Source organism: Carassius gibelio, chromosome A11, assembly GCF_023724105.1.
Source record: "Carassius gibelio isolate Cgi1373 ecotype wild population from Czech Republic chromosome A11, carGib1.2-hapl.c, whole genome shotgun sequence".
Taxonomy (NCBI): Eukaryota; Metazoa; Chordata; class Actinopteri; order Cypriniformes; family Cyprinidae; genus Carassius; species Carassius gibelio.
This window is the reverse complement of record NC_068381.1, coordinates 1,296,562-1,368,650: the sequence shown is the minus strand read 5'-3', so window position 1 is coordinate 1,368,650 and position 72,089 is coordinate 1,296,562. Positions and strand designations below refer to the sequence as shown.

The following is a 72,089-nucleotide window of genomic DNA, read 5'->3' as shown; positions in this document are numbered from 1 at the left end:
GCTGCTGCTGACGCCCATCATGACGAGACACTATAATAATAATAATACTATTAATAATAATAATAATAATAATAATAACAGCAGAGATCAGACTGACTGCGTGACCCTCACGGAGCCGCGCGCGGAAAGACCCCGGTGACGTCACAGCTGAGGCGGCCGAGCTGACGCCGGTTTCCGCCTGATCGCAAATACTCGATCACACTCACGAGCTCTTTCCTCGAGCTCAGATGATGATCAGACAGCAGGAGAATATCATATATTTATGCGGAAAATAAAACGATAAAAAAAAATGTACAGCAATAATATTTTCTGTTTTTACAGCAGGTGGCAGTAAAGAGTCACAGATGAAGAATATGTTATTTGATGTAAAACAGAGGCTGGATTTATGTTTTGTGTAACATTTGGATTATTCAGTTTTATTTATGCATGCGTGGATTTGTTGAAGTTGATCAACTTTCTGTGGCTTTTAAATATGATTCGGAAAAAAAAGTGTTCCTTGAAGTGTGTGTGTGTGTGATATATTTATATATATACACACACACACCGTATGTATGTGTGTGTATACACAATATTTTGGTCTGTTATCAATGTCAGTGTACTTGTTTTGGTAAGAGACGTTCTCCTAATGTCTTTTCAGTTGGTTGTTCTTTATGTAATTTTGCACAGAATCCTTCAGTGTGTTTGTCAGCATCATCTTCTGTCGCTGAAGCGCTGCTGATGTGTGTTACGAGACTCAAACGAGCTGCTCTGTGTCTGTGTGTGTGTGTGTGTGTGTGTGTGCAGCTGCTGCTCATCAAATACAGAGACTGACCGCATTTGTCACTGACCACATGCTGCATGTCTGGATGCTCTGTCACACTGACTGAAGTGTGTGTGTGTGTGTGTGTGTGTGTGTGTGTGCAGGCCTGCAGCATGAATGTGCATTTGTGTACGCACATGTTCAAGGATACACCAGTGTAAAAACTACAGGAAAAATATACTAACAATAAGTTGAAAGAAGTCTCTTCTGCTCCATAAGGCTGCATTTATTTGATCTAAAAAATACAGTAAAAATTTAGAAATATTTTTACAATTTCAAGCAGCTGTGTTCTGTGTGAATCTGTGTTAAAGTGTAATGTATTTCTGTATTTTCAGCATCATTCCTCCAGTCTTCAGTGTCACATGATCTTCAGAAATCAGAATAATATGATGATTTACTGCTCAAGAAACATTTCTGATTAGCAATGATGAAAACAGTTAAATGATGCTGAAAATAACACTAAAAGTAGTTAAGTTTCTGATAGTTTATATATGGTTAATATTATTATGATTTAAATCTATAAATAATATTATATATATTATGTACTTTTAATGATGTGAAAGTATTCAACAAAAAAAAAATCTCTAAATATTATATTTTATTTACTTTATCTCCATTACATGTATTTATTATATTTTAAGGTAAAGCACATTTAATTAATGAAGAGAAATTATTTTTCCTACTCTTTTTAACACAAAATATTAAGTTTCATCCTTAAAAATTATATAATTTATATTTAATATTGTTATATTTTTATGATATGAAAATTAGTTGTATAAACCATGTTTATGATGCGTTTATATGCATTTTTGGAGCTTGGTTGTGTAAATCACCTTGAATTTTTATTGTATGGAAACATATGTTAAACGTGTATATATGCAAATATCATATTTATCATATTTATTTATCTCCATTACTTCCATTACAAGGTAAAGGGCATGAAGTAAACCAAGAATACATTTTATGAACTATATTTTTTAAGCTCGGTTGTATTAATCACCTTCCACATTTATCGTATGGAAACATTAGTTGCATGCTAAACATCTCCCTCACATTCATTGCACTGTAAAGAGCATTACATAAATGAAGCCTGAATCTTATGAACTTATTTTCTTCCATCCTTGCACCACAAAATATTCTTCTGGAGCTTTAAACGGCTCCTGGAGCAGAAACTCATCAGTTGGCAGTAATACAGTGCAGATGCTCCTCCCTCCTCTTCTCACACAGAAGTGCAATTATTTTTACCCAAATCTGCAGCTGGGTTTTTTTTTTTTGCAAAGTCTGGCAAGTTCAGCTCCTGCCAGGAGACCGAGGCAACGGAGAAAAATCTGCTATCACGACTGGAATAAAATACACCAGGAGTTGAGCTGCTGCCCAGGAACGTCCGACCAAGAGCCTTTTTCCATGAAGGCTTTCCATGAACCCAGAGCTGCCTGATGTCATCCGATGTGCTTTCAAGGAGGAACACGTCGTGGAACCTGGAATGGTGCGATGTAGGCCACGTCCAAGGCTCTTTCATCATTACAGAGAGGGGGTTTGGAGACAAAGGCAGAAGCACAGAGAGCCAGAGCTCTTGTTTCGTGTTGTTTTTAGCCTGGGGTCTCTATAAAGCCTCCGCGGTCCGGCTCTTGGCCCTCAGCGGTGTTCATGGTCAGCAAACAGCTCCAGTCCAATCACAGCACCTGGATAACGGATGCAGGAACTCAACACATGCTCCCCGTGTCTCCGACGCTGTCATCTGTGGAGCAGAGAACGCTTGAGAAAGTGTGAAAACCCCAGAATGTGTCAGAAACTGTGTTTTTGCAAGCGTGTGTGTGTGTGTGTGTGTGTGTGGGATGTGTTTGACGTGCATTGAATAAAACTGGAAGTGTTAGACAGGGTTTGTGTGTGTTCAGTAGGGGTAGCTGGTGCTGCATCACACACTCACACACACACACACACTCACAGAAACAACACATGAGGAATGAATGAGAGCTCATAACACGGCCGCTTTAATGCACAATACGTAGAAATCAACACTTTCTGTGAATTATATTGACATAACGTGATAAATATCATTAGACAGCAGTTGTTATTAATATCAGATAATGGTAGAAAGTATGCTGTTAATAACTGGTTTATAGATTGCCAACATAAGCATTGATTTGTGAACCGAATCAATGCGATTCTATGTTGATTCGTGTTTTATTACAGGTGTAAATCCTTTCGGTTTAGTTGTTTCGGCTTCTAGCCAAGCGATCTCTGACAGACTTCTTGCATGCATAGTTGTGCTAATTGATTTGAGTTAAATCCTAAGCAAACACCACATGCATTTGTCGTGAGCATGCATGCTGTACAGAAGGGTGACGTCTCGTCTGAGATAGCAGCGGCGTCTGAAACGTTTTGAGGTTAACAAAAGCCTCCCAGTGTTGCATTTCCAGGCAGGAGACGAGCGCTCATCCGCACCTGCCCATCGGCTCTCTTCAGATCCTGTGTGTCTCTGCCAGCCGGCCACATCCACGGTAGACTCTTGGCACGGTGCACACGGGCTGCAGATGGCCTGGGATTGATGCTCCGCACGCTGCCTCCTCCTGCAATGGATCTGATTAAAGCCTTTGAAAAGAGACAGGCATTGATCATGTCGAGCTGCATCCGAGAATACCAATTAAACCCTTTGAGCTCCCCTTAAATTATATCACCATCCAATAATTACACATCCATGAACAGTCATCGTCTGGAAGAAACCTTGTTTTCTCTTGTCACCGGGGTCCAAAGCTGCAAAACAAGTGTTTTAGTGTTGTGTGTCGTGTAGTGAGTGTGAAACGAATTCACTTTTACGTGGTGTTTTACAGTGTGTTTACCCCACAATGATAAAAATCCAGTCACTTCTTTTATTTTTAATCCCCCAAAAAAAACGTAGTCTCTATATTTTCAAGCCGTTTTTATTTTCTGAGCAATGAGGTCACACTGCTCAGGCCCCGCCCACATTCGAAACGATTGTTTATTTCACAGAAATAAGACAGTTTTTCACCTTTTATCTTAGTGTTTAATGTATCGATGTGATTGCGCCGAAGGATTGAAGACCAGTGTTTCACTCGCGTTCTGTTCCAGAACTTTCAAGTTTTTGGTTCGGGATGAAATGTGCGTGAATATCTTGCCACGTGCCCGAGGCCTTGTTTCCCGAGTAGAATGAAAGCCTTGGAAAACATCACCAGTTTAACTGCGTTTACCCAAGTCTCCCCTCTCTCTCTTTCTCTCTTTCCTCTGTTCTTGTTTCTTCCCCCCACAAGCTCGCCTCAGGAAATACTGAAATGATGAAAGGCGCTTGTATCTTTCTCTCCCTCTCTCTCCTCACATTCATCATGAGCCTGTTCACATTTCCTGTTTACACGCCCGAGGCCAGAGCGCCTCCCCGAGCAGGAGACGAGCCTCTGATGATGCAATCGTCCTCGTGGAGCACTACTGAAATACAATGCACCACTTCAGATTTCAGCTGCATTGTTCTGTGGCCTTTTCACACTGACATGCCCAGACTTTATTTATTTTGGGATTTATTTAATGGTTTAAAGTAATTTCTGAGCCAGCATATTTACATGCACAGATAATAGATATTTAATAGATATCAGTAATTAAATTTGCATGCATTTTGTACATGCATTTATCCAAAGTGACTTGCTTTGAATTAAATGCATGCATTTATTTGTATTTTTTTTCATGCATTTAATAAAAATATACATTTGCCAGGTACAGCAGATGTTTTAAACATAAACAATAGCTACATAATAAATTACGTTTTGTTGGTTTTTATTTAGTTTTCTTTGGTAAAGTGCATTAGAATTCCAGCTTGGAGATAAATCAATATGGATGTTTATGACATGCATGAAGCAGAGAAATTCATAAACCTTAACTTTTCAAGTCAATGTGACATTTACAACTCTTTTTTTTTTACTTAATCTGATGTAAAAATCAGTGTTATTTTAATATTAGCTTAGCTTTTCGTGTTTTTTGTCATTTTTATTAGTTTTCCGCTTTTTAATGTTCATACAGTTTTCATTCAGTTTAAGTTATTTTAGTACATCAAGTTAAAATTGAACATGGGACATGTTGCAATGGCAACTATTTCGTTTAAAGTGCTTTTAATATGAATAGCTTATCTATATCTTTACATAAAGACAGAACACTTCATGGGTGTTTCAAAGACTTTTAAGTGCCTCTTTAAAAAAATTGATTTCAAGTATATTTTTTTATGGTTTTAGTTAAATGTAATAACCCTGATAAACAGGATATTGCATCAAAAATATTGATTCGTTTATGATTTCATGCTGTTTGTAACCCAATAAAACGCATCAACGAGTCAAAGTTTGCGTGATAAGAAAACAAGTTCAGCTAACCCTTACAAAGAAAGGTGTGTGAAACACAGTAGTAAATGATCTCTGCTGATAATGCTACACCTGTAAAACAAATACTAGGAATTTGCATTGCATCTGATTTCCCTGTACGTCACAGTCTCGGAGGAAAGATTGAAGCACAGCATACTGACACAGCGTTTTTAATGTTTTAAACAAGCGTTTCTCATCTTCTGTTAAAATTAGCCGAAGTCTGTTTTGTTTTATCGCTCGCACAGATGGTGCATTGATTTAATTACACTCCAGTCGTGTCACAGGACCTAAAAATAAACTCTAATCTGAGAGAAGGGGGGTATTTTTAAGGCTTTTTATTAGTTTTTTATTTCCAACCTGAAATGTGAACTCTGGGGCCTAAAAATACAAGTCGTGAAAATACAGATGCATGGAAACACGTTTCATTCCCTCTCATTGCCAAAGCCATAAACGACCAACACTTCACTATCCTCAGTTGAGCTTATGAATAATTGTGACGATGATGCTTTTTTTTATAATAAGCGATGCTGCAGCAATTTGCATATAAGAGAGCCTTTGATGTCTTTATCTGAAACACGCGGCGCTTTGAAGTCTCTGACTCGTACAATATGAATATACAACACTGTCCGGTTGAGATTTAAAGCGTCGGAATGATGCAAAGCTATTTTACCGAAGAGAACTGAATTTAAAGGGGCCCTGTCCCTCCTCCTCATCTTTTCAGAAGTCTGAAGTAATCTGACTCTTCGCCGATTAACAAGCGCGAAATTGAGTCACGAAACAATGTAGCACTGCATCACTTGCTCAGCAGTGAATGGGTGCCGTCAGAATGAGAGTCTGATAAAAACATCACAATAATCCACAGCACTCCAGTCCATCAGTGAACACCTGGAGAAGACAAAACCTGAAACAAATCCAGCATTAAGATGTTTTTAACTCAAATACATAGAGTGTATAATCCATAATAACACTTCCTTTATTATTATTGTGATGTTTTTATCAGCTGTTTGGACTCTCATTCTGACGGCACCCATTCACTGCAGAGCATCCACTGAAACTGCTGTCCTACAAGCTCAGTTTCAGTTAAGATAAATGAATGTGATGTATAGTACAGGGCACTATAATAAAAATGAGTGTTTTTACATCATGCAGCGAACACAACTTGATTCTGCCTTCAAACATTTATATAAATCCAAAATCCCTTCCACGTGTGTGATCTGTCGACATGGCAACGAGGCGTTTGGAGCGGGAACAGGGTTGCCAGGTAACGGCTGTGTGTGTGTGTGTGTGTGTGTGAAGGCCAGGATGGTATTTGGGTCTGTGAGGAAAGTCAGTCTGCTAAAAAACACAAGGTTATATGGAGCAGGAATGAAAGTGTGTTTGTGTTCCAGTATCACTTCAGCTTTCTGTTTATCATGTGAGACTGTATTTGAGAAGATGAATCTGTTTCTGGTTTTACATACAATACATACAGACAGTATATATATATATATATGTGCATCATTCAAAAGTTTTGAATAATTACATTTTGTAATTTTTTTTTTTATTTATGTTTTTGAACGAAATCTCTTCTGCTCACCAGGGCAGCATTTATTTGATTAAAAATCTTGTAAAAAATTTAAAATATTTTTAGAATCTAAAACAGCTGTTTTCTATGTGAATATATTTCAAAATGTAATTTATTTCTGTGATGAAATCTGTATTTTCAGATGCATTACATGATCACATGATCTAACATGCTGATTTACTGCTCAAGAAACATTTCTGATTATTATCAATGTTGAACACAGTTGTGCTGCTCAATATTTTTGTGGAAACTGTGATGCATTTTATTTTTCAGGATTCACAGATGAACAGAAAGTTCAGAAGAACAGCATTTATTAGAAATGGAAATCTTCTTTTACTGTACATTATAAATTACTTTACTGTTGCTTCACTGTAGGTAGACTATTTATTTAAATCATCCAAAACATCACACACTAAATCTAGCTCAACAAGCGTTTCGTGTGACCTTAAGAACACCTCGTCCTGAATGCTGCAAAACATTTTCACTTTTTATCACCACAGATGACACAATGCCATTTCTCTGTCACTCGTGAAGATTAGATCTCATCACAAATGTCACGTCTTCACCTCCAGCGAAACTCTTATGAAACGAGCGCTACTCGCCAAACAGCATTTTTGGGCTGGAAACACAAAGCAGCAGCAAATGAAGTCATTCAGAAGAGTTCCTGAGAACATTTCAGCATTGTTTTCTCTGGTCAATGTGAACAGGTTCAGATGTCTGTGGCTCATGGGAGAAATCAATGCGACAGATCAGGTCACCGTAATAAATCCTCATTCATTCATTCCGTGCTTCCTTTATGGATATACATCCTGCTTCAGGCCTTCGGAAGAGACGGGAATAGATACAGGGAGCTGCAGAATGTTCCAGTCCCGTAAAGATAGCATTGATATAGCGGGAAATGTTACTTGTGTGTTGTTCACTGAAGGAGCTGATAGAAATGTTTTTATCATCTGACATGTTTCAATGATCCCAGAGGAGACGATAAACTCTATCAAATCTCAGTTGTTTCTAGTAGACAGGAACAATGCTCCTTCTCAGATGTTTTTCTCTCATATCGTATCATCTTACCAGTGTTTCAAACTGGGTCCACAGTTACTGAGATACTAAAGCCTGAGATCTCAATATTAGTCATGTTTCATCAAATGTTTGAGTTCATACTGAGATCACTATGGAAAATTGTTTCCTCCACAGGATAATACAAAAAAAGTAATTCCGACTTTTTATCTCACCATTTTGACTTGACTTAATTCACGATTATGAGAAACAAATGTCAGAATTGCAAGATGTAAATTTGCATTTAAAAGATAAAATGTCACAATTACCTCTTTATTTTGTGGCAAAAAATCTGAATTGCAAGATGTAAATGCAGAATTGCGAGATATATATACAGAATTCCGAGATATAAACTCAGAATTGCGAGATATAAACTCAGAATTGCGAGATGTAGACAGAATTATAAGATATAAAGTCAGAATTGCGAGATATAGACCGAATTGCGAGATATAAACTCAGAATTGCGAGATGTAGACAGAATTCCGAGATATAAACTCAGAATTCCGAGATATAAACTCAGAATTCCGAGATATAGACAGAATTCCAAGTTATAAAGTCAGAATTGCGAGATATAGACAGAATTCCAAGTTATAAAGTCAGGATTGCGAGATGTAGACTGAATTGCAAGATATAGACAGAATTACGAGATATAAACTCAGAATTGCGAGATATAGACAGAATTACGAGATATAAACTCAGAATTGCGAGATATAGACAGAATTGCGAGATATAAACTCAGAATTGCGAGATATAGACAGAATTGCGAGATATAAACTCAGAATTGCAAGATATAGACAGAATTGCGAGATGTAGACAGAATTGCAAGATATAGACAGAATTACGAGATATAAACTCAGAATTGCGAGATATAGACAGAATTGCGAGATATAAACTCAGAATTGCGAGATATAGACAGAATTGCGAGATATAAAATCAGAATTGCGAGATATAGACAGAATTACGAGATGTAGACAGAATTGCGAGATATAAACTCAGAATTGCGAGATATAGACAGAATTCCGAGATATAAACTCAGAATTGCGAGATATAGACAATTGCGAAATATAAACTCAGAATTTTTTTTTACTTGGAAGTTTGATCAAAACATAATTTTCAAGAGCTTTCAAGAATGTCTTTCCAATCTCACATGTCTGCTGTAGAAATCTCAACAGTTTCTCAAACTTTGCTCAGAATTGCCAAGATACCACAGTCGAAAGTCTCATTATGTGCTCAATAATTTTTCATCAGATGATCTGTGCTCTCCATGTTGATTTAGTAGCTCTAAATTCTTACCAGTTTATTAATGATTAATTTATGTCTTTGTGTTTTTATTTATTTACATTTAAGACAGCAAAAAACATAAATTCAACATTTATCTAACTCCCATGCAGTAAATCTCTTGAGCTATAAATGTGCGACCCCTGAGCAATAAATAACAGGTCAGTTGTAGATATCAGTGATGATTTTGTTCAGATATGTCTGTGTCGAGCGGATCAGGCTCGTACATGCTCATAAATCAGGACACACAGCGAGGTCAAAAGGGTGGACCACTTTTGGGAAACTGGAGTATCTGTTTCCAAATTTATTAGTGTGAACTTTGACCTTAATGTGTGTCAATCCTCGCCACTCGAGTTCCTGGGAACATACGGGTGTTTCTCATTCCAGTATAACCGATCTCGGATCACAAGCCAAATTCTATAGTTACATCACACTTTACATACTTCACACACACTCACTAACTTTATTAACTAATGCACTATCAGTGTGCAACACACACACACAAATCACAGTAGGATTACAACAAAATAATGGTAACACTTTAGAATAGGGAACACTTAATCACGATTTTTCCCTCAATAAATTCCTAATTGACTGCGTATTAATAGTTAATAAGGTAGTTGTTAAGTTTAGGTATTGTTTTATAAATGCATGAAGGTAAAAAGTTTCCAAGATCATTTTAATGAGACATTCATATAACAAACTTGTGTGTGTGTGTGTGTGTGTGTGTGTGTGTTGTGCTGTGTGTGTCAAGAATGTGTCAGATAACACTGGCCTTGAGCCATAAAGCATAGCATTGATGCTAATTTTCTCGTCTGTCATCGAGCGATGCCAAACATGCCAACAGGACGAGAAAATCTGGGCGTAGTGAAGATGCCTTTGACAGGCTCACATGCTCATGTTTTTGTCATGTCCATTGAAATGTCACTTCAAGATCAATATCACCAGCCAAAGTACATCAAAAGGTCACATTTCTAAAAATGACAAAAATTGCAACACAGAATGATCATCCTCTTCATGACCTTCCTCCACCAACCAGACGTGAAAAACTAAACTCCTCATGGAACCATTGATGCCAATGAAGATGTTTTATTTTTAGGAGTGTACTGACATTAACACACGGATGACAGCGGAGGTAATGAAGGAGTTAACTGAAGAAAACACAGTGGCCTTCGAGTGAATGACGTGATGTGTGGCCTTGAAGCATGAGCTGCCAATCTGTGAAGGACACGAAGATTAGCTCTGACCCCAGAGAAGAATTAACCGTTTGCCACAACATCTCAGTCTGGTGGAAAGCAGATTTATTAGCTTGTTCTGTCTCACTGTTTCTTTCATTTACTCTTATTGTGAGTACGTAACAATGCAAATCGTAGCTCAAAGTACACAAGCACTAAATGTGATGTTGCCGTTTTCTGATCAGAACCCATTTCTCTCTGTCTCGGCCTGGTTTCTCTTGATCAAGGCACACTTCATCGTGTAATCTATAGCTGCTACAACAGATCGAGATGTTTGAGAAGCACATGGCTTTTCCATTCTCCGCTCAGACCGAAGTCCTGCGTCAGGCATTTCCTCTCGTTTTCCTGTCTGGGATGAACTGGGGATCCGCGGAGAAGGACGAGACTCTCCTGTTGTTCTGCAGCGTCTACATTGAGCTAATTTAGCCTCCCGAGAGACGATGGGAGGATTCCAGTAACCCAGTATTGGGACACACACACACACACACACACACACACACACACACACACAGAGAGAGAGAGAGACACGCACACGCACGCACACACAGACACACACACACACACACAGACAGTGGAGTGGTGGATCCATTAAAGGATTTATTTCCAGGCAAGGCCAGTCTTTCCGAGATGATCGCTCACATCTGTTCACTTTGCTTTCCATTACAGCTGAGAGAAAGAGAGAGAGAGAGAGAGAGAGAGAGAGAGAGAGAGAAAGAGAGAGAGAGAGAGAGAGAGAGAGAGACACAGAGAGAGAAAGAGAGAGAGAGAAAGAAAGAGAGAGAGGTGATGAAAAGGTGATGAAAAGGTCATGACGTGCTGATCCTAAAGTGCAAAAACAATGATTTTATTACTCTGTATTTTTGTCTTGTTTTTTTTTTTTTAATGTTATTGATACAGCTGGACGTATCAGTCTTCAGTATTTTTTTTCTAGGTCTATTATTATTATTATTCCAAACTTCCAAACCTTGACGTTTTCTATGCCTCGGGTCATGAGATGAACATTAGCACAGAACAGAGCGATGCGGAAGAGGAGTTTCCCAGCGCCACACAATCAGACTGAAAATAGGCCACAGTAAATCCCTCAGGGAATGAAGCACATCAGTGTGTGTGTGTGTGTGTGTGTGTGTGTGTGTGTGGGTCAGACGCAGGCAGATGGGAGTTTTCCATGAGTCTTGATTCACACAGTTTGGCCGCTGGGTTTGCTTGTGTCAGCATGTCTGTCGTCTCTCAGCACACGTATGATGAGCGTGTTTCATCCCTCCAGCAGACCGACACTGATGTGTATCCACAAACTGAGAAATCGGTATCATTCCTCCAAGATTAAATGGAGCTCTTCGCTAAAGTTAAGTGCTTTTGTTTTTCAACAGCATTTCAAAACACACTCAAGTTTGCATTATAAACCCAAACCTTTCAGAGCTGAACCGTGGAGTTGTTTTATGAACTCACCATCCAGCATCTCACTTTTATTGGATTATCTCTTTCTTAGTTTTCAGATGGACAATCAAGTGTGTATGTGAAGATTTAGCTCAAATATAATTTATATAGCTTGTTGAAAATGCCACTTTTGGAGTATGAGCCAAAACGCGCTCTTTTTGTGTTTATCTCTTTATATGCAAATGAGCTGGTATCTTTTCAATAGAGGGCGGGGCTTCATGATCACCAATAAAACAGGACAATATCACTCAATCTGATTGTACACTGTGGAGTACGTCACAAAGGGGCGGGACTTTCCCTACGACCACGTCATTATTGGGTTAATTCGGGAAGCACTCATTTAGAGTGACTGTTTATGATTTATTGGTATTATAAAAAAACGAGTGGGTGGGTTTTTATCATCATAGGCTGGTTGTTTTCACACACAACTGTGTTCAAACACATTATCAAAGGGATTTTTACCAAGTAGGTCTCAGAGAGGTCTTGAGGTCATCTTTTCTTTCTGCTGCTACAGAAAACAGCCTTGAGCACCAAACAGTTGTGATTGAGCGCCGGATGTTCGTTCTTGCTGTAGTGGTTTATAGAGCTATAGCAACAGATAAAGGACAGATGTGTGTGTTTGGATGTGATTTGTGCGGCTTGTGCCTGTGAATATTGTGTCTGCTGTGAAACACACACACACACACACACACACACACACACAGAGTCATTCGATCCGCTGTGAAGCTGTGTGTCCTTCACTCTCACGGAGTCACATACTAAACGTCATTGAAATCATAGTATGTTAAAACAGAATGCTAAAGGAGCGCTTGATTATTTTTGTGATTATTTTCTGTGCCAGAACTCAAGCCAAAACTCAGTAACAAGTAATACAGGAGGTATAACCAAATAGGAAACATCTAAAAACTCCAGAACCGTTTGTTTCAATAATATATTTAAAATCTACCAATGCTTTGTTTACTCAAAACATGCTGAAAACAATTTTTCAGGCTAAAATATATGTTCAATATATGCTAAATATATTACAAACAACGTGGGTTAAGATTTATTAGATTTATTTGTTTTTAATTAAATTTTAATTAAATTTATTTAATGTAAACCTTCAAATGCTAAAAATAAAAAATAAAAACCCCAAATGCATTTTTTTACGTATCTTGGAAAATATTAAGATATTGGCAATGAATGTATATTTTCAGAGATTTTTCAAAAAATCTATCATTACCTTTATTTTTTTCTTTATTTTTTTATATGTTGATTTCCTTTTATAAAATTTGTATTTTTATATACCAATTTATATATATTTATATTTATATATTAGTCAATAGTTACTCAATTGTTGTATATTTTTAAACATTTAAAAAATAACAGATTTATTATATAATAATAATAATAATAATAATAATAATTAAAAAAAATTGTATGTATATATATATATATATATATATATATATATATATATATATATATATATAAAACATAATAATATAAAAAGGCCCGTATTTGAATAGATTTGTATATGGGGTTTGACTGAAATGAGGGACTTCAATTTATATTTCTTTGAGAAATTTTATTTTGATATTGTCCATAATTGCTCTTTCAACATTTTATGGAGTGCCACAATATTTTGACTTGAAAGTTAATTATACATTTTAAGTGAAAGATTTAATAATTACAAGGAAATGCATAAATTTTGTGTCCATCTCATGGGATTTTATTGTATTACATACAGTATATAAACATAACAACAGCTGATGTCATGCCCTTTACTGGTTGAATAATAAATATGACCAACAATGTATTACAGTGAGTCTAATAAAAACATGTTATTTAAAATTGCACGTGGGACACTAAAATAAGCAGTGTTTCTGTCTGTAAGTGTCTCAGCACGTCCCGCCGTCGCTTCTTTACAGATCTAGGTCACTCCGGGCCGCTCCTGCTGTGATACTTTAAAAGAAAGAGCATGAATCTGCAGGGAATCAGGAGACATCTGGACCATTTTTCCACTGAGATAATCACTTCTGAAAAATATGAGAAATACGGTTATAGAGAGACTTAAAGAAACAGTTAAAGACAACAGAAATGCAGTCAGGTCGTTTCAAACCCATCATTCAAATATATTTTGCTGCGTGGAACACAAAATGAGAAACTGAATTAATATTTGAATAAAATATTTAATATCCACAATAATATGTGATGGTGATGCTCTGTTTCCTGTAGGGCAAAAATATGTCATTTCTGGACAAAATGCATGTAGAATATGTGTTAAATTCTCTATGGCATAAGTTTTAAAATATATTTTGTTTAAATATTCAAATGCTAAATAAATGTCTTCAAAGGCTAAGGAATGTATATGTGTATATGAATATGTATATATATATATATTAAATAGCTAAAAAAATATTAAGAAATATTTAGATTTTTGTCTTTTAAATTTGTGATTTATTTATTTAGTAAAATGTCTTTTGTCTTTTCAACAACACATTTTTCTGTTTTGGTTGTATATGTCTATCTAATGTCTGTCTATCTATGCACATTTGTGGAGCACAAAAGTTAAATAAAAGCAATTATCGGTGCCGATATTAAGCATTTTTATGGTAATCGGTCATTTTTCAAAACAGATAAAACTATTCAAAATTTAAAAAATTTTTTTTACACCAAACATAAACAGTATATTGGTTCAAAATATGATCTCCAATAATCGGTATTTGCATCTTTCGACCACTGATAAAAATCTATTTTTAAATCATTATAAATCTATACATAAAATTTTATTTTAATAGCTGCCTTTCCATAAAAAATTTGGAATTACATATTTACATTAGTATTTTGTGCATCTATATTCCAAGTCTTCATACGATTGCTTAAATTTAACAAAATATGGCCTCACATTTGATCTCAAATAATGTGATTTTTGATTTCAGTGTTATGAAAAATCTTCAGTCAATAGTGATTTAAATGTATGATTTTTTTATGGAAATGTTGTGGTTTATCGGTTTATTGCGGTGGACGGGGAATTCAGTGTTTATTAGTTCTTGTTCTGAAGGATTTCTCAAAGCCTTTAAATCCTCTTCAAATGCTCGTCCTCCTGTTCTCAGCACCTAATTCTCTATTTCTGTCACACTAAACATCCTTGTCTCCCGTCAGGCACATTTCAGGTCAGTAACCTATGAAGGCTGTGATGCACCTTTGGGCTATTTACTCTGTCTGCGTGTGTGTGTGTGTGTGTGTGTGTGTGTGCTGAAGTAAGCCAGTCAGAAATGCTGAGTCAGTCTGAACACTCACTGCTTGTGTGGGTGTGTCTGTTTGTGGCTCTGGCTCCGCCCCCTCTGTGATCCGCCCCCTCTGCTCATTTGTTTAACTCAGTGTCACCATTATCTGGCTCCGCCCCTTAAAGAAACAAAGCGAGAGAAAGCGAATCCAGACTCACAGATTGTTTTCCTGACCTCATTCAGTCTGAAAGCCTAAAGTATGTGGCCTTTCCACAAAAATCTTCCCACATTTTAATGGCGCCTCACACAAAAATATGCACATTAGTTTCCTTATACAAATATCACAGAATTAACAGTGTTTATGTGACCGACAGTTACAGATCCCCAAGAAAACATTTGAGACCCATAAATCAGGCCCATTTCCACCGAGTCTCAAGCGTGATATAAGGGACACTCGCTGGACTTCATTCAGAGCGTCCTGAGCCGCGGTTTACCTGGAAACAGATAAGATTCTGTGCAGTTTAATGATTTACTGCAGTATGAGAGCATTCAAACCCTATCAAACCTGTTTAATGTCTCAATAGTTTCTCCCAGATAGTAATGGGATTAAAGGAGAGCAGATGGAGAATAAAAGATATCAGAAAAAGACTTGAACCTCGAGATTGAGCAGAGAAACAATATTTAATACATAAGACGTCAAAGTCTTTATTCAGAAATCCACAGATCTCAGTATGAGTTTCCCATATACTATTCATATAAATTTTATTTTGTTTCAGTTAATGTTTTATTTTATTTCAGACTATGAAAATGTGTATTTTATGGTTTTAGTTTTAGTTAACCTTGTGCAAAGCATTGTTTTTTTTAGTATCATTTATTTACTATTATAGTTTTTAATTAATATTTTTAAATAGATTTAAATGTTAAGATTTTTTTGTTTTTACTTTGTGATAGTGTTGTGTTTTGTATTTTCTTAAATATTTTTTCATACATTTTTTCATTTATTAGTTTTATTTTATTTAGTTTTAGTTATTTTAGTACTTCGAGTTAAACTAAATAAAAGCAAGAAATGTTGCCACCAGCTGAAAATATTAGTTTTTTATATTTAATATATTTTTTTTTAAATTTAATATAACATTTTATATATATATATATATATATATATTTTTTTTTTTTTTTTTTTTTTTTTTTTTGTTTGTTTGTTTGTTTTTTTGTGTATACATTTAAATATTTTTGTTATTTTATTATGCATTGGTTTTCACTCAGGAGATCCATAGGATGACTTAAAATTATTTAAATTAATTTATATTAATTGAAAATCACATTTCATCAAAGTGCTAAAACAACTTCAAATCGATGTGTAACGCTGAATATTTTGCTTTCTTTCTTTTTAATCACCCCCCACAATGAGTTTTGCATTATTAAATACAGCACACTTCTTGAAATAACTGTGGTTAAATACAAGCAGCTTGTCATCAAATACAGTGTTGGAATCGCTGATTTAAAGCGAAGAAGCGAAGCAGACACGTATGAATCAACTCTTTGTGGAACGATCACAGCCGATCAACAGTTAATCTACCAACTTCCTTCTTAAAGTGGTAAAACCGCTCATTATAAAAGCATAAATAATCTTCTCTTTATGAAACACTGGTGTATGTAAACACTCGATGTTGGCTTATGATGTTGGCTAATGTGGCAGGAGTGAGTGATTTTATTTCCCCATTTGTATTTACAGTAAATGTACTACACGTGTTGTGCAACCCGCTGTGTTTACATGCGTGTGGTTTCCAGTGAATTCAGCACAGTTCAGAGTAAAGGCTCGGACAGGGTGTCCAGTGCGCACACACACACACACACACACACACACACACACACACACTGACCTGCACAGCTGTAATTAGAGGTTGAGTCATGGGTTGCACAATGCAGGACGTGTAATCACATTACTGAAGCTTATCAGTCTCTCCAAGGGCACCCGGTGTACTCTGATCCCGAGAGAGAGAGAGAGGGATAACACACGGCTAGAAGTCTCTTCTGCTCAGCAAGGCGGCATTTATTTGATCAAAAATACTGTTAAAAATTTGAAATATTTTTAGAATCCAAAATAACCATTTTCTATGTGAATAACTATTAAAATATAATTTATTTCTGTGATGCTCCGCTGTATTTTCAGCATCATTCCTCCAGTCTTCAGTGTCACATGATCTTCAGAAATCACTCATTTACTGCTCCAGAAACATTTCTGATTGTTATTATTTTTTGTTGAAACCACCTGATACACTAACAATCAACAGTTTGGGTTGAAAAATAAAATGTATCACAGTTTCCACAATAATATTGTGCCAAAATCATTATTGAGCAGCATATTATTCTGATTTCTGAAGATCATGTGACACTGAAGACTGGAGGAATGATGCTGAAAATACAGCGGAGCATCACAGAAATAAATTACACTTTAACACAGATTCACACAGAAAACATCTAATTAAATGATAATAATATTTCACAATTTTTTTAACAAATAAAGGCAGCCCTGGTGAGTAGAAGAGATTTTTAACTGAATTAAAATGCTAAGTTGTGGTTTAGCAATCTGATAAACCTGATGTTACATATATTGTTGTCTTTTTGACGAGATACTGCTTTTGTAAGTCCCTCACATCTGTTAAATGCCTGTAAAAATAGATGTATATCCCTGATAAACAAGAGAGGATAAAGATAGAAGGCCATTCAAACGATCTGCTTCAGGAAGGACGGAGCATCTGCAGTCAATAAGAGGAGCAGATAAACTCTGGCTCGTACGGTCGGAGGATCCTAATCTGCTCCGGGAACCAGTCGCTTTGATTCATGAGAGATGTGTTACTCCACATGAGGCTTGCTTTAACACATGCACTGATAAAAGAGACAGGAACAGCACACAGCATGATTTACTGCAGCATAAATCTCAATTAAATCAACAATCTGTGTGTCTAGAGCACTTATTCTCAAGACTCACATTGTCTTCAATATTCAAAGGTCCAACATTATAGTTTCTGTAAATTAAATTTAAGATTCTGACTCTTTTTGACGAATTATTTTACATGACTTTTTCAGTTGTTCTTACTTTAAGCCTATAAACATTTTATAGCTTAACTACAGTAGGCGTTAAACTGATACAAATAAATAAATTTAAATGTATTGTATTTTTTACTCAGAAATTGCTAGTAAATTTGAACAATTACAAAAAATGGCAAGTACGACATTGAAGTAAATGTGAAATTTCATAGAAAGACTGAAATAGTATTTTTTTTTTAATTTTATAGTTCATGTACTGTATAACAAATATCAGTCGCATGATTGTTTATATCCATTGATTTATTTATTTTTATTAATTTACTTCTATTTATATATATTGTTTTTTTACATTTAATTTATTTATTCTTGTACATTTAATTTAATTTAAATGACTTCCATTTAATTATTTTTTATTTATTTATTTAACATTTTATTAATTTACATGACTTTTTTAGTTTATTAATTTAACTCCCGTTTATTTATACAATTTTTATATGTTATTAATTTACATGTCTTCCATTTATTTATTTAACTTTTTATTAATTTAAACTTATATATTTACATTTTATTAATTTATTCTTGTACATTTAATTGATTTACACGACTTCCAGCTTTAGAAATCATATTTTTTAAACGACCTCTTATATCAGGCAGCAGAAATCCTTTGTTAAACTAGTATATATTTATAAATATTTTGGCGTTTTAGCTTATTTTAACACTTGTTTTTCTCATTTTAAATGAATCATGAATATTGAATGCAATCAAACCCCTGGTTAAGTGCCACTGGTAAAAATAAAAATGGTGCTATACCAAAAAAATACCATGGTAATATACTATATATCCACCAAAATATCAATGCAAACTCGAATTATTGTTAGTAAAGCATTGCATTATGTCTTTTCAATGTGCATCTGTGTTTTTTTCTTCTCCTGTTTAATAGTGAAAAGGTGAACTTCATGCATCTGATCAGTAAAGTAAAGTACTCATTCATGTCTGGAGCACAAATGCTGAACTTTAAGACTCAGTGCTGGAGGTTTGATCAGAAACAGTAACAGTAAAAGTGATGCTTGACTTCTTAAACCCAACTAATTAACCTAAAAATACCACATTTCCAAATGAAACGTTGTGTTGTCACTGAACCCAGAGAGAGAGAGAGAGATGGCCGTCTGTCTGGACGTTACATAAGCTGTCATTATGTGCCATTCTCGCCTCAGGGCCTCGGTTACATCACTCTGAACTTTGCCGTGCTGCGCTCCTGTTATTTCTGGAAGCCGTGTGAAATCTGTTAATCCCTGTTACCTGAACGATGAACGGCAGCTTTGCTTTACAGATCTGAGAGGGGGGGAAAAACCAGGGAAGTGGGGAAAGTAAACAAGAACAAAGACATCCGTCTTCCCGTCAGACGCTCCGGGGAAAAGAGAGGAAAAATGAGCACAGTTCAAGTGAGGATTGTTGATGAGTTTACAGTTTTTCTCCAGGAAGAAATGAGTGCATGGAGAAATCGATGGAAACACGGACGCTGTATCAAACGCTCTGTAATATGAGCTAAAGACCAGCGGGCATCATGACATCAGTCTCGAGCTGTTTTCTATTAAACCTCTTTCGGCTCCAGATGTGAATCATACTGTAGAACAACACATTACAATAGACATTACATTGAAGACTGGAGTGATGATGCCAAAATAATGTAGCATTGCATAATAGGAATAAATTACATTTTACAACATATTCACATAGAAAACAGTCATTTTAGATTGTAATAATATTTCTAAATTTTTACTGTATTTTTTCTTTTTTTTTAATTAAAAAACATTTTTACAAATCTTAATTATTCCAAACTTTTGACTGCCAGCATCAATTTCTTTAGACCTTGAAAAGTCAAGTTTTTTTTTATAATTATAAATTTTTTTCTAGTCATATGCCAAACTCTAAAAATGTTTATCAGGAATGTTTTTATCCATCAAGCAACTGTAAAATCATGGGGCCTTGGAGTCAAAAAGGTTGAAAGTTGCTGCATTGGATGTTTTATCTTTAGAATAGCGTGCAATGCTGGATTGTGCATGATAAGGACCATGCATTAAGAATGTAAGGTTTCATGTTGGATGGTATTACTGTATGGTAAGATGTTAGATGGTACTGATGTTGATGTTGTTCTCCAGCAGATGCACCACAGCTGGAATCTCAAGTGACTCATTGGCTGCGAAGCTCCAAATTTCCATGGCAACTGGAGAATGTTTGGCAGCGGTGAGATGCGATGGATGCGAGCTCGAAAACACACGAGAGAGAGAGAGAGAGAGAGAAGTGGGAGAATCTGCGTGCTCGCGCTAGTTTGGCACACGTCCAGGGCAGCCATAATGCAGAGACAGAAATGAGGCTCTTGGCGGGACACCAGGTCTCGGAGAACAAAGATGTGTGTGCTTCTAAAGCCGGCAACTGAGGCTCGCTTGGCAGCGCACGCGTTTTCCCATCAACCTTTGCCTTGGAAGCGCGCCACTCCAGTTTCAGGCCTGCAAAGAGGATTATGGTGAGAGCGAGAGAGAGCGAGACAGACTGACATAAAAACACAGAGAGATTCAATCTGCAGCAACACATCGTGCAAAACTCCTCCCCCGAAATGCGCCTCTTTAATATGCATTTAGAATCTGTGGACTAAAAAGTATTTTCATAATGTAATATTTTTTTAACCTAAAACCACATTGTATCTGATCAGCAAGTGCATTTTTTTTAAGTGACCATGTTATTACTGCATTAAATGTTTTTTTTTTATTATTCATTTTTAAATTGTTACAAAATATGTTTTTTTCAATATTGCTGAAAAATCTCATAAGAATGTATCATTAAATATATACAAATTTTAATTTTTAATTTATAACATATAATCTGAGAATTTTTAATCCCATCAAAATCAATGGAATTCAGTTAAATTCCTTTGAATTTACAACTCATGATTGCTCAAAAACAGTCAAAATTTATGCATCCTTAATATTTATTTTGAACAAAAAAACATTAATATTATACTAAAAATACATTTACTTGCGTCCACTTTAATTTTTAGATGAAAAAGGGATTAATTTTTCATGCTGCTTTTTCAATCTATGTAAACATTTATATGTTAAATCAACAAAATTCAGTCCCAGGATTGTGTGAGGAAAAGGCTAAATATAAACTGCTCAAAAAAATAAAGGGAACACTTGTGGGTTACATTGTGTTGTTAAGTGTTCCCTTTATTTTTATTTTTTTGAGCAGTTTATTTTACATTTGCTTTAGACACTAAAATATCTTCACAGATAGTTTTACAAAAAGTGTTTTTGACACTAATCATACTCCATACATCCCCGGGTCAAAAATGACCCGAACACAAAACATAACTTATTTTATGGTTAGCATCTCTTAAAAAAAAATAAAAAAACTGAAAATAATAATAAGTAATGTGTGTTTTGAGGGTCTTAAAGTATTAGCAAAGTATTGCTCTCTTACTACAAAGTATTAACTTTTTTTTTTAGAAATCTACATTTTATGCTTAAATTTGATCTCATCTTGGTCAAACTGATTCGAATGTGTCATGAGGGTTAAGTCAATGCATTGGCAGCACCCCAGCAAGAGTTTTCAGTCCAGCACACTGATATTTATGGGTTATCACTAAACATTATAATATACGATGACTATCAGCAGGACAAATGTGTGCGGCCGACATTCTTCGCATTGATCTCCGTGAGACATGCAGTTGTTTATCTTTTCTTTGTTTCACCGCTGATTACTCTAAGGACATATTTATTTATGTCCCGCTCATCAAAATGATGCTGAGATTTACTGCGTGCACACTCAGCAGCAGGTGCGCGGAAATCTATATGCATCAAATCAAAGGCTTGTGCATTTGGACAAGAACCAAACGTGGCGACCCTGTGTCTTTTCCTGTCAAACCGCCTGCGTATTTCACTACAAGGGAGGTCTGCTCATATGAAAAGCGACCAAAACATTGTAAACAGGAAGTGGTTAGTCACACTGGCTATCCAGATAAGACCGTGGTCTCCATAGCTACGCCTTCCTGTGCAACGAGCCAACCAATCAGAGACGAGACTCTCACTGGGCAAGAGGTAATGTTCACAACATTACCAGAGCATGCAATTACATCACTGATTAGTTTCATTTCCGTGCACGCGCATTCAGTGCACCAACTGGTTTTGAGATTAGTCATTTTGGTTAATAGAAGTGCTCGGCTGGATTAAGTTATTCACATTAAATGCTATTTGTATAATTCACAATTCAGCATGCAGCAAGCACCTTACCTGTCTCCGGGAAGATTAAATTGGGAATGCTTAATTGGAAAATGTGCTATTTAAATATTAAACGGCTTTAACACAAAGCTTTTTGTTTAATTATTAAAGGGATGCAATGTGTGTGAGATTCGTCACATTGCATCATGTCACAATAATGCAACTCTAACATGGAACTAAAGTTAATTAACTTTTTATAAAGGTTATAGAAATGTTTGGACGAAACGTTCTTTTATGGAATGTTCTTTTAACTTAATTAGTATTTGATCTGTCAATTTTGGGAGAAAATGTTCTTAGAATACAATTGTGTCATTGTGTTGTTTGTACTTGTTCAACATTCTAAGAAACGTGTTTTGCAAACGTTATAATCACGATGATCATTTTCACATTTCTGGAATATAAAAAATAAATAATAAAATAATGTTATATTTTGTGTCAAAAAATTGTGTAAAATGATTGAAAAAGTATGTTTGTAACCTTTAATGTTATAAACTTAAAAAGAAAATAAATGACATTTTAGCATTTTTAGAAGTTTTTTAAGTAAACGTTTAAATAATGTTATAGTTTGGTTGAAATAACATTAGTAGAATGTTGCAAGAAAGTTTTCTACCTAACATTCTAATTATGATTTTAAAAACTATCTGGAATGTTAAAAATAAACATTCAAATAACATTTTATTTTTGCTGAAAAAAAAAGTTCTTAAAATGTTGGAAGAAACACTATAATCAGTAGAAAATAAAGTTCTTAGAATACTAAAAATAAATGTTCAATTAATTTTATTTAGACACCCAGTTAATTTTATTTTAATTTGATATTTTGGTTCGCATCCGGGTTATTATAGTTAACTAAAGCTATTAAATAAAAAAATGGTACTCAAAATAAAATTTAACTGAAACATTAACTGAAATAAATTTGTATATATATATTTTATATATATTCTTTCATCCTAAGTGATTGGGAATACAACAAACGCTTATATATAAAATCACTTGTGTATAAAAGCACAGTACTATTATAACTGTTATTATTTTAGGGTTTTATTTCACTGGTCAGTGTTCTGATGTCACTATCAACCCCCCATCAAATCCCTGCTTTAGTAAACCACTACATGTCTACACGCAATATCCCAGGAAAGTAGATTGTGCAACATGGAGCGGATTCACAAGACTACAGAAATAAAATCAGCCGGCCAATCAAGATAACAAGGGGTGAGTTTCTCAAGACAAGGCCTTAGGTGAGGGATGTTCCAATTCTGCTAAACCAGCTTAACTAAGAGCCTTAGGAGGGGGAGGTTTACCTAGAAAACCTGATGGCATGATGACAAGAGAAAGCCCAGAGAAAACGCCAGTAAGCAACATGTGCTCTAATCTCGCACGTTAGTCACTGGAGAGGATTACGTCGAGCAGAAAGTGTTTATCCTGCACTTTAAAGCCATAACAGTGAACAATGCATTCCATTTGATTGCAGAAAAGGCTAACATTGTGTCATTCACATTCCCTGCTGTTGCTGAATCGTGCTTTTAGGCGGAACTGAAACGCATGTCGTATATTCATGGTGGTGCATTGACAGGCGTAATGTTACGCATTGCATCACATGGGGAGACCTTTGGCGTTGGAGATTTACATGACCCATGCATTTACATATTTTCCATTTTGTCTAGGTTTTAGACACATTATAGCAGCATGCATCCCTTCCTGACCACCTGCTGTAAATTCTGCTGTCAAAACAGAAATGCAAAAAAGCAGCAGTGATCTTGTTTCTGGGCTGCGCCCAACATGCACTCGCTGTCAGCGTGTTTTTGGCTTTGCAGTGACTTGTCCAGCAGAGCGTGTTCACAGATCTCTGGCCTGCTGCCAGTTTAGGCTTGGTTTGTTTTTCCACGGATGGGTGAGGTACGTGCCTAACTCTCTTACTTCCTCATGAGTGCCTGCAAAAACAAGTCCCAGTTGGTGCCTGTAGCTCCTGAATCGCCTTGCCCCGAGAAAATCAGCCTTTTGTGCTGATCGGAAAAACATTCAGGCAGACGGAGTGAGGGGGAAAACAGCATTGGTGCAATGTTGACATAACTCCCTATTTCATGAACAAGCACTGTGCAACATAATCGTAATGTTTGCTTTCATTTTAGAAGAGCTGCACCTATGTCCTACATGCATCCGAGCAAAAAACTGGCTTTAGCTCAATTTCAGGCATGCATGGAAAAATACGAATATAAATTGGAACGGCAGAACCACGGGGGCTTCGTTATGGGATTTTCATAATGTTGCCAGCCGTTATGAATCACATGTTCTCTTGGCAGGCATGAATCAGGCTTTGAGGCTGAACAAAGTCCAGTGCGGATGAATAATCTACCAGTGTATATTCCAGACACACACGGCTCCCAAGTGCACTACTGCCGAAATGACTGATTAAATCCGTAAAAGCTCCCTAAAAACTGCTGGAAAGTCAGAGGCTCATTCCAGCGGTTGTTTTGTTTGAATGTGTTTGAGGTTATGGAGGAGTTAAAGGGATGCAGTGGCGCGTGACGCTGTGTTGGCAGGCCCACTGGAATGTGAGGGTTTTAAAATCACATTTACTCAAAGTAGTGCACTTAAAATGGTTTTGTGCAATCAGTTGCCATTGCATTGGATCTCCAGTTGGGTCATTACAGAACCGTATGAACTCTATAACTTTTAAAAGTCAATAACACTTTTATTTTTTCACACACAAAATTAACAGGACGCCAGATTGAAATCAAAGGAAGAAAGTTCACTAAGTTAACCATGTTTTGACATTTTGAGGTTATAAAACTAATTTCAAACAGGATTGAATTTATTAGACTGGCAAACCAAATAATTTTTTTAAATAACTCCATTGCAAATACTTACTGCTGTTTATTCCTGGAGAATGATTTCATTGTTTTATGGATTTTTTTTATCATCAAAGACTAACAGGATGGAAAGGGATAATGACAACATAGAAAAACTATCAAATCATTTGAAAACTTGTGAGTTCGATATTTTATCCAACATATTAAGACATGTATGGGACAGGAAATTAGTAGGAAACCTGTTTGAATTAAATATGTGAAACAATTAGTTTACTTTAATAATCTAATGTCTTAATTACATATATATTCCATGCTTTTTTATTTATTTCCCCAAATTTTGGATTGGATTATCACTGCATTGTTTCTGTAATTGGGTCATTACTCTCCAGCAAAACATTATGAACTCTACAACCTTTAAAAATCAATAAAACTTGATTATTTACACAAAATTGGCGACCAGACGGGATTGAAATAAAGAGCCACAGTTGCTCACTGAGGGATTGACAGATCACACGAGGATGGAAGGTCAATGTCATATTTTTTTTACCATGTTTTGACATTTTGACAAAATAAAAACAATTTCAAACATATATAATATTTATTAGACTGTCAAACTAACTAATACCAAATAATAACTTAATAAATTGAGACTTTTTTTATCTCAATGGTAAAAAGTGTCCCAGTTTACCTGAATTAACCTTAAGTACTGTTGTTTGTGAGGTTTACCCCTCACACAAAGTTACTGTAGGATGATTTCATGGTTTTATAGGTATTATCAAAGAATAACAGGACAGTTATTTATATATTTAGGACTTAACTGTACGTGATATTGTTTGATCAAACATTCCATATTTAAAAACGCGTGAATTCAAAATTTTAGCTAAAAATATTAACACATGTAGCCTATTGGGAAATGTAGTGCATAGTAGGAAACCCAATCGATCTTTCTGTCAGTGAATTAAATATGTGATATAATTCGTTTACTTTACTCATTTTAACGTTTTCATTTCATTTACATTGGTGGCATAGCAAGACAAACGAAGCTCCCGCGTGAATACACACTCTCTTGTATGTTTTGCCTCTTTCTGTCGATGTTTTTAATCGCTTTTCGACGCCACGCTCTCGTTGAGGGGGGAGCGCAGCACGCATGCGCAGAGCGCGTTGTCGAAGACAAGTAAATAGAAGCCGCGCGGTGACGTCACCGCTCCCACACCGAGAGCTCGCGGGCTGGAGCGCGCACACTGCCATGAACTTCGGAGCGTAACTTCGCCGTTTTTCTCGCTTTTCGGACGAGTGGGAAACTACAACGAGATTTATATATTTTTTCCTTCCTGCTTATCAAAACAGGCAACATTCGGAGAATTTAGTTGCATATTTTTGCCTCTTTTTTTTTCAGCAGCATGTCGTCTGCGGCGGTCGCTGCCTCGCGCAGGCAGTCGTGTTATTTGTGCGATCTGCCCCGCATGCCGTGGGCGATGATCTGGGATTTTACCGAGCCCGTGTGCCGCGGATGCGTCAACTACGAAGGAGCGGACCGCATCGAGTTCGTGATCGAGACCGCGCGGCAGCTGAAGCGCGCGCACGGGTTCCAGGAGGGCAGATCACCGGGACCGGTGGGCAAACCGGGGAAAGACATCCAGCCCATGAACCACACGGAACCGGGCTCGCGTGCTCCGCAGCCGCTGGATCGCTACCCGCTCGCGTCGGACAGACCCCCCAGACTGGGCCCGGAGTACCAGGGGCGACAAGCGAACGGGATCCCGGTGCCGAACGGGTTTCCAAAGCCCGACGAGCCCCCGGAGCTGAACCGCCAGAGCCCGATCCCGCGTCGGACCGGCGCCTTGCCTCCTAACCTGGTTCCGCTTGTCAACGGGAGCATGCCGCCTGTGCACGCGCTTAACGGGAGATCCGTGCAGATGGGGATCCCTCACGGTGCTTTAGTGGCGGAGCATGTGGGCAAGCGAGGGGACGACATGAAGGACAAACACCGCGCCGACAGCATGAGCGACCCGAGCGACGGACACAAGCGACTCGAGGACTGGACTCAGAAGGGCAAGACGGTCCGGGAGATGATGACGCTGCACAGCCTCGACTCCCGGTTCAAGAAGGAGCATGCACCGCTCCCGCACAGGATAGGATACGAGAGCAGCTCCAGTGCCTTAAAAACAGGTACAGATCATTGCTTTCAAGCTACACACGTAATCTTACACATGCATGTATTTTTTTGAATACATATTTTAGACATCCATGCATGCATTTTGCGTCTATACGTCATTAATCAACATTTAGAATAGTTTAAAACATTAGTGCATGCTTCTAACCTTCACATTCTTAACTGTTGTATCTTTAAAATAATGCTACAAAACTCAGTCGTGTGTTCATGCATGCATTTGGCTTTCAAAACATCAAAACGTGCTTTTAAACTTTGGATTTTGTGTGTGGCATTCAATTTTTAGAATAATATGAGATATCAAAACATGCTCCGGATTATTCACAATCGTATTTATTCATGCATTCTCCAGAGCATGCGTTTTAACTCCATGCAGTTTTTGTGTGCATGCTTTTATTTTGTCTTTTAAAACACGAGCACATGCTGTAGAATTGTATATTTTTTTAAACTGGATTTAATATTTAGAATGATCTGAGATGTCAAAGCATGCTGTATTATTTTTATTTACACATGCATTTACACATTGTGTCCACACTGCTATTTTTTTTTTTTATTGAATCAGTTTTTGGAATAATTTGAGACATGCTTTAAACCTCCAGATTATTATCATTTACCCATGCATCTAACAATAGCATCAGATAATCAGAATCAGAAAGAGCTTTATTGCCAAGTATCTTTGCGCATACAAGGAATTTGTTTTAGTGACATAAGCTTCCAGTACACAGAGACACCAACACACAGACAAAAAAGAAAAAAAAAAAAAAATTGTAGCGAAATAAATAAATGTATAAACAATTGTTCTATAAATGATAATGGGATAGGATTGAAAAAGATGCAGGGATGTACTAGGATGGAGGGGTAACAAATAAATATAAGGATGTTGCAATTTTGTTTGCATAAGCATAAGTGGGGAACATTTAACTGTTCATGAGGTAAACAGCTTTTACATTCCAGATACTGTCATATTTTTTAAACTGGATCAGTATTTAAAATAATCTGAGATGTCAAAACGTGTTGTGAATACGCATGCATTTGTGTTTGAGTCCGAGCATGTTTTTAAACTCTAGATCATGCATCTTGATTTCTTTTGCACTTGCATTCATCAAAGCATGCTTTGAACTCTCTAGATTGTGCATTCGTAATGTTTGGAAGAATAAGAGATGCACATCGCTGCCATTTCATCACCCGGTGGGCGGCACATGGCACATTTTATATGGAGCCAGAAAATAGTGCCAACAGCAGGCCATGCATGAAGCGCTGAACTAGTGAAGGGCTGTATAGTCGAGTATTAGTTGAGTGTTTATCTCTCTCTCTCTCTCTCTCTCTCTCTCTCTCTCTCTCCATGCAGACCGTGGTAAGCACTCTCGGGGAATTAAAAGGAAACCCTCTCCCGAGCCGGACGGGGAGGGCAGTGCCTCCAAGCTCAACGGCGAGGGTCAGCCGTGGTTGCCGTCTCCATCCGAGGTGCTCAAGATGCCCTCTTCATTCGCCGCCGCTCCTCCCTCGACGATCTCCCCGCATTCGCGCACCACCCCGCCAGAGGCGGCCACCGCCGCGCAGAACGGCCAGTCACCGATGGCCGCGCTCATTTTAGCCGCGGACAACGCGGGCGCCGGTACCGGCTCACCTAAAGACGGCGGCAACCAGGTGCACTCCACGACCTCGTCAGCCGCGGGACGGCGCAACAGCGGGAGCCCACAATCGCCCTCGGCCGGACAAAGGCGGCTCGCGCTAGGAACGTCGGGAACGTCGACCGCGCACATCCCCGGCATGGACCCGCAGGCCGGGCATCCGCAGAGCATTCCCGATTCCTCGGTGGCGCCCGGAAGCGTGCCGTTGTGCTGCACCCTGTGCCACGAGCGCCTCGAGGACACTCATTTCGTCCAGTGCCCGTCCGTTCCGTCGCACAAGTTCTGTTTCCCGTGTTCCCGCGAGAGCATCAAACAGCAGGGGGCGACGGGAGAGGTTTACTGCCCGAGTGGCGAGAAATGCCCGCTTGTTGGTTCCAACGTACCTTGGGCGTTCATGCAAGGCGAAATAGCCACCATATTGGCTGGGGACGTAAAGGTTAAAAAGGAGCGGGACCCTTGAATTACCATTTTTCGCGCATAATATACACAACTCATAATGCATACCATCCAAACGTGAACTAACCGGACATGTACATATGGACTGAGAGGAACTGTACACTTGGTAAACATGGCTGTATAATTCTTTTTGATTTTCCCTTTTTTTTTTTTTAATACATTGTGTTTCTATGTTTCTTCCGAAGATAAAACGGTATGTACGCGCTATACCCCCCCCCCCATTCAGTGGTTGTACTAGTAGAGCTGGTGGCAGTCCATGTTTAAACACAGAATGTGACTAATACTCTTTAAGCACTTGGCAAGAACTGAAACGCTTTTAGCTGTATTGTATGCACTTGTTTAAAAAATTGCCAAATACAATTTCTGACCTTGTAATAACAATCCTGACGTGTCTGTGGTTGGCTTCTTGTCTGCCCTCGCTGAATCATGCACCGCTCAATGAGAGCGAAAAGGGAACTAAACAAACCCAAGCGTCGGCCCGGGAGATTCTGTCCTGGTGCATGCTGGGAGTTCATTGCCTCAGTAGTGGTGACGGATATCACGGCTATTTGCAAAGGTAAAGTAACCAGAGAACGCTTGAATTTGGAAGAGTATCTTTGTTTTGTTTTTTTCTCCTCTTGCATGCATGCAAGCTGTGACTTGTATGGCACATTGTTTTCAGCCTCCATGTGGAGTAACCTAATGCTGCGTGCAAGACGACACTCCACGTCTATTTTTACTCTCATGCTGTGCGTTGACGAGCTCGTAAACAATCTTTCCCTTGGCCTTTTTTGGTGGATAAAGACATGCAATGTTAAACATGCTCTCCAGGAGCAGATGGGGCATCTGAAAAGACTTTTATTGGCTACTTAGTTAACATAAACTTTATTATTTAGATAAAATATCCAATTAAATAATGTATTAGTAATGTACGTTAAAGATTAATACCTGCTTGCGTCGCTAACTAATGTTAATGAAGGAAAACACTTTTCAGCTTTTAATTTCTTAGTCTTGCACTAATCGGCTTTTGTTAGATTTAATGAGAACTTTACAAATTCATTAGTTATTGTCAATTTCAACATTTAACCTTATATACAACGGATTACGTTAATGTTATGTTTGAACTAACAATGCATAGTTGTATTTTCATTAACCTAACATTAGAAAAGCAAGGATTAATATTGTATTGCTCATTGTTAGTTAATGCATTCAGTAATGTTAACTAATGGAAACTCTTGAGCTTGATGTTTTCCAGTCTTGCTCTAATCGGCTTTTGTTAGGTTTAATCAAATTGAACTATTCAAATGCATTAATAATGGTGCAGGCTTAAGCCATTGGCGTTGGCCGTCGAGCCGTAGCATATGCTTAAATAAAATGTGGCGTATCACGTGGTGGCTGTGCTGGAATTCCTGAGTCACGCTCGATCGCCCGTCTCTCTCTTCACTGTTCTCACACAGCACTCAAATGAATGGAGATCTGTTCTTACACAAGTCACATGTACTCCGGGTTAACCCTTTCACAACCGGGTTGACCTGGAAAACAGAATATTGGAATATTTTGATTGCATTTTTATTTTTAGCCAACAAATTAAACTTTTTGTTGGTGGTTACTTGTTTTTATCCAATTTAATTGCATTGCTGAGCATGCATTGCAAAATACGTCGTCATAACACAATGGCAACAAACTGGTATTTGAATCCGAATCAAAAGCAAATATTGATCGGATGATTCAGATGGCATGATATGCGGTCGCCTGGAGAATTCCAGCCATGCCAACACGCCTTTTCAGTGTCGAAACCCAACACCCCGAGGGGGAAAAGACTTTCGTCAGAGATGAATCACTCTACTCCAGTTACGCTGCAGTCCTTTCTGTCTTTTGTTTGCGAAGCCCTCCCTCGCTGGTTCGCGTCAAATGGATGCTTTCAGCCGTCACACCAATCAAAAAATTTGCCTTTGTGATTTTTGTTGTTGTTTTATGAGATGATTCACTCCTATTTTACTTGTGCATTTAGTTTAGAAGCATGCATCCAAAAATCCATGCAATGCAAGTGTGGCGAAATCGCTGTCCTACTAAAAGCTCGTCTGACACAACCAAAAAAAATTACGACGTGTTTTGCAATGTGTGAAAGTGAGTTTGCATTGCCATAAAAGGTAACAATACAAACACTAGGCCACTTGATATCAGGTTAGTATGGTGCATCGGTGTATTTTCAAAACAAAAGTACTTTAGGTTTAGTTGTATCAAACTCAGAAGGTCTAAGGAATCTTAATTTTTCATTTTAAGTGTAACTGATTTGATAAATAGTTACCATTTCCAAATTTCCAAAGCTGTGTAGGTTCAGAACTATTCAAACCTCAACATAGAGACTTTTTGCATTCACCTTGCAGTACGTGTTTATGGTTAGGTAGGTTTGTTTAGACTAAAACCCTTGATTCCAGATTAACGAGGAACACTATCTCACAGGAACACAGTGCAAAAGTCAGTTTTTGGAAGCGAAAACCCATCTGAGAAATAGATTTTTAACAATGCACTCTTTATTGGGTTTTTGCAGCGATACTGTTTTGGTTTCCCAAAGAAGCTTTTCATGCAACGGTTCATAAAATAACCAGTTAATAACTTTTTTTAATAATCTGAAAAAGAGCTTTTTTCGATTATAATGCAATGGAAAGGCTTGATATCAATGCTCCTCATCGAACCACCTTTATTTTTACGAGAGTTACATAAACGTTTTAAGAACTGTTTTTATATAACTACACTTAAATAATTTAGTTTCTATACTTAAAACTATTGACAAAAATATGTTCTAAGAATATTTTGATAACGTTCCCATTAAGTTATGGAAACGTTCTTTCTGAATGTTCTTAGAACTTAGCGCTTTTCAATGTTTTAACTTTTTCTTATTTATGTGAGCTTTAGCAAAAACTTTAGCTTTAGCAGAAACTAAAGTTCTGGGGAACATTACTTTGAATGTTCTCTGAACATTTTAGAAAGCATTAGTGACATTTAAAATATAATTTTTAAATTTTACAACCGTAACATTTTTTAATTAACGTTACTTGACCGTAGCGTTTTTCTTTATTGCAAACGTAAAAAAAAAATTAGTTTTACAAACATTATTATAATGTTACATTTGAATGTTCTCTTAACGTTTTGAAACAAGTTGTCACATTAGACGAACATTATTAGAAACCAATAACAGTAAGGAAATATTAAAATGTTTAATTTACAAACATTATGGAAATGTTATTTTTGAATGTTCTCTGAACGTTTTTGAAACAAGTAGTTACATTTAAAAAAAATCTTTAGATGAGCATCCACCTAAAAACGGTTTCTTTCTTGTTTAGGCGAACGTTACATTTATTTCATTTGACAAATATTATGGAAACGTAACTTTTTGAAAGTTCTCTGAATGTTTGTAACGTTTTATAAAATCATTAGACGAACAGCCAACTAGGAAAAAGGTTCCAAGATTGATAAATTAATAACATTTTAAGAATGTTATTGAAAACTTTTTTTCTTGTTTATGTGAACGTCTTATTTATGGAGACGTTACTTTTGAATGTTTTGAAAAAAGTACATTAGACAAACGTTTCATAAACGATGTATGAATAACATTTTGAGAACGTTATTGAAGACCAGATAAATTGTGTTCTATTAACGTTAAAGAAAAACATCGTCAGAAAGTACTAAGAGCATTTCTTGCTCAGCTGTGCCATCATTTCTAATTCAATTACATAATTTCAAGTCATAAAAACTTCCAGTTCTTATTTGCATAAAATGTTGTGATTTGTGATTTAAACTGGTCGGTTTAGTTTTGAGGCTTGAAGGCCGCAGTAGAAGCCGGCGTTCACTTAATGTCTGCAGTAGTGAAGTATCCTGTTTGCCACGTCAGCAGTTTTGGCCATTTGTCCTGAGGGTTTGTGGTGTGTTACACGCACACATGCATGGGAGGGGAAAGCAGAAAGCCAAACACCCCAGATCACATTCCTGGGCCCCTGCGCTGACAAAAAAAAAAACAGAAAGCGGAGAATGCAAGGGGGAGCGAACGGGGCGGATATTTCCAGCAGTTGCTCTCACTATAATTAGACAGAATACACGAACCTTCACGGCCATCAATCACACACACTGCAACACCAAGAAAGGAACTCGTGTCCCTGTGACTGCAGGCCGTTATCTGGTGGAAAGCTTTTTATGTCGCTCCAAATATAGCGATCACACACGCTCTGAACCTGGGACGTGTCACGAAAGGGTGCATTTGTTTCCTGGTTACCAACGGAGAGAGCAAACAGAGGATGTGTGATGTGCCACACCAGTCTGAGAGCAACATGCACATGTCCACTGGATAAATTAGGGAAAACACGGACATGCAACATCAGAAATCGAGTCATTAAATCACTGCGGCCAATATACAGAATATAGAAGCGAAAAAATATGCCTTAAAATCCATCAAATAACAATTTTGAATGCCTAAACATAACATTTTTTTTAAAAAATCGGACATTTACGGTAAAATACCGGCAGCTGTGATTGCCAGAACTTCACCGTTAAATATAAGGTCACAACATTTTAGGTTTTACATACTTAAATTCAAATATTTCATTAACTGATGTTAATTATGTTAATAAACCAGCATATTTAAGCCCTAATATCTGTTTTAAACATAGAAGAATTGAAGAAACATAGTAGAATCATTAAATATGAAGTGTCATGCATGGAAATTCTGGGTGTGTCAGTTTATGGTTTTTCGCTGTAAATTATATATATCTTCACGTCCAAAAACCATAATTTTACCAGTATTTAACTGTAAAATTACATTAACTGTAATTACAGTTATTCACTGTATATGGTATGGAAACTTACTGGTAACCAATTAACAAGTTTTTACTGTTAAAATCACAATAGTTTTTTATAGCGTACACATAAAATGTTTAGGTGTTTAAAACTGATGGCTTACTATTATCACTTTGAGATGCTACTTTTTAAAGGTGCTGTATTATTTATACCCAGAGCTAGCTAAAATATGTTCTAAGAACGTTTTGATAACGTTCCCATTAAGTTATGGAAATGTTATTTCTAATTCTGAATCTTCGCTAAATGTTTCAAAAACATCTTCTTTCTTCAGAAACATTGAAGGAACGTTCCGTTATTTTTTTTTTTTTTTTGCTTTTTACAAATATTTTGAGAATGTTACATTTAAATGTTCTGAAACAAGTAGTAACATTTAGAAAACAAACTACGTCCAACTAAAATTGTTTCAGAATAAATTTTCATGAGCTATGTATAAATAACGTTTTGAGAATGTTTCAGATAATGCTAGTATTTGTTTTATTCTATATGGCTATGCTTAAAATATTTTGTTAGTTTTAACCATTTTCGGAACATTTTAAAGCTACTAACATTCACAAAGAATGCTTGTTTATGCAAATGTCAGCCGAAACATTAAAATATATTTTTTTTTTATAAACATTATGGGAATGTCAATTCTAACATTTCTCAGAATTCTCTAAACGTTTCAAAGCAAGTAACATTTAAAACAACGTCCAACTAAAATGTTTCAGAAAAACGTTAAAAGAGAAATAAATAACAATAAATAATAACACTTTGAGAACATTTTTGAAGACCAGATAAACATAGATGAATGTTCAATGTTACGTTAAAATCAGCGCAATACAAGTCTTAACGATTGAACCAGTGAACGTTATGAAACATTTCTGATGTTGCTATGCATGTGTTTTCATGGCACAAAAAACATAGAAACACTTAAGCTTCATTTCTTAAATAAAAGTACTTGTTTTTTAGAATTTATTTAGTTTAGAAGCGTATAGAAGCTATGCTAATCCATGCAATAAAAGTTGGTGATTAGGCGAAATCGTTGGAAAATTTTGTTTTCGTGAATAGTCTAAAACAGCTACATATTAATTGAACCAATAAATGTAATTAAATGTTTTGATATGTTTTGCATTGTGTAAAATCTATTTTTTTTTTCAGTTGAAAGCATGTTAGGGTTACATTTTTTTGGTGTTTTTCGTGAAAGCCAGTGTGTAACTTAGAGATGGATTGAACTTGAACTAATGAACGTTATGGAAGTATGTGGGTTACTGAGAGTTTTTGGATTGGTAATATTTTAGGCTTGAATTGATAATAACCAATCAAACGCCCAGACCGAGCTGAAACATGAAACAGACCTTCAATAATTCTAGAAGCATAATTAATCAAAGACTTCGGCTCATAAGACATGCTTTATGTAGTTTCGTTTGAATGTGTTGCCGACTTGTCTTTTACAAACCAAAATTTTTATTTTTTCACGCCAAGTTCAGAGAGATCATGTGAAATCTTTCCCATGTGATCCTTTAATTATTCGGGCGTGAGATGACAGTTTTCCTCTGAGCGCTATGTTTAAAGAGGCCAGTTTTGGAAGGGGGACTGAAATATTATTCCAGAGTGTTTTCAACCCCGGTTTCATTCTCCTGAGCCGCGTGGCAACTTTGAACACGGTGTCCCATTACAGGAAGCCAGATCTCAGAGATTGGCCCTTTAAAGTGGATCTCTCATATCCTTCCTTTTTGTTCAGACGCCTTTCAAGGAGACGGCCGTGTTTGGTGCAGATGGCATTGGACTTCATGTACGAACTTTGGAGGGGTTGTTTTCTGTCTCAGATGTGTTAAACGAAACATTTGCAGTGAAATATCACAGGCGACAAATTTAGGTTATAAAAATGTTTAGGGAACGTTGTTTTAATATGATACTAAGTTGCCCAGTTTTTTGTGATTATAATGTTACAAAATTATTTCTTAACAACTTAAGTTATTTGATACAACATCCAGTTTCATCATAATTGGATCGTTACTAATGTTACTATTTAACGTCGCTAAAACATTTCTCAGTATTCTAGGAATGTTAAAATGTGTCAATTTTTCTATTCTAATTAGAACGTTGTTTAAAACATTCCTTGCAACATTCTACTAACTTTTTCACCTACAATAAAATCATGTGATTTGAAGTTTATTTTTAACATTCTAAGAATGCTTTTCTCTTCATGATTAGAATGTAGTTTAAAGGTTACAAAAATGTTTCTTACCACTTTATTCGTACCCAAAATAGAACATTATTAGAATGTTTTAAGAACATTCAAATGACCAATTTTCTTGTTGTCATTATGACATGATTTAGAGGTTACAAAAAAACTTTTAACTTTATAAAAAATAAATTGTAACTTTATTTTGACCTGAAATATAATGTAAGTTGAATGATTTATATATTCTAAGAACGTTAAAATGTCGTTAAATTACGGTAAAAAAAAACCGTTAAATGTGTAATTAGAGTGTTATTTAAAGGTTTCCTAAACACTTCTGACATTTTACTAACTTTATTTTCATCCAAAATATAAATTGACCATTTATTTTTCATATTCGAAGAATTTTTAAATGTTTAAAGGTTACTAAAACGTTACTAAAAACGTTTATGTTCATCCAAAATATATTATTATCTGAACGTTTATTAACAATGTTTTCTCTCAAAATTGAGAATGTTTAAATACAAATAACACAACATTTTCTCTCAACCACGAATATCTTTTTTAAACGTTATCAGAATGTGTATCAAGTATTAATCAAGAACATTCCATAAACATGTCTTTAAGAAAAAATTTTCCTAACATTTGTATAAGTATTAGTGAATGTTGTGAGGATGTTCCCAGTTAGCTGGGATCCGCTCATCATGGGCCAAAGTTATGAAAGAAGGAGCGGAAAGAAAAGAGGGAGTAAGAGTTTGCTCTGACCTCATTTGTTAATGTGTAGCAGGCCTTTCCGTATAGGCTCTGTTTGACAAGAGTTGCACAACACCGAGCTTTGTACTTTGGCTGGCCTGCGGGACGCTCCAGAGACGTGTGGGTGTGGTAAAGATCGGGTAATGTTCGGCCTTGGCGAGGTCGATCTCGCCGAAACTCCCATTGGTCAGCCATCACCGTCTGTGTGTGTGTTTCATTGCTTTGTTTGTGTTTTCTCTTAGTTTTGTCTGCAACAGTTGCTATGTGCGCTGGCGGCCAAAGCCCTCCACTGCTTTTGTACTTTATGGTTATTGCTTCACGTACAGCACAGTAGTTTCAGGATTTTCAGGATGTAATTTAGAGAACAAGAATCCAATGAAAAACACCAGTAAGTATAATGAGAATTACATAACCATCTGAATGCATTATAATAATGAGAACGTCAAATAATGTCTTTACTTTTTACTCAAAAAAAAAATATATATATATATATGTATATATATATATATATATATATATATATATATATATATATATATTATATTATGAAGAAATAAAATATGTAAATATATTCATAAATATATTTCAAAAATGAGAAAAACAGGAAAAAATAAATTATATTTCTCAAAATATAAATAAAATATAAAAAAATATTGAAAACCAAGAATTATTTTTTTTCTTAAATTATTTTTAAATAAATATATAAATACGTAAAAAAACAATAAATTATATTTTCCATAAAATATATATATATTAAAAAAAAAATTAACCAGGATGATAAATCACATGGTAGTCATGGCTGGCTCCGCCCCTCTCCTCTCATTGGGCAGGGCTCATCTCGAAGTCACTTGACCTTTGGCCCTGCTGATCTGTGGGTAAGAAAATAAACACAAACACACCCATCACATCTGGAGAGCAGCGTTGCTGAACATTGACCTCTGCTTAACAAAGATGCCTTCAGGCCTCCTGAGTATAGACTGTCAGGAACACAAAGTACACAGTGTGTGTTTGTGTGTGAGTGTGTGTGTGTGTGTGTGTGTGTGTTTTAAGGTCAGAGTAAAAAAACAATCGATACTATCTGTGTTAGCCAGAAACTATGTTATGAATGGTTAGTGTATTAACTCTGTGCTTGTCATTCAATCACCACTGAGAAATCTTTGCCTTTTAACCCTATAAATACTGAAACACATCAGAACAGTGACAATTACAGAGCGTTTAGGCCCAATTAAGTCTAAACAAAGTTGAATTCATCCTGTTTTGAACCTTAAGTATTTATTTTACATAATAAATGAGGCATATTTTATCAGTGTCATGAAACAATGTTTTAATGACCACATAATTTTGACTACAAATGTAACATTCACTGCAGACGGTATATAAATAGATTTATAAAGATCTTAATTCAGAATTGCGGACTATAAACTCAGAATTTCAAGATCTAAATTCAGGATTGCGAGATATAAATTCAGGATTGTGAGATATAAATTCAGGATTGTGAGATATAAATTCAAGATTGTGAAATATAAAATCAGGATTGGGAGATATAAATTCAGTATTGCGAGATATAAATTCAGGATTGTGAGATATAAATTCAGCATTGCAAGATATAAATTCAGGATTGTGAAATATAAAATCAGTATTGGGAGATATAAATTCAGTATTGCGAGATATAAATTCAGAATTGCGAGATATAAATTCAGCATTGCGAGATATAAATTCAGCATTGCGAGATATAAATTCAGAATTGCGAGATATAAATTCAGCATTGCAAGATATAAATTCAAGATTGTGAAATATAAAATCAGTATTGGGAGATATAAATTCAGGATTGCGAGATATAAATTCAGGATTGTGAGATATAAATTCAGCATTGCAAGATATAAATTCAGGATTGTGAAATATAAAATCAGTATTGGGAGATATAAATTCAGTATTGCGAGATATAAATTCAGAATTGCGAGATATAAATTCAGCATTGCGAGATATAAATTCAGAATTGCGAGATATAAATTCAGCATTGCAAGATATAAATTCAAGATTGTGAAATATAAAATCAGTATTGGGAGATATAAATTCAGGATTGCGAGATATAAATTCAGGATTGTGAGATATAAATTCAGCATTGCAAGATATAAATTCAGGATTGTGAAATATAAAATCAGTATTGGGAGATATAAATTCAGTATTGCGAGATATAAATTCAGAATTGCGAGATATAAATTCAGCATTGCGAGATATAAATTCAGAATTGCGAGATATAAATTCAGTATTTCGAGATATAAATTCAGCATTGCGAGATATAAATTCAGCATTGCGAGATATAAATTCAGAATTGCGAGATATAAATTCAGAATTGCGAGATATAAATTCAGAATTGCGAGATATAAATTCAGTATTGCGAGATATAAATTCAGCATTGCGAGATATAAATTCAGTATTGCGAGATATAAATTCAGCATTGCGAGATATAAATTCAGCATTGCGAGATATAAATTCAGCATTGCGAGATATAAATTCAGCATTGCGAGATATAAATTCAGAATTGCGAGATATAAACTCACAATTGTGAGATATAAATTCAAGATTGCGAGATATCAATTCAGAATTGCGAGATATAAATTCAGCATTGCGAGATATAAATTCAGAATTGCGAGATATCAATTCAAGATTGCTAGATATCAATTCAGAATTGCGAGATATCAATTCAGGATTGTGAGATATAAATTCAGAATTGCAAGATATAAATTCGGGATTGTGAGATATAGACTCAGAATTATAAGAAATAAATTCAGAATAGCGATGTAAACAACTGCGAGAATGAAAGTCCAAATTTGCTAAATGAACTCAAAATAAAAAATATTAACTCAGAATTGAGAAACAAGCTCAAAATTGCGAGATATATTCATAATTGTGATATAAATAGAATTGCGAAAACGAAAGTCAGAATTGATAAATAAACAAGATATAAGCAAGATATAGACTCAAAATTGCTTTATATAAATTTATATAAATTCAGAATTGCGATGTAAACAACTGTGGGATCGAAACTCAGAATTAAAAGATATAAATTATATTATATATTTTAAATTTATTAAAAGATTTAAATTAAAAATTGCAATGTAAACAAAATTGTGACAACGAAAGTCAGAATTGAGAGATATAATTTAAGAATTGCAATGTAAAAAGAAATTGTGATGTAAACATAATTGAGAGAAATAAAATAAGAATTGTGAGATATAAAGTCAGAATTGACTGTTACGACTGTTGCAATGATATATAATTACTTTGTATAATATACACATTTTGATGGGGTGAAACTGGTGTCTGTTATTGCCAAAAAAGACATAAAGTGCATGAGACAGAACAGCTGCACGTCTCATTTCAAAGTAACAAGACGAGTCGACCTTGAAGAGCACCGCAGCGCCTCTGTTATTGTGGAGGACTGGAGATCGGTCTGAATAATGAGCGAGCCGTGTTTCAGCTGTGTCCCATTAACCTTCCCATCCATATGAGATCAAAGATGGCGACGGGAGGGGGCCGCATGGAGATCAGCTGTTGCACGGTTGTTGCACCATCGCTTGAGCCCACATGAGAGCGTTTTCTCACAGATGTTAAAATATGTATAAAGACGATTTCACAGACCTGCCGGGCAAATCGAACGCTGAGACGCAAAGGGAGGATACACATCACAGCCGAGTGAAGAAAAATCAATGCAGAAAGGTTTTTTACAGCTCGATGAGGCAAAAGATTGAAATAAACGAAGGCCTTTGTAGTGGAAAACGCTCAGAGGTAAATCACCTTTTTAAAGACATTTCAGCCTCTCTTGGAAACCTTGTGATCCAATCAAAATAGATTCTCTTGGGCTTTTTTCATAGAGCAGAATCTTTGGTTTTTGTTTCTGGCCTGTTATGACCTGGTTTTCCTCACAATCTTCTGTCCGCTGAATGTTGTGAGAGAGAGAGAGAGAGAGAGAGAGAAAGAAGATGTCAATAAGATAATATCATAAAAGCAGCAGAGCAAACTACAAAGAGCAAACAAAAAAACAAACTCACGTTTTTATGTAGAGACATGCATTTCACACACACACACACACACACACACACACACACACACACACACACATATGTGTGTGTGTGTGTGTGTGTGTGTATGTAATATTTACAATTCAAACTTTTTTCCTCAGTTGCAAGAAGAAAGTCCTAATTGCATTTTAATTTTTTTATTCAATGTTCGTAAAGTTCGTAATTACGGTATCAGGTACATTCAAGTCGGAGATAGATGGCGCTGTACCTTTTCTACAAAAAACTGCAAGTTTAGTAAAAAATAAAAGCTACTTCTACAAAACACTGAAAAAAGAATGTGCATTATCATGTTTTTTTTTTTTAACGTTTTTATTTAATTTATGAAGTTGCTGTTAACCAAATTTCTATTCTATCGTACAATACTATTGTGTTTTTATCGTAAATGAAAAAATAAATCATTAATTTCCAGAAATGTACCATCAAAACAGACCCTTCATGTGGATTCAACTCTTAAATTGCATCATGATTTGAACGCACAATAATGTAATAGTTTTATAATTGTGTTCCTGTAGCTCAATTGGTAGAGCACTGTGTTATCAAACGCAAAGTTGAGGGGTTCGATTCCCCGGGAACACATGATATGTAAAAGCTGATAGTCTGAATGCACTGTAAGTCGCTTTGGATAAAAGCGTCTGCTAAATGCATAAATGTAATTTTAATTTTTAATTTAATAAACAATCGGGCTAAAATTCTACATGGGAATTCATTACAAATGTATTTAAAACAGAAAAACACAAACCCATAAATGTGTGAAATTTTGTGTGAATAAGCGAAAAGTGTGAATAACGCTTGCCAATCCCTGCTTTTCGCACTCAATCAATGGTAACAGTATAACAACGACTAAAACGAATATCAAAGATGGTGTTCGTAACACTGTAAAGTCTTAAAACAGGTAATTTGACACTAGTGCATAGTGCATAAGTAATTTATTCAACATACAAACTGCTACGAATAATTGTGATTATATGTTCTATAGTTTATTAAATTAGACATGTTTATGCCGTTGAATAACACTTTTCGCCTTCCATAGATGGAGATTAGTATGTTACCAGACACAGCTTTTCTTCTTCTTCTTCCTTTTCATGATAAATGCCCTCTCGCCCTGCCACCAAAGCGCTTAATTTTTAGCTCTGATGTCAAAAAGAGGCCTGCGAGAATCTCTGTGGGCCGCGATTCACATGATGGATGAAATCATCACAAAGTACAGTCGCTCTCTTTCACTCGTGAGCTGCGAATGGAGTGTGTGAAATGGAAATGAGTGTTGTTTTTTGTCCTCGTGACATGAGAAACTAGGCACTCATGTGAACGATGGAACGCCATCAGATCCGCCGAAAAACTGGAGCGCTGATGGAGGGAGGGAGCGGGAAGAGAACAAAAACAACTCGGAGGACCAAAACAGATTTCGACGAGAGAGAGGGGGAATGAGAAGCAGACGGGACAGTCTTTTGTGCACTAGACAGACATTGTTTAGGGTGAGGAGGATTCGATCAGCTGAGAACATGAGGTGATGATAAAAAGCTCTCAAGCTTTCCTCAACAAACTTTTGAACAGCACTGTACATTTTTACATTTACTCATTAAATGCAATTTGAAAAAGACACTTTAGGGTAAATGACAATCAAATAAAATCAATATAAACATCTTTGCATTGCAGAAGTGGCACAGAAGCTGCATCTGAAGTGGCATTTAGATGCATTTATTCAGACAGTTTAATGCAGCTCAGAGATGCCATGAATGCATTTACACCGCAGTTACAATAGCATAAATAATGTTAAGAGTTGAAGTTTTACATATTAAATCAATTGAATGTATAATTATGAAAATACACTTTACATATGAAACTAAAACTGCCAGTAGGTTGCAGTAAATCACTTTGTTTAGAAGTTCTGATATTTTGAAGAATGCTTGGAAGCAAACCGTTCCCGGTAGCCATTCACTTCTATAGTATGGGGGTGATGGGGGTGCAAGAGAAGTCAATCAGCAACTGTATGTTTCCCAACATTCTTCAAAATATCTTCTTTTTTGTACAACAAAAGAAAGAAAGAATGACAAATGAGCATCCAGCTCAAGCCTGCACTGTTAGATGGACATGGTATTTCAAAACTGGTCTGTCCAACCTAAAACCGGACGGATGACCACCCTACATGCTACTTAAAACACCAACGTACTTAGCAGTTATCCTTTAGAGCCGAAGATGAGAGCAGAAGATGGATAAACTCATAGCTCGCTCTCATCTCCTGTTACATCATCTCTTGAGTGTGAGTGATAGAGCTCTCTATCTGTCTCTCTCCATCACCAGGGTCTCAATAGTGTGTCAATCTGAAATATTACTTCATTCCTCCTGCTCTCGACACAATCTCCTGACAGCTTGATCTATCTATCTATCTATCTATCTATCTATCTATCTATCTATCTATCTATCTATCTATCTATCTATCTATCTATCTATCTATCTATCTATCTATCAATCAATCAATCAATGAATCAATCTATCTATCTTTCTGTCTTTGTATCTGTCCATCCATCCATCCATCACCCATTTATCTATCCACCATTCTGTCTTTCTGTCTGTCCATACCTCCATCCATCATACTGTCTTTCTATCTCTTCATCCATCCATCCATCCATCATCTATTCATCCATCCACCATTATGTCTTTCTATCTGTCCATCCCTCCATCCATCCATTGTTCTTTCTTTGTATCTGTCCATCCATCCATCCATCCATCCATCCTTTGTTCTATCTTTGTAACTGTTCATCCACTCATCCACTTATCCATCCATCCATCCACACATCTATCCATCCATCCATCAATCCACCCATACATCTATCATCCATCCATTGTTCTATCTTTGTAACTGTTCATCCACTCATCCATCCTCCATCCATCCATCCACACATCTATCTATCCATCCATCCATCAATCCACCCATACATCTATCATCCATCCATTGTTCTATCTTTGTAACTGTTCACCCACTCATCCATCCATCCATCCATCAATTCACCAACTCATCCATCCATCAATCCACCCACACATCCATCCATCTTTCTATCTGTCCATCATTCATTTTATTGTTCTGTCTGTGTATTTGTTCATCCATCTATCCATTATTCTATCTTTGTATCTGTCCATCCATCCATCATTCTATATTTGTATCTGTCCATCCATCCATCATTTTATCTTTGTATCTGTCCATCCACTCATCTATCCTTCCAACCATCCTCCCACACATCCATTCATCATCCATCCTTCCATCCATTGTTCTATCTTTGTAACTGTTCACCCACTCATCCATCCATCCACACATCCATCTATCCATCAATCCACACATCCATCCATCCATCAATTCACCCACTCATCCATCCATCCATTGTTCTGTCTTTGTATCTGTTCATCCATCCATTCATCATCCATCATTTTATCTTTGTATCTGTCCATCCACTCATCTATCCTTCCACCCATCCTCCCACACATCCATTCATCATCCATCCTTCCATCCACACATCCATCTATCCATCCATCCATCAATTCACCCACTCATCTATCCTTCCACCCATCCACCCACTCATCCATCCATCCATTGTTCTGTCTTTGTATCTGTTCATCCATCCATTCATCCATCCATCATTCTATCTTTGTATCTCTCCATCCACTCATCTATCCTTCCACCCACACATCCATCCATCATCCATCCATCCATTGTTCTATCTTTGTAACTGTTCATCCATTCATCCATCCATCCAACCATCCATCATTCTATCTGTCCATCAGTCAATTTATTGTTTTGTGTATTTGTTCATCCATCCATCCATCCATCCATCTAATCTACAATACTTGTTTCAAGTTAAACTTTTATCACAGAGAATTCAAATGTATTTTCCCCTCATTCCCTTGACTATGTGCAATGGCTGATCAGGCTCTGAGTTTCTGCATCAGACGCAGTAGAAAGTGTGAAGTGTGATGAACAGAGCTGCGGTCTATCTTCAGTTTCCCTCGGCTCATTGTATCCACATCCTGCTCTATATAATTCCAGACGATATCTCCAAGGTATGTGCTGGACTGCAGCCCAGAGCAAAAGCTATGCACATCCTCTCCCATTCCTAAACAAAGAAAAATGTTAATACCAGACCTTGCTTGGACACTTGAGAATGCGAGAATGAACTTTCTTTCATTGTTGTTTGTGCACATCTGGATTTCGGTGAGAAAGGCAGTGTGGCGTCTCCTCCTCTGCTGGCAGTCTGGCTCAAGTTTTTTGGAAGAAAATAATCCGGTGTCATCCAGTGCAGCTCGTGGCCGAGTCAGAGAGGATACGAGGAGCTGGGTGGATTCACTGGATGCTTGAACTCAGCAGGAGCTTTGCCAGGAGAAGTGTGTGAGTGGATGAAGCTGTGGTTGCACTCTTGCGCTTGTGTACATGTGAGCTGGTGCTTGCTGAAAGCATTCTGTGTCTGTGCATTAAGGAGCAGCTTTGAGGCAAACTGTCGATAAAATATAAGCATGCATTAAATTGGCAAACGTTTTAAAGGGATGGTTCACCCAAAAATGTACATTCTTTCATGAAAGAAGTTATTTTGACCGTTTTTGTCCACAGTCAGTTGGGTCAAATGTTGTTTGGTTCATAATATATCTTCTTTCTTTTTTTTGGAATGGCAAAATATATTTTTTTTTATTTTTGGCTCCACTATCTATATATATATATATATGTTTTAAAGAGATTTAAAAAAAAATAGTATTTGAGAAAATTCACCAGAGATATTAATAACATAATCTTGTATGCATTTATTGTTGCTAACTAAATCTAAAACAATAGAAAAAACTTTTGGGATATTTGAAATATTTATTTAAATTAACTGGTATAAAATTAAATGTAAAAACACTTTTACATTTCTTATTTTTGTTTGATTGAAGTACTAAAATAACTGCAACTAAACGAAGTAAAATATATATATATATATATTAAAAAGCCAATACAAATTACAAAATCACAACACAATTATTAAAACTAACTAAAATTAAAATGAAGACAGAAAATATAAAAATAAAGTCTACTTCAAAATATGAACAACACTTATAATAGTATAAAATATTTATCAAAATAAACATTCTATTACAGCATAAAAAAATAATTGTAAATAATTTCTAAAAATCACAAAACATTAAAATATTAATACAATTACTAAAACTTTAGCTAAAATTAAAATGTAAACAATATATAAAAATCAAATTTAATTAAAAAATGAAATAGTATACCAATGATACTTAAATATTATTATAAATATATAACTCCAAATAGCTTCCATTGGAAATGTCAGCTTTAGAAAAATACATAATTTATAGTTTCATAATCAGTCTGTGGATATTAAACAATATAATTAATAATTCTGGAGGACTTTTTGAAGTATTCAAACTCAAATATGACTGTGTGAACTTTGACCGATATTTATCGTCCAGTATCAAGTTTTCTCTCATGAGAACGTCCCTCACAAACTCAATCTCTGACCTTTCTTACGAAGTTTTTTTGGTCGTAACCCTATACAAGGGCATCAAGCATGGCAAAGCTAGCTAGAATCTCCTCTAGAGAGCAAAAAACCTAGTGTATTTATGTTTCAGCGCGTCTTAGTCACTGGGAAGCGTGTGATCTTGTTTACGTCTTTGTGTGTAGGTGGAGACGGGAAACTAATGCTTTCAAATGGACTCCTGACATTTAGTAACACTCCACCTCGCTTCTCTATCCACGTGTGTCCTGTTATTGTGGGCGGCGTGTTAAAAACCAGCTTTTAAACCGAGACGGTTGAGTTTGTGACTGGGCTCCCACCGTTTGTAGATGCTATTTTAACCACACACATCCAGTAAACGTCTCCAGGTCCGTGTGCATAAATACCCAGTTGATCTGTGGTTGGTTAACGGAGACGTGTCACTGAAAATGCTCCTCAGACCTTTATAAAGTGGTGCCTATTTAGGGAAGTCAAACTAGACGTGTGGTGCGTAAAGTTATAGCAGGAAACATACCTTCAGATCATCTCTTTCTGAATGGAAAGGCCAGCAGTGAGTGGGCCAAGTTTTGTCTGCAAATAGCAGCGCTGGTCGAGATGGTATTTTGAGATCTGGCTGATGTCCGACTGCCAGAGGATCATTGCACAAAACTCATACAGTGATGTACAGTATTAGCCTTCAGTAAAAGGGCCAGAAGTGACATTTATAATGCTACTAAAGATTTCTGTTCTTTTGAACTTTCTATTCGTCTGAGAATCCTGAAAAATAAAAGGTTTCCACAAAATATCGTGCAGAACAAATGTTTCTTGAGTGGCAAATCAAATTGTGTGGATGGATGGATGGATCTATTGGCTGTTGTTGTTTATTAATTATTCATTACATAATGTTTTATTTAAATAATAGTAGCATTTAGTACTGAATAGCAGTGTGTGTGTGTTCGTGATGGTGATTTTAGTTACATTATTCCACCTTTAGTTTTTCAGAGTGAAGCCGCAGTAAAGACTTTTATATTGAAAGAGACTGAAACAGGGTTGTAAACAAGGAAGCTTATTTTCACATTTAATAACAGCTTGTAGACGCAGTTCATAAATGCAGTGAGCGGCGCTGTCATCAGAAATCACCCTTAACAAATGAAATGACAATACGATAAAGATATCGCTTTCCTCATCGGACAGTCAGACTCGTGTTTTATTGTGAATATGAGATTGGGATGAAGAATGAATGCTGTATCAGATGCAGTTAATCACATTCTTAATCCATCTTTCTCTCAAAATACAGTGAGCTTTTAATGCAGTGATACAATAAAGCTTTTAATAGAGAAACTCAACTCAAGTTCTAAAGTTTCTAAATGAGTATTAAAATCCAGTTATTAAATGTCAAACTGAGATTTGAATCTGTGGCATTAAGAAAGTAGTTCTGCACAAAAGGGCTTTTAAAGACACTCTGTTGTTGTTTTCTTATATATTTACACGCTCGTGGAGTAGGACTGTTGTATAAATGCAATATCACACTCTTAGCCGTGTGATATGGCTGTATATCAGCACAGATGATATTGCTCAGTAGATTTATGAGGCATAAACTGTTGTCTGTGGTCTTGTGACTGTTCTAATGCTCCTGTACTTTCAGAATCTCTCACACACACACACACACACACACACACACACACGTCTGTCCTGTGTGAATCGTTATATTTAGCGGTCAGTGTCAGTCATAGTGGACTGAGATCTGCTGTTAGTGTGCTTCAGCAGTGCAGCGTCACATTTCACTGCCAGGGTTCAAGCGTCCGGATCGTTTGATTTCCCCAGAAGGAGGAGATTTATTGGTGCAGGTCGGGTGTCCGGCCGTCTGTTGAACCGGTCAAGGACGCTTCTCTGACACTGGCAGCCGAAATAGAGCACATGTCCGAGGAGGACACTAGATCTGTTTCTGGGAGAAGCGCCAGACGCTTGACTAAGCAGCAGTGACTGGGTTCAACCAGAGGAACCAGAACCACAAAAATTCACCTCTGCATACTGCGCATCGTTCCCCTGTGAATGATTCTATTATTATATTATATTCCATTATATTCTATTTTCTATATTTTTATAAAATATAAAAAAATATATACTGTGTGTGTATATATATATATATATACATACACACAAACACAGTATTTTTTTTTTAGATTTAATTTTATAAAAATAAAAAATAAATTTAGTTGCAGCTTTAGTTTAAATGATAATAACCCTTATACTAATGAGCTTGAAATCAACAGCATTATTCTTTTTTTACTAAAACTAACACTTTTAAACAATTTTGTTAATTGAAATAAACTAAAAAAAAAACTCATTTATAATTTTCTGTATTTTAAGTTGAAGCACCTAAATTGGGCAATGGAAATCAAATAAGGACTAAAGCTAAAACTTAAATAAAAAAATACAACTAAATAATGTTAAAAAATAAATTACTAAAATTACAATGAAAACTAAAAGTATACAAATAGAAGAAAATTCAAAGTATTAATAAAAACTATAATTGAAATAATAAAGCTGCAATAAAATACAAATATTAAATGAAAATTTCAATTAACTTCTAATTTTTTATTTAGTTCAAGTTAACATTAAAATGTAACAATATAACATAACAATGTAAATGGAGTAAATAGAAACTAAAGACTGACACTAAAATAAAAAATAAATTCAACCTAAATAGTATATTTAATAACAAAAGTATAAAACAAATTAATACAACTTGTTAGCTAAAATGACCTTTGAAAGTATAAAATAAAATTACAAATATTTATGAAAGCATATCATTCAAAATATTAATAAAAACTATAAAATATCATAAATTATACTAAAATAACACTGAATCACAAAGAAATATTGGGTACAATTGTCTATTTTCACTTTTTTATTTATTCTTTTTCTCTGTCTTGTCTTTCGCAGTGCACTCTGGGATTGCTCTTTCCAGTAGATAAATGTGATACAGGTGTAATTAATCTGGCAGGAGTCTGCCTGTGATACCCTTAAAAATGCTGCTTACGTAGGCAGTGCACTGGGGTTTGGAACGGATCCATGGTGTCCTGGTTCCTGGAAACATCCCGTCGTGTTCTAACAGGAAAAACTGTCTGCCTGCCAGATCAGCAGTCCTCTCTCTCTCTCTCTCTCTCTCTCTCTCTCTCTCTCTCTCTCCCACACACACACACACACACACACACTCTCTCACACACACACACACACACACACACACACACTCTCTCTCTCTCTCTCTCTCTCTCACTCACACACACACACACACACACACACACTCACACTCATATATATAATTGTAATCATTTTGTATATAATAATAATACATTTAAATTATTACTAAGGCAACATTTATGATTTTTTATTATTTATATAAAAATATATAATAAAAATAATATAAATACAAATACAAATATTAGATGAAAAACTTAAACTCATTTGTAATTTTCATCTAGTTTAAGTTGAAGCACTAAAATTACTAACTGGAAATAAAATAGATAAAAACTGAAATAAAAATACCTAATTAGTATTACTTAGAAAACAAAACTAATAACAATGACAAAAGCACATAACAAATAAATCACTACAACTTGAATTAAAATAATTTAAATTAAATTAATTAATTAAATTATATTTTTTTATAAATATTTATTCATATTTAGTAATAATTCTATTTTTTTATTCTGTCGCTAATTTAATTTGAATTATTTTCGATTTTTTCTAATTTTCTAATATCTAATATTTCCGTTTATTTAATATTGAAGCTGTTTATTTACAAGAGCATCAATAAAGTAACTCTCATTTACTTCAGTTGCATCGGTCAAATAGAAACAGGGCTGTATTCTAATTATTTTTCATTCATTTCACACCATAACTGCAATGTTGCAGTGATTTTTCAACCATTGTTTATTTCAGATTCTGAATTCCAGATCTGGTATGCTTTCCCATTTCTTATAAACAAAATCAACATTGTACAGAAATCACTTCCTCTTAAAAAAAAAATCGGATGCAGTGGTGATGTTAGTTTCTTAACACTGATTTTTTTTGTATGACAAAAGGAAGCTGTTTGTGGAAAAGATTGCTTCAGCTCAACATTCCCCATCGATTTCAGAAGAGAAGTGTAACGTCACTGTAAACTCCCTGCAAACGTGTGTGTGTGTGTGCGTGTGTGTGTATGTGTGTGTGTGTGTGTGTGTGTGTGTGTGTGTGTGTGTGTGTGTGTGTGATCAGTCACACAGTGGAAAACTCTTCTGTTATTTTCCTGTGCACCACCAAAAAGTCTCAAAGCGCCGTCTTTGACCCAGATTTCTCAAGGCTTGGTTATCTCTGTAGGTTATCATGTGTTTGAAGGACACAACATAAGAAAGTAGTTCACTAAAGCATTCGATTGATTGACATTTACATCTGAACTCGGACACATTAACTGTGTTATTCATTAGAAACGTGCACTTCTTTGACTAAAAGGGCAACATAATAATGTAAACTTAGTTTAGTTAGAACATTGGCTTTGCATTAGTGTAAAAATGAAAGCCTTTTCTTTTTAAGTAATTGTGACATTTTTCATTTTCACAATTTTTTATTTATCATCTTAAAATTAGGAATATTTTTTTTTGAGAAAACAAGTCAAAATTGCGAGCTATAAACTTCATATATAGTGTTTCTTTAGATTTTGATGTAGGCTTTATTTTTATCATTTCAGTTTTTCAATTTTGTGTTTTTTTTTTTTAAGTTTTAGAAATTCTGTAATGTGCTTTTGTCATTTTTATTAGTTTTTTTTTTTTTTTTTTTTTTTCTGCCCAGCTTTAATTTATTTCTACTTAAGTTTTAGCTTTTTAATTTTAATATCACAATTTAGTCATTTTGGTAAACCAACTTACATTTATCCTATTTCATTTAGTTGCCAAGACAACATTTCAAATTTTTAAATTCTTCATTCCGAATTTTTTATAGAATTATCTATTGTAGAATTATTTGGAATTATTTGCATTTTGTAAAAAAAAAAATTGTCTTTTTGTTAGGTTTTATTAATTTTAAATGATTTTGTCTTTTTTTATTAGTTTTTTATTATTTCTATTTAGTGTTTATTTATTTTTTAGGTTTTAACTTTTTAAATTTTAATTTTTTAAATAATTTTAGGACATCAGCGTTAACTATTTCAGTTGCCATGCAATGTTTCAAATTTTTATTTCTTTTTTAAAGTTTGTCTTTCATCTAATAAAATGATGAAGTCTTAATTATATAATCTTTTTATTTAGTGACATAATTTTATTTTTTTGAATTAGATGTAAACTCAGAACTCAAGAAAAAAGTCAGAATTGCGAGATCGAAATTATGAGATTTTTTTTTTCTGACAGAAATAAGCTTCCTTCTGAAATACATCTGCTGCTAATGTGTTTTTGAAATTGTTGTCAAGAATCGGTTTAGAAAATATCTCTTTATTAACTTTAAGAGCTTTTTATGATGGAAACAAAGATGGAAAAAAGTTCAAGTGCAGTCGAGAGTCCAAATGATCATCATTCAGTCAAACCCCAAGAAATATATCAGCTTGATGATTGAAGACTTTTGTGATTTTTCTTGTGCCCAATATATTTAAAAATGATTAATTATGAAGAAAAACAATACATTCTTAAACAACACTTAAGATTTTAAATCACAAAACCATATTTTAATCCATTTTACTTCCATAATATGGCATATTTTTGAGTGAAACATGGTATTTAATGGTTAAAATATGTTAGAATATAACAACAGAAGTATCAAACTTTAACGTAGTTGAAAATGGAACATTTAAAATGATAATATTAATAGAAAGTGTAATCGTATCTCAACGGTAAAGAGATAACACTGAGGTAAACAGATGAAATAATTGATTTGCATCTCGCTCTTGTTTCAAAGCAAGTTCAGAGGAGATCATCCTGATGCTTGGTTCTGTCTCTTCAGATCAGTGTTTCTGGGTTCTTTCTGATGCTGATGCTGCGAACGCTCCTGTGTCTGGAACAGATGGATGGTGGACACAGCCCATAATGTGACGCGTTGCTATGGAGACCCAGATGGACACCTGACAGCGGGACGAGCTGAAGGAGGAGCATCAGAAACACAGATCACCTCCGCAGGTAACGCCAGAGATTCGGGAATCACCATGACAACCGGATTCCAGATTCAGAGTCTGCGGATCGATGCGAACCATCTGAAGAAACAGATAAGAGTGAATCCATCCATCCATCCATCTCTCTCCTTCTCTCTCTCTCCATCCATTCATCATTCCTCTATCCATCCATCCATCCATCCATCTCTCTCTTTCTCTCTCTCCATCCATTCATCATTCCTCTATCCATCCATCCATCTCTCTCTCTTTCTCTCTCTCCATCCATTCATCATCCCTCTATCCATCCATCCATCCATCCATCGCTCTCTTTCTCTCTCTCCATCCATTCATCATCCCTCTATCCATCCATCCATCTCTCTCTTTCTCTCTCTCCATCCATCCATCCATCCATCTCTCTCTCTTTCTCTCTCTCCATCCATTCATCATTCCTCTATCCATCCATCCATCCATCCATCTCTCTCTTTCTCTCTCTCCATCCATTCATCATCCCTCTATCCATCCATCCATCTCTCTCTTTCTCTCTCTCCATCCATCCATCCATCCATCTCTCTCTCTTTCTCTCTCTCCATCCATTCATCATTCCTCTATCCATCCATCCATCCATCCATCTCTCTCTTTCTCTCTCTCCATCCATTCATCATCCCTCTATCCATCCATCCATCTCTCTCTTTCTCTCTCTCCATCCATCCATCCATCCATCTCTCTCTCTTTCTCTCTCTCCATCCATTCATCATTCCTCTATACATCCATCCATCCATCCATCTCTCTCTCTTTCTCTCTCTCCATCCATTCATCATCCCTCTATCCATCCATCCATCTCTCTCTTTCTCTCTCTCCATCCATCCATCCATCCATCTCTCTCTCTTTCTCTCTCTCCATCCATTCATCATTCCTCTATCCATCCATCCATCTCTCTTTCTTTCTCTCTCTCCATCCATTCATCATCCCTCTATCCATCCATCCATCTCTCTCTTTCTCTCTCTCCATCCATCCATCCATCCATCCATCTCTCTCTCTTTCTCTCTCTCCATCCATTCATCATTCCTCTATCCATCCATCCATCCATCCATCTCTCTCTTTCTCTCTCTCCATCCATTCATCATCCCTCTATCCATCCATCCATCTCTCTCTTTCTCTCTCTCCATCCATCCATCCATCCATCTCTCTCTCTTTCTCTCTCTCCATCCATTCATCATTCCTCTATCCATCCATCCATCCATCCATCTCTCTCTCTTTCTCTCTCTCCATCCATTCATCATCCCTCTATCCATCCATCCATCTCTCTCTTTCTCTCTCTCCATCCATCCATCCATCCATCTCTCTCTCTTTCTCTCTCTCCATCCATTCATCATTCCTCTATCCATCCATCCATCCATCCATCTCTCTCTTTCTCTCTCTCCATCCATTCATCATCCCTCTATCCATCCATCCATCCATCTCTCTCTTTCTCTCTCTCCATCCATTCATCATTCCTCTATCCATCCATCCCTCTCTCTTTCTCTCTCTCCATCCATCCATCCATCTCTCTCTTTCTCTCTCTCCATCCATCCATCTCTCTCTCTCTTTCCCTCTCTCCAATCATCCATCCATCCCTCTATCCATCCATCCATCCATCCCTCTCTTTCTCTCTCTCCATCCATCCATCATCCCTCTATCCATCCATCTCTCTCTCTCTCTCTCTCTCTCTCTCTCTCCATCCATCCATCATCCCTCTATCCATCCATCTCGCTCTCTCTCTCTCTCCATCCATCCATCTCTCTCTCTCTCTCTCTCTCTCTCTCTCTCTCTCTCCATCCATCCATCCATCTCTAAAACACAAATATTCAAACTTCACTTCATCAGTTTTATTCTTCTTCTTTAGACCCGTGTTATAATTTCTTTCACAAATTCACAGTTCTGTGTTTCACCACAATTCAATTTAAATTCAGGAACTGAGTTGGAATTTAAAAGTCTTTCTTAATTCTTGTTCTGAGTTCTGCACAACCAAGTGCAGTTATAACTGTGTAGTAAAGTGTGGATCATTTCAGACCTTAAATAATATTTACCACAAATAACAAATGAAGCAACTAACTAAATCTACTGAGTTTGTGATGTTTGTGATCAAACAGTCTTCCTCTTGAGCTTCAGTGTAGAGGACTGACACACATCTGACGTCTGGAGAAGCTCAGAAACAACAGATTACTGATCTCTATGTTTAATAAGACATCTGTAATGAGCTGGCACATTATTTCCCCTAATTTAATGGAGCTGAACTTGCTTTTAATTTTGCTTCATCAGCTGCTTGGAGAAAAGGAGAACAGAAAGAAAGACACAGAGAGATGGAGAAGAAAAAGTTAAAACCTCATTTGATTCATAATTCCTAAACTTTAAAAAGAACAGAAACCTCTGAGCTCAGATGTGTTCGTCGAGTCGTTCCTGTTCAACTTTTTCTTGTTTTGGGAAAAAAGAAATGTCATGCAGCACATTAAATTAAACAGGAAATGTTAGATTTTTAAACAGGAAATGATATTTTTAAAGAATATTTTATATTTTAGAAAGATATGTTCTTGTAAACAGGGTTATTAGAGGTAACTAGAATTAAAACCTTAATTAAAAAATATATATTTATATATATATTTAATAAAAACTATATGGACACTTTAAAAATATGCCAAAAACACAATAAAATAAATAAAGCTTAAGTTCAAATGAAAATTTAAAAATAAAAACAAACTATAAAAAATTAATAAAAATTAGTTTTTTATCAATGATAATAAAATAACACTTTTAAAACATACTCCAATTTATTCACAACTTACAATAAATAATTTTTTTTTAAATATATATTTTTTTATACTCTCATCAAACTTCTATTGAAATATGTTTGTGCTGCTATTTTCCGACCAGTAACAATTTAATTTTTAGATATTTTATAAAATACCAACAGAAAGACAACATCCTGCTTGAAAATGTGTCATTATAGAAGAAACAGTTGAAATATCTGATTCATTGTAGAAGTGAAAATGAAAGTCAGCAGAAATACTTTAAGAGTTGTGATGTGAGTATTTTCCTGAGTGTTGTGAAACTGCCTGAGCCGCTGAAGTGAGAGACGTTCCTCGGTCAGAAGCGCTGAGGTTCCTTCTGCAGGAGAACAGTGTTGGTGATTCAGGACCGACTCTAGAGAACTGAAAGCACCTGAACTCTTCTGAGGTCACGCAGAGTATGCCATTACCCACAATCCACTGCGGTAGTACAGACTCATCTGTGTTACATTCCTGTAGTTCAAACCTTTCTTTCTTTCAGTTTAAGCTGAAGTAGTAATGTAACCAAAACTTAAAGTGGAATAAAAACTATATAAATGTGAAAAATTCTAATATTTATGGACAAAAAAATAATCAAGATAATATACATATATTTAAAAAAAATTATAATAATAAAAATGGCAAAATCACACAACAAATTGCTAAAACTTAAAATGAAATATATAAAAAATAAAAACTATTAATGTAGTGTCAAATATTATGGAAGCTTAATAATAATAATAAAGATAGTAATAATTGCACATTTTTATGTTACAGTTTGGCCTTTTTATCAGTGCAATTCTTGGACTCAATTCTGAGAAATATTTATATAAGTATATACTTTTTTATATTATAATATACTATACACACACACACACACACACACTCGCACACACAAACACACCTAACATTAATATATTTTTTCACTACTTTTATTATTATTTTGTGATGGAAATGAGCTTCCATAAAATATATAATATATAGTATATTAATGACACTTAAATAACGCTGACACAGCTTTTATCTGAAGGGCAGTATTGCAGTTTTATTAATTTATTAAATTCAACATGCATCTTGATCCATTTTATATTGCATTTTATATTTTATCTCATTCAACACTGAATGTGTTGCTTTGCAAGCAATTAAATGAGGAAAACACTATTTCCAACACGTGCAGTGTAGTGACGTCATGCATCAGACTCTGCACTGATTCACGTGATTCATCTTCATCTTCATCATCATCATCTTCATCTGATGTGTGGATGCATGAAGTGTCTCTGAGAGCATGAGCTCATCCTCCATTAGATCGAGTCTGTGATTCACAGATCTGTGTCTGGAGAAAGATGATCTTACATCAGACACAGACATTACTGGAAAACTCTCACCCACACCCACAGAAACTACTCCAGTAGAGTTTATACAAAGAAATATAATACAATTCAATCTAATATAATATGCATAGGGAAAAAAACAATATGTAGCAAATATAATACATAAATAATAAAGATCTTTATGCAGAGAAGAATTGACGTAAACATTTTCTGGGAAACAGTGTTTATTTAGCATGGAATAAAAAATTTATATATTTTATATCATACAAATTAATCTATATAGTATATATTTTATGTAAATATGAAAAAAAATAGTAAAATATTAATTTATGTGTGTGTGTTTGTGTATATATAAAATCATTTAGTCTTTTAATTTATATGTATATTATAATATTTAAATATATTCTTGTAACACATTGAATTAAACATGAAATTTTGAAGTAGAACGACTGAAATTGTATTTTCTTGTTAAACTATATTTACAACTTTGTAAAATCATTTTTAATGTAAAGTACTGTTATTTTAGTTTTATTTACTGTTATTTATTAATAGTATTATTATCATTTTTTTAATGAGCCTTCGCCATTTTTATTCGTTTTTGTGTTTTTTATATTTCTCTTTAGCTTTATCGTTTATTTCAGATTTAGTTTTAGTAATTTAAGTACTTAAACGCAATCAAATTTTAGTATTTTATTTAGCTTTATTTCAATTACTGAATATATTTTTTAATAGTTTTAGTTTCAGTTAAGAATAACACTACTGTATTATTATTAATATCTATCCCATAATTGTATTATTATTTCACTCTTACATATTTTTTTAAACGTAATATGATTTCTTCGCTCTGATTATTGAGGACTTTAAACCAGAGCTGTCCGTCTTCAGCTGTGGGACGAGGTCAGTTATCGTAGCTGCGCTGACCCTTGACCTTTGACCCTCATGTTTTCTGGGATCTCTGGAATACTTCATGTCGTGAACAAAACAATAACAGCAGCTGTGGTTTATTATTTCCCTGCTCAGATGACATCCAGAGGTTATTATTCGCTCGGATGGATTTCAGAGAACTTTCTCACTTCTCTAAATATAGTGACCCCAGACACTTCCAGATTTAACAGAGGGTTTTCACAGCGAGGGCGATGGAAAGCTGATATGTATTGTCCTTCAGTGATTCTGTGATGCTGTAAATCTGAGTTTATGATGGACGGATAATAACACTGATGCATGGTTTATCGACTCCTCCTGTCTCACTTTTGCTCTTATTAAAGACACAGCGAGGTGCGATCAGAACAGACGAAAAGCTTGTTTGTGCACGTGTTTTCTCATCTGTAATGCATTGTGCAAACAAAACATTGTGTGTTTTTTGTTATGTAAGTTCATAAAAGCTAAATCATGTGACATCGTTTTCAATCAGATTTCTGTTTTCCTTTCAAAAAATAGTGCAGTTACTGTATCTTTGATTTAAAGTGCATATTTATATTGATCTCATCGAAAATCATGCTTTCCGGTGTAAATGTGTTCAGTTAAGAATAAAATAAAATAAAATAAAATAATATACAAAAAATAAAATAAAATAAAAAATAAATAAATATATTTTTTAATTAAATTAAATTAAATTAAATTAAATTAAATTAAATTAAACAATGTTGTTTAAATAGTTTTTGAACTTTAAACTTTACAAACATAAAAGTAGAGGAAGTTAATAAATCCCATAATTAGTCATTAAAGCTAGCTCGTATTTATTTATGTATTGATTTATTGATTTATTTTGGCGCTGTGTAACAGAAAAGATTATGCCTATTTTAAAAAAAACATGACAAAAACAATAAGGTCTTTAGAGGGTAATATTCCTGTCTTTTTTATAGTAAATAAACTAAATTAAACATTGACTAACAAAATGTATCTTATTTCTTTAATATTATAGCTAATAATATATAAAATGTAAAATATAAAATTGTAATATTTATAATAACATTTATGCTTGTTTCTACAGAAAGGATATTGATTAGTTTATAATAGTAATAAAATGTAAAAAAAAATTAAAAAACAGAAAAGCAGCGTCAGAATCACTTTCACCTGTAATTCAGAAATCAGGGATTGATTCTCAGAAACATCATGTGACACGTGTTTTCCTGAAACTCAGACACACAGACTCTGATTGGGAGGAATCACATAAATAGAAAAAGGGATGAGAAACGAGGGGATATCTGGGGAAGATGATGGCAGCTGTGAGCCACACACACACACACACACACACACACACACACAGAGCCACAGGTGTGTCACTGACTGAATGCCGATGGGAATGGCTCTCAATGTGACTTTGGAAACTCATCTCCAGCAGGGATTTCACTGTCGATCCGTCTGTAAGAGCAGATGTGGAGCACTAAAGTGAGTCGTCCCACAGGAACACACTGTTTTTCAGCTCAGGAGACTCGTGTTTTAAGGACGAGCTTTGTCTCAGATGCTTCTTTTTTATAAATAAAAGTAGAAACTAGAATATTTACATTTGCTAGGAAATATGCTGTTTGTATATGTAAAAAAATCACCATGATATTTGAGTAAACGGGGAAAGGGTTACTGTAGTAAACTAAAACTAACACAATAGAAAATTGTTCATTAAAATACAAAACTTTAATTCAAATAAAATCAAATATATAAAATGTATTTCACATTTTTTTTTACATTTTATGTAGTGATATATATCTGATATATATGCAATGAATAAAAAAATACATATATACATAACATAACACACATGGGGTTATGGTTGTTATATTTAAAACTAAAATAATTTTAAATATAATTTGGTCATAAAAAATTCAACTAAAACCAAATAAAACATAAAAAATGTTTTTATAATAATAATAAAAAAAAAAAAATATATATATATATATATATATATATATATAGCTAAAATTAAAATGATTTTTTATTCAAATAAAATAAATGCAAATTAATTCAAATATGAATAAAAACTATATTAGAATCTCAATGATACTGCTTTGCTACATTGTTGTATGGTTGCTAGGTTGTTATTGGTGGTTGCTAGGCAGTTGCTAACATGCGAGTCTCTAGTTGTCATTCAATAAGATTTTAGAGCTACTGTACATAAAATGAATATTGCTCATTTCCTTATTGAGATTTTGATAACAGACGTTGGTGACTGGAAAGCTGAGCTGAGTTTGAGACGCATCTGAGAAGCAACAGAACCCGGAGAAACAGTCAGGATGTCCAATTATTTCATGTTTTTTTATGTCAGACAGTTCAGAATGAACTTCAGCTTTGTCACCGCAGCAAAGAAAGTTTGACGTTTCAATAGTTGGACTTGCATTATTCCCTCGAACAATCCATTTCATCATCGTCCTGGCTGTAGACTGTCGTGTTTGCTATTTCATGAATGTTGAACACGTTTGTGTCAAACCTTCAAAGATGAAAACAGATCTAAAGCACAAATTGTGTGTGAAGAACGCAAGTGTGTTTCTGTATTCAAACACATGCATTGATTTCTTTATTTCAGAAGCGGATTATGCAATGTCTGGCAACCCTACTTCTGTTTACATATCAAACCGTGTTCAGTTTCAGTGTCACAGACAGAGAACGTGACGACTGCATGAAAATTAAAGCGTCAAATCAAAAATAAATAAATAATAATAATATTATATATGTCAGAAAAGTGTAGATTGTTTAAAAAAATAATTATATTTTATATATATATGTGTGTGTGTGTGTGTGTGTGTGTGTGTGTCACAAGTATCAATTTTTTTAAATTCTGATTTATGCATCACCTGAAAGCTAAATAAATCATCTCTCCATTGATGTCTGGCTAATATTTGTCTGAGATACAACTATTTGAAAATGTGGAATCTGAGGGAGCAAAAAAATCTAAATATTGAGAAAATCATCTTTAAAGTTGTTCAGGTGAATTCTTAGCAATGCATATTACTAATCAAAAACTATGTTTTGATATATTTACGGTAGGAAATTTACGAAATATCTTCATTGAACATGATCTTTACTTAATATCCTAATGATTTTTGGCAAAAAAAATTAAATGGATAATTTTGACCCAAACAATGTATTTTTGGGTGTTGATGCAAAAATACCTGAGAAACTTAAGACTGGTTTTGTGCTGCATGGACACATATATGAATATCTTCTGAAAAACTAATAAATAATCTGATTTAATCAACAGAATAAAATACTAAAATATATAATAATAAATAATATAATATAATAAATAATAATGCTAGTCTGCAAATGCAAATATGCTTTTAAAAACTTTAATGAACCGAAGACAGAGCCTTGAGGGTCTCCCAGTGAATGATTTACACACGTGACCTGTGACCTTTCACTGATGAAACATTTACTGTGGAAAAACAGACTAAATGAGCCGGGCTCATGACGCATCACACACATCGGGTCAGGCCTCTGTTATCAGACGAGGCGTGACGTGTGATTGGTCAGCCGGATCAGGTGACCAAACATCCTCTCCGGAGGAAAAGTTCAGGTTTGTGTCTCGAGTTTCATCGGTTAATTATGAAGTGTGGGAAAGAGCGGTTCACGGGGTGGAGAGAGATATGGCCGCTTTCAGATCCATTGTAGAGAGACAGAGGACTCCGAGTGTGTGTGTGTGTGTGTGTGTGTGAATGTACAGCACATTGTGTAAATAAGTTCTTCCCCGTGTAACCCAAATCCATCTCCATTCATGACAAGAGACACTCCTCCTGCATTTAATATCAGCTTCCCAAAGCTATCGCTTTCCATGCGTGCCTGTGCTTTACACTCATTCTGAGAAACCATGTGATTTATAAGCTTCAGTTTTAAATGTGTTTAAGGCATGACACCACAGTCGACTGCTTTAACACAGTATACGCTTGTATTACAAGTTTTCTTGGAAATGCAAATAATATCCTGTAATTTGCAGAAGATTGTTCTGATTTCTTGGATAAAGCAAGGTTTAAAATTCTTGTTTGATTTTGTTAGAGTTAAAGATTTTTATTGAAGGGATTTTGGATTGCTCTCTCTCTTTTTATAACACTATAAATCAGAAAATCGACTAAAATGTTATGCAAACATGATATATGAACAAACCCCTCAGCAAAACCCTTCAAAATATACTGTAGATAGATATAGTCTTCAGAAATGGCAAAAGAGAGAAAAACTACAGCATGGATCTTAGAAAGAGAACTGAATGCTCATATTTCTCTATCTCAGCAAGTTCATACTAACAGTGTTTCAGTGTCGTCTATTGAACCTTATATCATCATTAATAATCTCACGGTTTATACTTTAATACTAAGTGGTATTTTTCTTCTGCGACAGAGCTTAAACTCTTCTTTCTCAGCACACGGAAAAGACTGGATGATGAAAGAGTGAAAGCAGACACTCCCAAAACACACATACACACACACACACACACACACGCATCTCACAGATCTCAAACTGTACTCAGAGTAGCCAAGGTCCAAAAGTCATATCAATTCACATTTATTTCTGTAACACTTTAGTCAAAGCTTCGAGTTAATAAACAAACAGGATTTTTTTCTGTTACAGTGTTAATGTAGCATAATTAATCAATTATGAAACAAAATTAATTTCAGTCTATATCATGCAGTTCTGACCAAATTATGTTGGTTAATTGCGATTTTCTTTAATCTCAGAACTGCGAGTATTATATTTCACAATTCTGAGATTATATTTTGCAATTTCAAAATGTGCAACTAAAAAAAATCAATGAGTCAGAATTGCACGATGTAAACTCAGAATTCAGTTTTTTCTCCCATCGTGGAATAAAAAAGCAAATTGCAACTCTTGATTTTACAGATTTTTCATGCATTTGCAAGTTTATATCCAGTGGTGGACAGTAACAGCTTTACTTCGTTACTGTACTTAAGTACATTTTTCAAGTATCTGTACTTTACTGGAGTAGTTTTGTTTTGAGTAACTTTTACTTTTACTTCACTACATTCCAAAGCATAAGATCGTACTTTTAACTTCACTACATTTCATAAAACATATCGTTACTCCCTATAATATATCAATCAGCGTTTTTTTGTTTGACGAGTAACGTTCCCATATAGCTCCATATAGTGGTTATTTTGGAAAAAATCCCAGGTATTTTGATCAGTAGGATTATAAAGAAAAAAATGTGCTAATATAAAATTAAATTAGCCTATATAAAATTGCAAACATCTATCTTTCAGTACTTTTTTACTTTCACTTGAGTAAAATTGAAAAAGGAGTACTTTTACTTTTACTGGAGTAATATTTTATTATACGTATCTGTACTTTTACTCAAAATTATTTATTTAATTTTAACTTTTTATTCATCAAAGAATCCTGAAAAAAGTATCACAGATTCCAAAATAATATTTATCAGCAAAACTGTTGATAATTCTAATAATAAAAAATAAATTAAATTATACATCGAAGAATCCTGAAAAAAGTATCGCAGATTCCAAAATAATATTTGGTAGCACAACTATTAATAGTTCTAATAATAAATCATCATATTTTCATGATTTCTAAAGATCATGTGACACTGAAGACTGGAGGAATGATGCTGAAAATACAGCGGAGCATCACAGAAATAAATTATATTTTAAAGAATATTAAAATAGAAACCATTATTTTATATATTTTATTTTGATAATTTAGAATTATTACTGAAATACAACCTTTTTTTGTTTCAAACAGTTTATAGAACAATAATAAATGAAGTACCTGAAGCTGACAATGCAGTAAATGTATAATAATTAGCAAAGATGATTAATTTAGCGCTGTAAACGTGCGTGTGAGGGGCGGAGACGCGCAGCGGAGCATCAGACGCGCGTGAGGACCAAACACAGCAGAATGGTAGGAAACTTCACTCCTCTTATTATTTCTCTTTTACTATAGCGATATATTTGTAGATACGTGATCGGCACTTCAGCACTCAGATCAGGTCGATCGGAGCATGTTCGCGACTCGGTTGATTCAGATCGGGACTTCGGAGCCTGTTCGCGACTCGGTTGATTTAGATCGGCACTTCGGAGCCTGTTCGCGACTCGGTTGATTCAGATCGGGACTTCGAAGCCTGTTCGCGACTTGGTTGATTCATATCGGCACTTCGGAGCCTGTTCGCGACTCGGTTGATTCAGATCGGCACTTCGGAGCATGTTCGCGACTCGGTTGATTCAGATCGGGACTTCGGAGCATGTTTGAGATTTTTTTAAATTCAGATCTGGACATCGAAGCAGGAAGTGTTTGTCAAACAGTTAATTGGTGATGAATGAATATTTGGACTTGAGGCTTTTTTTTTACCTGTCGATTCAGCATGTACATGGACCCACACACAAAGGTGGACACACTCTAGACTTAATCATCAGTAGGGCTCTAAACTTTTCATCCATTGTTATTAAGGACGTAGTGTCACGGATCGCAAGAGGTGAAGACTCAAGTGCAGGCAGATGGGAAGACTTTATTTATACGTCACCAAAATAAACAAAAACACAACTGAAACCAGAGGAGCGTTCAAAGTTACGAGACATAGACCAGTGGTGGACAGTAACGGAGTAGCTTTACTTCGTTACTGTACTTAAGTACATTTTTTCAAGTATCTGTACTTTACTGGAGTAGTTTTATTTTGAGTAACTTTTACTTTTACTTCACTACATTCCAAAGCATAAGATCGTACTTTTAACTTCACTACATTTCATAAAACATATCGTTACTCCCTATAATGTATCACGTGCTCCGATTGCAGCTGTTCTGATTCAAATGAACCGTTTAGTCCGAGTCAGTAAGAACCGGGAGATCTTGTGAGCGCGCGTATGTCTGATGTTGCTAAAAGTAAGTTATTAATGTCGAAATTTAGGATTAATTATTGTAACTGAAAATCATATTTAGGTCAAAATTGTCAGTTGTTTGGGAACTAAACCCGCTGTAAAGAGTGATCTGTTTAAAAGCCCACTGAAATGCTCGAGTGCAAACGATGCAGACACATCAATCAGCGTCTCTGTGTTTTAGGTTAAAAAATAAAATAAAATAATAACCTTAAACTAACAGATTAAATAAAATAACTCCTGAATGTCCAAATTCCCCGCTGCCGTAATATTAACAGTTTTATTAAAATGCTACCATGACGTCTGTTTTTATATTGTTTATCAACAGTAACGTTATATTGTTTAGATTAACTAGAAGAGTAACGTTAGACAGACATGAATGTTTATTCATAACCGTACTGAAAATAAGTAAATATTGTAGCTGATGCTAAATGTCTAGCTAACAAGCTTGCAGGTGCTACCTTGAGGTAATTTTTGTAAATAATGTCCAAATATTTTTATTCAACCACCTATATATATATATATATTGATTACATCTGGGGAGAAAAGAAAGGATGTGATGTTCAGAACATGGTAACTACAGTAATTATCAAAGAGAGGAAGAGATGCACCCCGTTTGGCCAGGGGTGTTTTTACACCACAGACAAGATTTGAGAAGGAAAAAATCGTTATGAAAATATAATTATATTTTCCTTAAAATGTTCTTCCTAACTTCAGGCCTTATTATCATGTCATATATAACTGTGATGTTCTGTAAAACCACAAACTTTAAAATACTTTGTTGTTACTGGTGAAGATCAGATGGTCATCTCTGTTTTCTCTCAGGTTCATCACAGTGTAAGCTTCACAGTGAACATTACTCTCATCAGTGTAGTCCATATCAACAACAAAAATATATCTTGCCTCCATATAGTGGTTATTTTGGAAAAAATCCCAGGTATTTTGAGCAGTAGGATTATAAAAAAAAAAAAGAAGTGCTAATATAAAATTAAGTAGCCTATATAAAATTGCAAACATCTATCTTTCAGTACTCTTTTACTTAAGTACATAAAAAATTTAGTACTTTTGTACTTTCACTTGAGTAAAATTGAAAAAGGAGTACTTTTACTTTTACTGGAGTAATATTTTATTATACGTATCTGTACTTTTACTCAAGTTTATTTATTTAATTTTAACTTTTTATTCATCAAAGAATCCTGAAAAAAGTATCACAGATTCCAAAATAATATTTGGTAGCACAACTATTCCCTTATGAAACAAAAATATATTGCAGTATATTGGAAAATATCATGTAATGTATTAGGCATATATTCTTATATATTTATTTTTTCAAATATATTCCAATAGATTTGAAAGCGGCAATATATATGTATATCAATATATTATTAAATGTATTCAAATATATAAAATATTAGAAAATAAAAAAGGAAAATAATATATTACAATATATCACAATATATTTTAAGAAATATATTGGTAAATATATTTTCCTTTGGCAAGGGTTAATAGTTCTAATAATAAATCATCATATTTTCATGATTTCTAAAGATCATGTGACACTGAAGACTGGAGGAATGATGCTGAAAATACAGCTGCACATCACAGAAATAGATTATATTTTAAAGGATATTAAAATAGAAACCATTATTTTATATATTTTATTTTGATAATTTAGAATTATTACTGAAATACAACCTTTTTTTGTTTCAAGCAGTTCATTGAACAATAATAAATGAAGTACCTGAAGCTGACAATGAAGTAAATGTATAATAATTAGAAAAGATGATTAATTTAGCGCTGTAAACGCGCGTGTGAGGGGCGGAGACGCGCAGCGGAGCATCAGACGCGCGTGAGGACCAAACACAGCAGAACGGTAGGAAACTTCACTCCTCTTATTATTTATCTTTTACTATAGCGATTTATTTTTATATAAGTGATCTGAGTCTTTCATAGAGTTGTAGAGTTATTAGAGTTATTAGAGAAATTGAGTTATTTTTTACATTCTTTGAACGAAGTTTTCAGATCGGCACTTCGGAGCCTGTTCGCGACTCGGTTGATTCAGATCGGCACTTCGGAGCCTGTTCGCGACTCGGTTGATTCAGATCGGCACTTCGGAGCCTGTTCGCGACTCGGTTGATTCAGATCGGCACTTCGGAGCATGTTCGCGACTCGTTTGATTCAGATCGGCACTTCGGAGCCTGTTCGCGACTCGGTTGATTCAGATCGGCACTTCGGAGCCTGTTCGCGACTCGGTTGATTCAGATCGGCAGTTCGGAGCATGTTCGCGACTCGGTTGATTCAGATCGGCACTTCGGAGCCTGTTCGGGACTCGGTTGATTCAGATCGGCGCTTCCTAGCACGTTTGAGATTTTTTTAAATTCAGATCTGGACATCAAAGCAGGAAGTGTTTGTCAAACAGTTAATTGGTGATAAATGAATATTTGGACCTGATGCTTTTTTTACCTGTCGATTCAGCATGTACATGGACCCACACACAAAGGTGGACACACTCTAGACTTAATCATCAGTAGGGCTCTAAACTTTTCATCCATTGTTATTAAGGACGTAGTGTCACGGATCGCAAGAGGCGAAGACTCAAGTGCAGGCAGATGGGAAGACTTTATTTATACGTCACCAAAATAAACAAAAACACAACTGAAACCAGAGGAGCGTTCAAAGTTACGAGACATAATTATATCTCACTATTTGGACTTTTTTCCCTAAGGACAGACCAAGTCTTGAGATAAAAATATGGTAACACTTATATTTTTAATCCTGTTTCAGAAATAAGCTTCCGTAGAATTCAGAAACTCAATTTGATCTCATATTACTCACATTTCTCGTTTAAATGATTTCATTTAAATTCATTTTACTCATTGACTCATTTCTCTTCAGGATTTTTACGAGAAACACTGGAGACAAAGCTGATATCTAATGTATATTAATATTATTATTTATTTAAGATAAAAGTTAAATCGTTTTTTCAACATATATTACAGAAAGCATGTTGTCAAATATAAATGTAAATAGTGAAAGTGTAAAGTTTGGATTTTCCCACAGGGAATGTTTGTGTTGTTTTGAAACATGTACTTATGCATGCTTTGAAACACTCTCAACCGTGTGTGTGTGTGTGTGTGTGTGTGTGTGTGTGTGTGTGTGTGTGTGTGTTTCTCCAGCAAGCAGCTTATAATTACACGCTTTCTGTGTCCCGCTGTAATGCATTCCTTCCTGCATCCTTTGCACGCTGGCCCTCCATCAGCCGGAGTTAATCCCAGGTTTGGAATTCCCCTCTGTTAGCAGACCACACACACACACACACACATCCCTGCATCGTGCATCTCATCTGTTCCTCCCTTCCCAGCGGCAGCAGTGTAATTTTCACATGCAATCATGTGCTTAACTGTTAAACCCAGATTCACTCTTAACTCCCGTCTGTGTGGCTGTAACATCAGCGAGGAAACAGTGTTGATTTGTTCCATCTGTCTCATGCACGTTTAGAATTATTTAAGCATGCTTTAGATATTCAAGACCTGAATCATAAATTCTGTTCTGAAACCAAACTGTAAAGCTTTTGAATGCATCATTGGTGCATCATTAACCGTTGCTGCCCATTACACATCACTCACTTGTGAGGTTCTGAATGGGTTAAAACTGCTCAAAGTTGGTCCGGTTCGCTGGTTTTAAAAGAGTTTAGCAGAACAACTATAAACCACCTTTGGCTGTTAAGGTTTGTTTTGTTGTGTTTTTTTTTCCTTTTTTAACAGAGTTTAAATTCTTTATATAAGTTTTTTAGTTTAAGTAACTGTGTTTTGTGTATTATTAGTTTTTTTGTTGCATTTTTTGTATTATTTATTTATTAAGTCAAAGTTAAAGTAATTGCAAATTAGAAATGTTGCATTAAGTTTTTTAAGTTATATTTTTTTTTATTAATTTATAATTATTATTTTTTAATTATTTACTATAATAACATAGGATGTTTCTCCCGTATTAACAGGTCAGATGACTAAGATCATCTAAAGATTATGTTTATTTTTGTTATTTGTGTCAGTGTTTATTATGGTCTTAATTTTAGGTCCCTTACTGCTTTTAGTTAAGCAGTAAGTTTAGGGGTTTATTTTTCTTTCTTTCTTTTTTCTTTCGAATATTTTATTTCAATTTACAATTCTTTAATGAAAAGCCAGCCGTTTTCAGCTCAGTGCACCGAGCTGATGTTTAGCTGAGATTTTGAGAGATTTCTGGTGTTTGTGTGTGTGTCTGGGCCTCATGATCCGTACCTTTAAATAGCTTCATTGAGTTCTTGTTCTGTACAGTGTGTTTGTCTCGAGGTCACTCTCAGTCGCTGTGTTTACAAAGCTATGAGCCAGTAATTTTCCAAGATCCGCTCTGTGGGTTGATGGCAGCCAGGCAATGTAAACTCAGTGACACACACACACACACACACACACTTGAGTCTTTCAGAGAGCGCCCTGTTCTCTCTCACACAATATCACCATGGCAACACCGCCTCTCACGGTCTCCATGTGACTGAACCAATCAGAACAGCCGAATGAGGAAACGCCCCTCTGTCCGGCTGAAACCATTGGTGAAAGGCATAGTTCACCCAAAAATGAAAATATGCTGTAAATGTGCTCTCCCTCAGGTCATCCAAGATTAGACTGAGTGTGTTTCTTCATCAGGTTTGGAGAAATGTAGCATTGCATCACTTGCTCTCCAATGGATGCGAATGGGTGCCGTCAGAATGAGAGTCTGATTAAAACATCACGATAATCCACAGCACTCCAGTCCATCAGTGAACATCTGGAGAAGACAAAACCTGAAACACATCCAGCATTAAGATGATTATAACTCAAACACAGAGTCTATAATCCATAATAACTCTTCCTCCAGTGAAAAAGTGTTCTGGTCTGCATCAGGAGAGAAATCTGCACAGATCAAGCAGCGTTTAAACAGATCTAAACTAATCTGTGAGAGTCAACAGGAGATGCACTTTTTCAAAGTCATCCACATTTCCAGCAGATTATTTCACAGTGAAGGTGAAAACATGATGTTTTTAACACGATTTCATTTAGTTTCAGACAATATGCACTTGTGGAAAGACCATCAATGAATGTTTCCAGCTTCTATTGTGCTTCTCAAAGTAGGAAATTCCAGCTTTTCGAGTTGAATGGAAGGCATCATGTTATCATCCAGCGCTGCTATGCGAACTATGTTTTACCCTGGTACTTTCATCTGTTTCCATTCATCACAAATACATCAAACAGTGCGTCTAAATGACCTAACCACCTCTCCAGACCGGTTGATGTTCTTTAAAGGCGAGTACAGAACCAGCCTGAGGTTTGAAATGTTTAAAATAGCGCAGTCGGGATGGTTTCTCTTTGATATTTCTTTGCACAGATCTCTTCCATGTGTTTGCGGCGTGCATGTTGTGTTCTGGAAGTTGCGCTCTCCTCTGAAACACATGGCACTCATTCCACTTGTTATTTTCCTCTGGGGTTGTTGTTTTTGTTGTGTTGAGCAAAGTACAGTTAAGTGGGTAAGATATTCCCAGGTTTCCGGAAAAAGAGTTTGCAGTGCCTCCACCCCAGTAATTACAGAGATGCCAAACCAGGCCATGCCATAGCAAAAGAGGAGGAAAAAAAACCTGAAGAATATCTTTATTTAAATGTATATTTATGTTTAGCACTGAAATGTAAAAAAATAAAATAAAATTTGTCAATTAATATATTTTAATCTAATATAGTTGGTTTTCTTTTGGCGCACTAAATCACGATTTTTGGCCCTTTCATATTAAAATTTGGACACCTCTTCACAGGTTGCAAAATATGCAAACATAAAATGTGTGCATATATATATATATATATATATATATATATATATATATATATATATATATATATATATATATATATATATATATATATTAAGGTATCTAAAAATCTAATATGTTGAAGTAAAAACATATTAAATATCAAATAAGTAATAAGTAAAAAAACATACATAGATGTCGTATAATATAAATAAAATAGATAATTTTACATATATGGTTGCTTCATAATACCATGTAAAAACCATCATAAAGATATATTAACATATGTACATATGCAAATTTTACTGTGTGGATTTTATATATTTTATAAACATATATCTTTAACTATTCAGAGAATGCATGTGAAATATATATATATATATATATATATATATATATATATGTGTGTGTGTGTGTGTATATATATATATATATATATATATATATATATATATATATATTGCTTTATAGGTAATATATATGACAATATCACTCTTGATAGGCCATTATATATCATTTTATATTTTCATATAAGTTGCAAAACTGATAACAAAATTTTTTAAGAAGCACAATGAAATATTATCAAATATGAAATGAATCAGTTTACGTTTTTTTACTGTAAATTATTAAATTACTTTTTGTTTTTAACTTCCAAAAATTTTACATTCAACAGTCTTTTTTACTGTAAAAATTACATGAAATTTAAAGTTTCTCCTTGTATATTAAGGAAACTCTTACTGGTTAACAATTAAGGTTTTTATTGTAGCATTTTTAGTATTTTGCTTGTTAAATTACAATGTTTTTTTACAGTAAACGGCAAGCATGAGAACATTTACACATCACTGCTAATGTCTCTGGACTTCTGTGTGTCTGTCGGGTTTGTTTTCGTAAGATGATTATTATTAATGTGTGTTGCTGAGAGGAGGGTGAAGGACACACACAGGTTGTTCTTTAGGAAACGTCCCGTTCTGCTCATAATCACGTCTCTCCTGTAGATGAATCTGTCGTAATCCATAAAGCTCATCTGAGAGCTCCTGCTTAAACTCCGGGGCTCATGGGTGGTCCTGGGTTCAAGACGAGAGGAAACATAATTAACAAAAACAAAGACTTTTCTGTAAGTGAAAGAGAGAGAGAGATGCTGACTCGACCTTGTTATTTTAAGATCAGACAGTGAGTTTGCACAAATTCCTCTGAGAACAGCAAAGAAACACGTTTAACTACAACAGACTGGTCTTAAAGACATTTAAACAGTGAGACTATAATTAAGAATAGTTCATTATTGTTTTACCTGCACTGTGTTGTGTGCTGCTCAGCATGAAATTATCTATAATATATACAATATACTCATGCATCGAATATTTATATGACATTTTATTATGCAAATAGAGCTGATTGTTATGTGGCATCTACTGCAGGTTTCGTTATTCGTGAAGTTAGCGCTGACATTCCCGCAGATTCTGCTTAGTAACCCGTTGTCATGGTGGTGGTCCTGCGCTCTGATTGGACGAGAGATGAGGCCTCAGGGACTCTGACGGTAATAGGATTTTGTTTTCTTCCCAGACAGAAAGCAGAGCTGGAGGAAGATATTGCATAA

At 35.2% G+C, this 72,089-nt stretch overlaps 2 protein-coding genes and 1 long non-coding RNA gene across 3 annotated transcripts in view; 2 read left to right on the top strand and 1 right to left on the bottom strand.

Moving 5' to 3' along the window:
• The window catches only part of LOC128021960 (mitochondrial import receptor subunit TOM20 homolog B), a 3,044-nt gene extending 2,912 nt beyond the window's left edge, over positions 1 to 132 (bottom strand). The window contains exon 1 of the mRNA XM_052609067.1: positions 1 to 132. This exon is cut by the window's left edge and continues 109 nt beyond it. Coding sequence (XP_052465027.1) covers positions 1 to 21 — 21 coding nt within the window. The 5' untranslated portion in view covers positions 22 to 132.
• Positions 133 to 18,661: 18,529 nt separating this feature from the next.
• LOC128021961 (uncharacterized) lies at positions 18,662 to 22,695 on the top strand. The gene is made up of 2 exons (XR_008185826.1): positions 18,662 to 19,420; positions 20,138 to 22,695. It is a non-coding gene; the product is annotated as an uncharacterized LOC128021961 (long non-coding RNA).
• A 3,562-nt stretch (positions 22,696 to 26,257) lies between these two features.
• On the top strand, positions 26,258 to 29,697 carry LOC128021959 (interferon regulatory factor 2-binding protein 2-B). The gene is made up of 2 exons (XM_052609066.1): positions 26,258 to 27,228; positions 28,578 to 29,697. Exons 1-2 carry the CDS (start codon positions 26,460 to 26,462, stop codon positions 29,318 to 29,320), a joined length of 1,512 nt encoding a protein of 503 aa, XP_052465026.1. The 5' UTR covers positions 26,258 to 26,459; the 3' UTR covers positions 29,321 to 29,697.
• Positions 29,698 to 72,089: the final 42,392 nt, after the last annotated feature.

Excerpts from the sequence above, each read along its gene's own strand:
- LOC128021959 (XM_052609066.1), top strand. The coding sequence starts at position 26,460 with ATGTCGTCTGCGGCGGTCGCTGCCTCGCGCAGGCAGTCGTGTTATTTG. Across the intron at positions 27,229-28,577 it reads CTCCAGTGCCTTAAAAACAG|ACCGTGGTAAGCACTCTCGG; the intron begins GTACAGATCATT and ends CTCTCCATGCAG.